Below are 71,044 nucleotides of genomic sequence, written 5' to 3'. Positions count from 1 at the left end.
TGCTGACACTTAACCCTGTGTGCCACAGGGAGGCCCCTATTTTATTTTATTTTTTAAGTCTGTTTATAAAATGAATTGGAATTCATTCAGTTCCACATTTTCCAACACCCAGACAGGGATAAAAAAAAGAAAAACATTCAGGAACTCACACCGTGTTGTTCTACAAGGTCCAAGCTCTCTAGCTTGTCTGCTTCTGTCTACCTTTTGGCTCTTCTTATGCTTGTTTCCGACACAGGGCAGCAAGGGACGCTGAAACTGGCCAGGGCCACTGCCCAAGTAGTTCACGGGTTACCACCTGAGTTCTTCACCTGCGCACACAATTGTAAGGCTACTCAGGTTCAGAGAATAACAGTAATGGGATTTATTTACCAAACCAGGCGAAAACAGTTACTGAGACCAAAAATCACTGTTTAGCTCACACAAAACAGTGTCCAGTGTTTTGAAGTCCTAAGCACAAACGCTCCCAAGATTATATCTCCTCACCACTGAGGAAACTGAGTTCCTCTCCTGAATAGGCCACGTTCCCAAGACAGTGTCTTCCCACCAATGCAGACCTGACTATCGCCGGGTTCCAACTCATGAAGACAGCAGAAGACACAACAGGAAATGTTCACTGGAGCGACCGAGATGCCCCAGCACAGCGGACAAGTGACACTCAAAATGACACCTGCAGCGGCTGAACAACCACACAAACGGCCCCATTCACAGCTCTGCAAGGTATGGCTCCAGGTCTGTGCCTTCCCTGCCAGGCTGTAACAGCAACAAAGCTGGGAAGCTTCAGTTGCCTGGCTACTTGCAAAGCTTCTGAACTTTTCCTCTCAGAGGTTGGCTGCTGGAGGCTTCTCCACGTCTTTCAGAGGCCCACAACAGCCTTCTGGAAGATAGGCGATATGGGGGCAGAAATCCTTGACTCGAGAATAGCCGAAGATCTGAAAATGCTGAAAACCTGACCACTGAATCCGCAACACTGAATCCTGGGGGCTGGCTTTTGCAGTCCCTTAAATTCCTTACCCAGGCTCCCTCAGCACTGTGCATTGTTCTTCTTTCCCCTGGGGCTACCTCTCCTCACCAGCACCCCTCCAGGGGCTCGGTCTGTAATAGTCTTTGGCTTCAGGCACCATTTACATTTCCAGAGACGTTGTCCAGGAGTTTTTAGCTGTACCAGGCAGGTGGAATCATGAAAAGTACTTATTTTATTTTTCTGAAAGCAGAAATCCTTTCTAAAGAGTGGGTTTTAAAAGTTGTTTCATGGGGGCCCTCCCTGGTGGCGCAGCGGGCTAAAGCACAGCACTAAGAAGCTTAAGCCACTTCCGCATAAGTTCGATTCCCGCCTGCCCTGGAGGCGACCACATGGCGAGGCAGACCTCTCCTGACCCGCCCACTGCTCCCCTCAGCAGTGTACTTCATTAATCTGCCTGTTCTGCTCCCCACTCTGTCTCTGGTGAATCCTCTCACCCTCCGCATCTCTGGCCTGTACCCCAGTTCTGTATGAATAAATAAATAAATCTTTAAAAAAAAAAAGTTGTTTCATGGGATACTAGGATGCTGGGGGTGTTATACCAGGGCCTACCATGGCGAGAGGAGAGGGTGCCAGAGGGCGACGTATGGGGACTGTTAACACTCCAGGAGTCCTTACCTATGATTCACTTAGAGCAGCTTCGCTCTTCTGATTTTCTATATTGAGCTTCCCTCTAAGGGAGAAAAGAGTTCTGCTGCTGAAAAGTTGGAAGCCATTGCTATAAACTATTGAAGTGTCCTCAAATTCCAACATTTTGGTTTCCAAATTATGTCTCTCTCACTGTCTTTCACACCTGAGAGAAGTGTAAAAAATCTTTTGTCAAAACCATGTGTCTGTGTTTTTAATTCGGGCAACATGGTAGCCGCAGCCATATGCTGTGTAAACAAAGTGTCTAGGAACGCTCCAGATATTTGCACATCTAACACAGATGTTCCATTTTTTTGTGTGTTGTTGTTAGCTGGTGGGATAGGGGAGAGGGCTCAGCTTCTGGGGTCTAAAGGCCTAGAGTTGAGTTTTAACTAATTTCTAGCTGTGCAATCTTACACAAGCGACAAGTTCTCCGTGTTTCCATATTCTCATCTAAAAACAGGGATAATGAAGTCTGTTTTATGTGACAACTTATTAAATGCTAATGGGCCATACAAGAGAGACTCGGTTAAAGGTCTGACCTCTACACTGTCCAGCACAGCAACTGCTAGCCATGTGAGGCTTTTGGACATTAGAAAGATGACTAGAGATACCAGGGAATTGAATTTAATTTTCTTTAAATTAAAATTTAAAAGCTGACACTTGATTCAGGATTGGAAAATTTAAAACAAAAAAGATCCATTTACTTATGCACACAAGAATTGGGGTACAGGCCAGAAGTGGGGGGTGAGAAGACTCACCAGAGACAGAGTGGGGAGCAGAACAGGCACACCAACTGAAGTACATTGCTGAAGGAAGCAGTGGGGAGAGACAGGAGAGGTTCTGCCACGCCATGTGGGTCAGCTCCCTGGTCGGGGATCGAACTTGTGTTGTAGTGGCTGTGGACAGCTTCACAGTGTTGCACTTTAACCTGTCGTGCCACCAGAGAGGGCCCTCAAAGAATATTTTGAACAACTTCAGTGTGAGTATTTGGAACACCCTCAGTATGGAGCAGCTGTAATGTTATGAAAGCTAAACATAGATCAAGTATTTTTTATGTAAATTTAGTATCTGAGTTGCAATATACTCTAAGTATAAAATACACTTTGACTTTGAAGGCTTAATATAAAAGAACATATTAGGGGGCCCTCCCTGGTGGTGCAAGGGGTTAAAGCACAGCACTATGAAGCTGTCCACAGCACGCGTTCGATCCAGCCAGGGAGGTGACCCATAGAGCACGGCAGACCTCTCCTGTTCCACCCGCTGCAGTGTATCTCAGTCAATTCGCCTCTTCTGTTCCCTACCCTGTCTCTAGTGAATCCTCTAATCGCCTGTACCCCAGTGCTTGTGTGCATAAATAAATCCTTTTAAAAAAAGACAATCTCTTTACTGTTGAAAAAAAAAGAGAGAGAACACATAAGGTATTAATACTTCTAAATATTTGCTATATGTTGAGGTGATAATACTTTAGCTATATTGAATTAAATCAAATATATTATTAAAATTATCTTCACTCACATTAGTGGCTATTACCTCATATTTCTATTGGACAGTATTGCTCTAGAGTGATACTTACATATGAAGTAGATAGATTAACTTTGGTGAGACTGAATGACTTCTTTAGGCAGTTTTAGCTGCTGAAGTCATTAACATTTATTTACTTAAACATCTGAGTATTTATGTATGTAGAAATTTTTACCTAAATGTTAGCTAAGGTTGTGAGACAAAACTCCCCTAGTTTTTGGGGGTCATACAAATCGATGTAACCCTTACCAGGTTATCATTTATTCATTGAAGGAGCAGTTTTTGAGTTTCTACTAAGTGTCTGATGCTAGACCGTGTGTGCAGACACAGAGGTAAGCTGATATGAGATGCTGCCCATGTAGAAGTTTCTGACAATTAAGGAACATCTCGGGGTTAGGTATGCAAATATCTGGGCCTTTACTGAACACTTTATATTCATGGGACATGGTTATAGTTACCATGTACCTCAAATTAAATGCATAGACACACGTTCTTCACAAAAGATTGATGCACTTCTTTCAGACATGAAAGACAGCAAGGGGCATAGAGATTAGAAGCAAGGGGCATAGAGTTGAAAAAAAAAAAAAAAAGCCAAAATGTTGGAAGTCACTATTGATTGGTTGGGAAGTCAGTCATTTACAAAATAATTTAAGAGTAGCCGCTTAGTTGCATTTGTGGTAGATTGTGCAAAGTTTAAAAAAAAAATCGATAACACTGCTTTACACAGTAGTTTGTGTTTTGCAAGATCTCCTTCCGTCAGGTGCTGTTACCACGTCACACCCACTACCGGACACCCGCCACAGTCCACTGTGCCCCTTCCCCACTTTGTTCTCACCCCACCTCTGCCCTTCCCCCCCAGGGAGCCTCAGGTCTATAGTCACCTTTCAGGGGTTAGTTTTTAGCATAGCTTTATTTGACCCGTTGTTTTGTTTCTCTGTATTCCATACACAAGTGACACCATCTGGTATTTGTCTTTCTCTTATTGCACTTAGCATAATCCCCTCTGGCTTCTCAAAAGATTGAAAGTGGATCTGCCTTGTGACCCAGCAATTCCACTCCTAGGGATCTACCACCTAGGAATTTATCCGAGAGAGATAATCATGGATGTGTCCAAACATATGTACAGAAATATTTCTGGGTGTGTTGAACGAGAAAAAATATCTAGACGCAACTCAAATTGTCAGCAATTGGAGATTTGCTGTTTAAATTAACCATTTGATGGAATACTACTCAGCCATCAAGGATAACGTTGAGAACAAGGTCGAATGACTTTAAAATGTGAGTGCAAAAGCAGTATGTGTACTATGAAACTGATTAAATAAAACATAACTCTTCACCAACGTGACCATAATAGTGTTTTGTTGTTTTTTTCTGGCAGGGCTATGAGTGGTTTTTCTTCCTTATGTGAAATTTCTACATTTCTTTTACAATGAATGTCTGCTAGTTTACTATCCAGAAAAAAAGGTAAAGAATTTTTTTTTTAAGGAGAGCTGATTGAATCAAGGTAAATATCATTTCATAATTGTGTTTAGTCGGGACAGAGGCCAGGAAGTGGGAAATGGGGGTAATAGTTCTATAGGATTTAGTAGTGAAGTTTTAAAAGTTAGGCCGTGTTTATTCTATATTCATTACTTGTTTGTAATAATCAACATTCAAACAAGTGATGTCAGATAAGTAGAAAAGACAGCAACCTCAGCAATTTAAGACAGGAAATTATCTTTTTCTGTACTTGGGTGTAATCAGGGGCTAGATTTCTCTGCAAAATGTACTTTTTCAGGAGCCACATTCACAAATTCAGATGCTTTGTAAATTCACAGTGAGGCTGTTTAATCAAATCTTGACTTTGTTGTACTGCAAAGATCAAAGGTTCTCTTCCTCAAAGTGGGGATTTCTCGGGGTTAACAAGAGGCAATCTCCATTAGCCACGCCTACCTGTACCCCTTGGCTCATCCTGTGTTTCGAAAGCTCAGGGCTTTGGTTCTGCTCCATGTTACCCAATCCTTGGACTGATCCTTCCGTTGTCCAAGCAAAAGACTGCACTAGCCTGTTCAGAATAGTGATTTCACCATATCACAACCTCCAAAACCAACTACCCTGAGGACTTTGTCTTAAGTAGCAAGGTAATAAGCTTCCTTCCTCAGACAAAAATACTGGGATTTAAGCAGTGAGTAAAGGTGGTTGGTAAGGGCCCAAAAGTGCCAGTGGCAGAAAGAATGCCAAAGGAATTAGGGAGAGAGAACTCGGTGAGGATCAGACCAAGCCATCTTTAAGTCTGCTATTTCATGAAGATGATAAGACTTTTCTGATCGCTTGTCATGCACCCGTGTGAGAGAGGTAACTCTGGTCTTCTGGTAGTATTCCAGTAGCTTCCCTCAACAGACTTTGAGGACATGCCCAGTGAGTGGGGACAGGTACCAGGAAGGGAAGGGCATGAGGTGCCTGGCAAATGAAAGCAACCAATAACAATAACCACTATAGCAATTCCATACCAGAGCCAGGCTCTGGCCTATGTATTTTAAACAAGTTTGCAAATTTATCCTCAAGACCCTTACTAGCCAAGTTTTATATTTCTCATTTTATAGATGAAGAAAGTGAGGTTCAGAATGGTCACTAATTAATATCAGTACTAATGTTGCCACTGTGATGGCTGTTTAATTTTATTGAGCAATTGCTATATGCCAGGCACAGGAGCTGTATTTCTTTGTCTCATTTAATCCTGGCAATAATCCAGTGAAGTAGGCATCAGAACACACACCCAGTAACCTGAGATTTAGATCTAGGTGTATTTGACTTCAAAGTCCAACTCTTCCCATTGCACTGTATAGTGTCATTTATCACCAATTGTCTTGCAAATGGAATTCAATAATATAAACGCAGAATAACTGAAGAGTGCAAATTAACTTGATTTTTCTTCTAGTTCTAAATTTGTTGTGGATTTCCTTTGGGGGGGTTGTTAATATGTTACATGTGCCATTAATTGATTTTACTTATTTTTTAAATATATTCATTATAACATCCTTCCTTTTTGTGCAATGGCTGGTTTCCCTGTGAAATGCCCACCACCAGTTCCCCCGGGCACCATCACCATAGTCCCTGTGCTCTTCCCACTCCTGTCCTGGTCCTTCTCCCTCCTCCTCCCCTACAGAATGTCTCTGATCTGTACTTGCCTGATGATTTTGATTTTTACCATGTGATGGTTACTTTTTTTTTAATTCTTTTTTTGTTATCTCTACATTTCTCCTAGAAGTGAGACTATTCGATGTTTTTCTTTTTTTTTTGGCTTATTTTCCTGAGCACAATCCCTTCTAGCTCCATCCACGTGTGCCATTAATTTTTGTCTTCCTCTTTGAGGATATAAAATTTGGGGGATTTGCCTTTGCTGCAAGATTTATTTGCATCCTTTTGGTTAAAAGTGAAAACCTTTGGTGCTCTCAGTGATCCTGGGAGCTGATCCTCAGTCAATTTCTATCCTGAGTCTCCCTGCCAACCCAATCCACAACAAACATTGATCAGAATCATTATTTTCCTTTAAAAACTTAAAAAAAAACTTATAGGAAGTTATGTCCCACCCCAAATCAGCACAATAGGGATAATGAAGTAGAATCATCTAGTTTGTTGAATTTGATCACAGTAAGGTAAAAGGAGTCCCCAGACCTCGCCACAGGTCCTCTGTTAGGCACATTGGTTCTGTTCACTGCTCCTGCACAACTTGTAGATCAAATGTTTATTGAACAATTTTATTTGAGGCCCTACCTGGTGGTGCAGCGGGTTAGGACGCACCACTGCAAGCCAGGTGTGGCTTTAGTGTGAGTTCAGTCTCCAGCCCGGAAGTGAGCGACATGGCGGGCAGACCTCTCCTGACCCGCCCGCTGCTCCCCTCAGCAGTGTACTTCGTCGATCTGCCTGTTCTGCTCCCCACTCTGTCTCTGGTGAATCCTCTTAATGCCCCTGCACCTCTGGCCTGTACCCCAGTACTGTATGCAGAAATAAATAAATCTTTTTAAAATATTCTGTTTTGAACCTGAAAAAAACTAGACCACCCTGAGGCCAACTTTAGTGTGGTGATATATTTGAAAGAAAAGCCCAGTCTAACTTTAACGTTTTCAAGAGTAATGCAGATCTCTTTCAACACTTAGTTTTTCCTTTCTCCTCTCTCCTTTCCCATTTATTTTAGGCCCCGACTGGTAGGATTTCTCCCTTCTTCCCTGGTCACAGCAATACTGTCAGAGCAGCACAAAGTGTGTGTTGGGGGAGGGGTCACGGGGGAAGGTTGCAGGAGAAAGTCTATGTGTAACTGTGTCCCTGCCACCTGCTGAACTGTATCTTTTTGTCCCTTCAAGTCAGTGGTTCTCAACCTAAGCACCCCTTTGAATCACATGGGGATCGACAACCCTGTAAGTGATTCAGGGGCACAGATTTGCCCTCTTCACACATAAGTGGCTGCCTCACACTGGGACGAGGTGTCCAAACTCTCCACCATAGTCCTCTGGGTCCCTCCCTATTTGCTTCCTCCCACCCCCTCCACCTCCCCTTCTGATAACCTCAATTCTGCCATCAGATTTCTAGGGCTCTGTTTGGCTGCTTTGGTCTGTTCCTTTGATCTTCCCCCTCTGTATTTCGCATATGAGTGAGACCATTCAGTATTTGTCCTCCTTCTGGCTTATTTCACTTAACATAATCCCCTCCAGTTCATCTACTTGTCACAAATGGCAAGATTTCCTTTTTTTTCCTTCCTGATAGTAGACTTCCTTTGTGTAGGTACACCCCCCCCTGCCTAACTAGCCACTGTGCTTGGGCGCACTGAGGTTGTTTCCACAGCCTGAGTGCCGTTGCCGTGGAAGGTGCTCCGTGTACTCAGTAGTGCATCAATCCCTTCAAACTCGTGTTTTACATCCTTGTCCACATGACACCATTTGGAAGGACGATTGAAGTACAGATTATTTTGGGGGTAGGCGAACGTAGAAAATTCCAGTCAAGGAGTGGGGAAGTAAGTCAGGACAGTCAAAGGAGGTTGCCCCCCGTGGGTGCCCACTGGGGGCAATTAGAGCTTCATTTGGTCAGGGAGGTGAAACACAAACCTCAGAGAGTATTGATCTATGAATTCCTGTCTGTCTTTGCTTGTGGACTTTCCTGGGGGCCCTTAGCACACTGCTGCTTCTAGCTTGCTGTGAAGATGGAGGCTTCAGCAGCCAGAGGAAGACGTCTTGAAGAGGGCTACAGGTGCTCACAGTTGGAAGTCTGGCCAGTCCATAGCAGAGCTGAGCTACCTCATGCTCTTCTCAACCTCTGCTTCAGAAGAAGATTCAGGTTCTGCACCATAGCAGCTTCATATCTGCCCCTACTCTGTTCTCTCTCAGCTTCCTTCTACTTTTCATATCATCTGATTTCATTCCATGATTCAGTCTTTGTCGTTCCTAATAATGTTCTCTTTCTTCTCTGTGACTATGATCATTTCTGTTCTGGGCAAATGTGCATGATGCCTAGTGGTTAGGATTACTGTAAAGAATGAAGTAATGGGGCCTTCCCTGGTGGTGCAGCGCTCTGGAGTGCAGCACTGCAAAGCTGGCTGTGGCCACTTCAATGCGAGTTTGAGCCCTGGCTCTGGAGGTGACCCACATGGTGCTGCAGAGCTCTCCTGGCCTGCCTGCTGCTCCCCTCAGCAGTGTACTTCATCGATCTGCCTGTTCTGTTCCCCACTCTGTCTCTGGTGAACCCTCTCACACAGTTCTTGCATTCATAAATAAATAAATCTTATTTTTTTTTTAAGTAAGGCAACGCTTAAGAAATAATATATAAAAGGACATACATGGGCCCTCCCTGGTGGCGCAGCGGGTTAAAGCACAGCACTAAGAAGCTACAGCCACGTAACCATGAGTTTGAGCCCCGCCCCAGAGGTGACCCACATGGTGTGGCAGACCTCTCCTGGCCCGCCTGCTGCTCCCCTCAGGAGTGTACTTCCATGATCTGTTCTGCTCCCCACCCTGTCTCTGGTGGATCCTCTCACTGCCCCTGCACCTCTGGCCTGTACCCCAGTTCTGTATGCATAACTAAATCTTAAAAAAAAAAAAGAAGACATAGAATAGTTCAAAGAAGCCAGTTTGAAGGTTCTCACTGGCCAACTCTGGAACAATCTGACCGTACAACTAATAAATACCATTAAGGGTCATAATGGTATTTAAGAATTGTAAGAATCTTGTCACACTTATGAATAAGCATGCATATAAAGAAAAAGAGAAAGACCTTTCTGATATGTTATAGAGTCAAATAATAAATGTAGAAGGCCTGATGGAAATACAAAATTCGCCTCTGCAAAGCCACTGCACAAAGCCAAGTGAATCCCCTTCCTCACTGCTGTCATAATGGTGTGTGTAAACCTCGTCATAGTATTGCAATCAGTACAAAACACCCTATATATTTATTTCTATGCTGGTTTCATCACACAGAACATGAATTTTAGGAAAACAGAACTTATTTCTCTTTCCTTCCTTTTTATTCCTTCTCCAAGTAGAATGTTCCACACAAGTTATGTCTTCTAAAAATGTCTACAGGATTATACTAGTTCATACTGAGTTCAGGTTGATTCTGGATTGTTTTACAAGTGTGTTAGCAGACACACTCATGAAAGAACATAACAAATGGTTCTAGTCAGAGATGCTTTCAGCAGAAATAAGTTTTGAGAATTTGTCCTGTTACCTGAAGAGTGACAATGAGTTAGGAAATGACTAAAATTTGAGGAAATACAATTACATATAGCTAAACTACATTTTGAACAAATAATAAGAACCTTATTATTTGTCTTCTAATTTCTAATTTATTAATGTCTTCTAAATTCTAGAATCATTGTCACAGGGAACTCTTGCATGATAAACAACAGAGTATCTCTCAAGGTACATGAGTCATAATAGCTTTCCATAGGACAACAAGGTGGAGGTGGGAGAAAGCAGTATCAAGTGTCTTTCATGGAAAGAACGGTCTAAAAGGAAAACCCTAGAAAATAATTTGAGTCTGGTTCTCCATTGAAATGAAGCTATTTTCATATCAGCCTTGTCCTATAATTTTGCCGATGGAATTTGACCTCCCTGATTTAATCATTAGCAATTTTATATAATGCTCTTCTTCCCTGAGGTATAATTTTGCTTAAGTTGGAATCTATTTTTATACATTTTGTTTTCAACATTCTTGATTCAGGAGGTGGAAGTTGGAGTGGGAGTGGGGACTCATAGGCAATTGTTGAGTTGGTAAATGTTTTGGCAGCGGACCAAGTGAAATTTCAGGGTGTCCTGGCAGACCTGCAATTTATGAGTTGGGAATTTTTTTATATAAAGGATGAATAAATGATAATCTCCGTCTTTTTCCTAATTGCATTCACTAGCTACCTTACTCTTCTCCACTTCAGATTAAATAAAACATATTCCTTTAGTATTTTTGTTGTTATTTCTATTTTTAATTTTGATAAAATTTTAGAAATATAGAAAAGTATACAGACTAATATAATCAATACCTTTGTACCCAAAGCCATAATTGCTAATGGTTAACATCTTATCAATTTTTTATACAGAAGTAAGCATTATAGATAAACTTGAAATAATAATCTTCATTTTCCCCTCCTTCTCAAAGTCAGTTATTTGTAAACATTTCATCTATATCCTTCTCATCCAATTTTAAGTTTACTTTTCACATTTTTAATGACTTTTATTCTCTGTACATCTTGTACTTTAATGTTGGAGTGCCTTCTTCCAGGTTTTCTGTATGGAAAACTCCTACTTTTTCTTCAAGACCCAATGCAAAAATCATTCTCTCTCTCAGGTCTTTCCGTAACCCTTAAGATTAGTGATGAGTTTCTTGTATTCCCACAGCATTCAGTTTCTGCTTCGATTGCTCCAGCAGCCCGTCTTAAGTTTATCTGTCTTCCTCATTATGGTCTCAGGGCTCAGAACACTTCTTAATTGTCATTACATGCCCAGCTCTAGTTCAATGTCCATTGCAGAGGAGGATTTATTAGTTGAATAAATAAATTGAAGTTCAGAACATCTGTGCAGATAAGGATCGAAGAAACAACTCTTTTTCTAGAGGAAGAGAGACCTTATGTAGTGGGAATAAAGAATTTGACTTGTGTTTCACTTGAGAATTAAATATCTATGCACACAAATCAATGAAAAAAACACTTAAATTTGGTAAAAATGTACTTGCTTGAAATTTACTATGGTCGTTTCCTCCATGATAAAATGGAAATCTTAAGACGCTTCGTATAAGGGAGATGTGTAAAAACAGTAAGAATGGAGGGCTTATGAATATTTACAAGGGATTATAACCTTATTAAAAGGCGAAAGATTTATACAATCTGAAGAGAAACCCGAGTATATATAATCTTATTAATAGAAGAATGCACGAGGCCCAAATTTTGTTCAGTCTAGGTCATAATTGCTTGCTGACATAAGGCGTGAGCTCTGAAGACAATTTCCGTTACAACTTTTTTTGAAAACAAATTATTCAAAATATTCTAATTAAAAGTACTCAGGAAAAAGCATAAAGCAAATTCAACATTTTTTCTCCTTTTATTGTGGTGGGATGATCAGGAAGAAAGCAGGTGGGAAACAAGTCTGGAGATGAAGAACAACAATCTCACAGCCGCCTCCAAAGTGCCAGTTGCAATTAACATCTTGCAAGCCCCATAGTTCACACTGTTGACAAGCGATTTTCTACTGCTGAAATTTCATATTCCACATATGTGGGGCCTTTTAGGTGTAAACGTTCCCCCAGATGCTCTATTTTTATCTTTCAAGGAAATTCTAGGCATCTCTCTAGTGTCTGACCTTGTTCCCGAGGCCTGTGAGATGATCCTGGACCGGAGTCCAGGCAGGGGCTCCCGGGGCTTCTTGGGAGCCAGGTCACTTGTCAAGGTATTTGACTTGATGGGATGCAAATGTGCCTTTTCCGCTGTGCGTATACGTGTGTTTGAGTGTCGATTGTGTGTGCATGTGTTCAAGCCACTGAACAGTTTATTAGATGGGCATGATGGTTGTCTTCAAATTCTATCTACTATTGGCGTTTAAATCTGGAGTTAGTTCAGGGGCTTAGGGACTTACGTCTTTCTTTTCATTATTCACTAAATGAAATGTAGTATTTATTTCAATTATGAACACAGGCAATGGACCACATTATTATTAGGCATTGGTCTGTAACTTTACCACCAACTGAGCAGGTATTTTCTGAGGACATTATAACTAATTGTTGAAATGTTTATGCTTGGAGCTGATGGCAGTTAATAGAACTATCTCTAGATTTGATTGTTTAATGCACTAATAAACAAACATAATTATAGCAAAGATTTTTAATGTTTTGATAACTATTTTAATATAATTGATTTATTTTGTGGCACCGTGGATCTATTCTATGCATTAAAAGCATCATTCTGAGAATTCATGAACTTTACTAGATGCAAAAGTGTTCATTAAGAATCTTTGCCCTTTATTTTATTTTTAAAAAAGATTTATTTATGCAAACAAGAATTGGGGTACAGGCCAGAGGTGTAGGGGGTGAGAAGATTCACCAGAGACAGAGTGGGGAGCAGAACAGGCAGATCCACTGAAATACACTGCTGAGGGGAGCAGCGGGTGGGTCAGGAGAGATCTGCTGTGCCATGTGGGTCACGTCCCTGGCTGGGGATCGAACTCGTGCTAGTGGCTGAGTAAGAATCCTCACCCTTTAGAGGGTTTCCCCTATCTCAAATGAAATTGTGTAGAAGCAGTTGTGATACAGAGCAGTGTTTTTGAACTTTGTAGTCATTATCTTCAAACAATAGTTTATGAGGATACTAATACATACAATCAGCAAAACTGACTGCCCTCTGTGAGGAAGGGACCCTTGACCTAAAGCCCTATTGTCATGGTCAAGTATTTTGAAGTAGGCCCTGCGCAATCTCAGTAACGGGAAGTTGGTGATGGACTGTACCTGTAGCTTCAGATGGAGTCAGGGCAATGGAGAAACAAAAGTGGAGGAGGAAAAATAATGGAGGCAAATTTTCATGCCAGTGGGTAGGATATCTCTATCCGAGACAGCTCTCCTTTTAGTTTTGGTTTTAATTGTACACATCCAGCACATTTGTTATGAGAAGCCAGTTTGTGCTAGAGCTAAAGGAAAATGCATGAAAAGTGTGGGCTTGCTGCATGAGAACAGACTTAAGAAAAAAATGGAGGATTCTCTTAGACCTGCACACAGGTTTAGCGGAAGCTTCTTGAATGAAAGTAGCCTGAAAAGAACCTTGTAGGGCTTTCTGTTTAAGCCAGGAGGATGCTGGTGTGCCCTGTTGGCTTTCACTAGGATGCGCTAGCTTGGTGCACTAGCCCCCCCTGCTGCTGTAAGTGTTGGGGGCCTGTCTCCAAAGAGTCGCCCTGGGCTCAACTGTAGCTTCTCTCATCTCCAACCCCCCAGAGAAATACATGGGGGTGACAACACTTATACCTGATTTGTGTGGTCACATTTGTTCTCAGAGCTCTCCAGCGCTCAGATGGAAGCTGGTCTATGACGAGAGCAAAGCCCCTACCACTTCCTAGCCTGCTTTCCTCATACCCTTTCCGAGGTACCTGGGCTTAGAACATCAACACATTAAATTTAAACGGGACACAATTCAATCCATAACACCTACTAATGGGAAAGCAGCCAATTATGGCTTGAAAGTTTGGCTGTATCCCGGGAGTGGGTGGCTAAAGTGTAAATGCTTCAGATGAAGTTTGACATGAAATATATTCAGAATTTGCAGGAGTTTCCTCAGCTACTTTCTTTGACTAAAGTTCTCTCTTTCAAGACATCCCTCTTATGTACAGTCTCAAATCTTCTCCTTCTCATGCTAATGCTTATGCTTCTCTTTCTCTTTTTTAGTTAAAGCCTTTCTTGGCCTGAACTACCACCGCTTCTATTTTGGGACAGTATCAGCCTTCACAACAGGTGACCTAACACTCCCCAAAACCACTCAATGGATGGTGACAGGAAGATACTGTCTGAAGAGTGCCAGGGACTGTGGGAGTGATTTGTCCATCTGGCAACAATGAGGAAGACGGTGAATATTCAACGTAACTATCTTTCAGGTTTTCAAAGCTGACATTTGTTAAATTCTTATTTCTTCAAAGACGCCAAAGTGATTTTCTAAGATCAGTTCAAAAATACACCCAAAGTTTTTTCTGTAAAACTTAACCCAAATGCTGAAGGACAGCAAAACTGTTGGTTCTAGGTGGAGTAATGGCTTGTAGAATACAGATGAAGTGTACTTGGTAGGAAAGAACTAAGTTTATGCCTCCATCTTGGTGAGGAAGGTTTTTGATGATTCCAAATGCTTATAAGAAATTAATCCACCTTATATCTTAGTTTCTCTAAGGAGTTTTCACTGCTGGCTATTTGTTATATGCAAAGATTAAATGGTAACTGAGACCAACTTTGGGTCTAATGCAGCTGTCCCAGAGTTATATTTCAGTGTTTGTGTGGACTACATTCATAATGCACTTTGTAAGAGCTTAATATAAATTCCTGGAACTCAGATAATACTTCTATGTCTATTAAAAGAACTTAGAACTTTGAGATTTAAGATGAGGTTGCTTGGCAATAGTAAAACAGAGGAAAGCAAGTTACTTTCACACAAAGCAATTATTTCTTCGACACTATAGATTGTCACAATTTAAGGGAAAAAGTCTTCCATTTTTCAAAAACTAAAAAAATTCAAGTTATCACATTGTAGAATAAATTTTTCATTTATAAAATCAAAACTTTACTTCTAGTCATTCATAGAATAGAGTGGTAAACAATAATTAGAAAGCTGTTAATTACACTAATATATAAATGTAATTATATATTGTTGGAAGAGTTGCGACCCTACCGCTATTGTTTTTCACAGGATTATAAAGGATTTATAATGAACATGAACATGAAAACAAGCTAAGTTATTCCCCATAGCAAAGAAAGGAGATTCTGGAGAAATGATGCCTTAGGGAACACTTGAGTGAGACACTACAGGTGAGAAATCAGCAAAGTTTGCTGTAAAGGGCAGACAGAAAGAATTGTAGGCCTTGCAGACCATTCCATCTCGGTTGCAGCTACGCCCCTTTTTGTAGCGGGCAAATAGCCATAGACAGCATATAAGTGAGTGGTGCAGCCGTAGTGCAATAAAGCTTTGTTCACAAGCAGAGGCGCCAGGCCATGCTTGCGTATTCCTGCTATATGTCATAGAGACATTATGATTGCTAATAAGTGGTGGAAATACTATTGTAGAATTTGGTACTTTACAGCCTTTCAATTAATTCCACATACATTTTCTTATTTCAACTTTTTTCCCGCCACAGAGGGAGAAAGCTTTAGTGAAAAATCACAGGGAAGCCTCTATATCAACTGCGAGTTCCTTGAAGACTGTTTCTTATTTTACTTTTCAGTGTCTGGCAGTGTGGACTGAATCGAATCTGTGCATTTTCTATAAACTCAATGCATGTATTGTGTTTCGGTGCCTACTTCTCTTTCCCCGTCTCAATGATGCCTTTCACCCTACCAAGCAGCTGTTCCCTTGACCCTGTACACCACTGGAATCTTCCATATTTAGTGTTGAATATCTATACATATTTCTGAAGATATTTCAGTTGAACTAAAGAATTGGGGTGGTGGAGTCGATGAATTTTCCTTCTTGTATCTAACCCTCCCTGGATGGATGAGCCTAACTGAGGTCCACCAGCAGACACTAAAAAAGGAAGCGAGCACTATTCTTCACACAGCCCAGGAAACAAAGACAGAAAAGACAGAAGCCCCTGTTCCTCTATTCCCTTGACCTTGGGAACTGTGCAGCTGTGGTCTTGCTCTGGCCTTACCCTTGAACAGCAGTGTTAGACGGCTGAGGTGACAATGAGCACTTTGGACCAAGTTGTGACTGCCTGGGGCCTCTGCTCAGAGTCACTTATTCCTAAGCAGGAAGTATTTGAGCTTGGTCAGCTGGATCTCAAAAGAGCCTCTACACAAGAAGATACACACAGCAACAGCTTCTTCCTTACCTCCCGGAGACTTACTGCTTTTTGCCTTTGTGGAAGATTGAAAACACATGTATAGCTTCTTTCATCAAGAACTAGATCTTTAGGGCTATGAATTTTTTTTTCTAAATGTGTCCCTTTTTTCCCACCGTGGTTAGTTTATAAATGGGTTGTAATTATAATTTTGATTTTTCCTTCAACCCCTGAGTTTAGTAAGTTTCCTAATAATTCTATTTCTTTTCTTGTTGTTGTTAATTTCTAGTCCTTTTCTCAGCATTCAGGCCAGAGATGGTGGAATATGCAATTTCTAAATTTGGGAACTTAAGTCCTTAGTACCTTAAATACTTCTGTAAATATTTTGTGGTAGTAAGAAATGAATGTTGAATGAAAATTCATGTGTGCATATGTGTATATATACATACATGTGCATGTGTCTACATTTATATAGACGAGGTTTAATAGCTAACAATTCAATCCTTGATGTCCATTTAACTAGATAGTTTTCCAAATGCTGAAGGGGTGTTTTGTCAGAACATTTTCGGTGTGTATGTTTGTAATAGTCTCTGCTCTACATTTTGACAAGATGTTGTCAGTACTTAAGAAATTCATGACTGGTATATTTTGGTGGCTTGTTTTAAAAAGTACTCCAAACTTCTCAGAAATATTTAAAAATTCTTACAATAAGTGAATGAAAGAGGAAGTAAATTTGAAATTATATACTAGTAAGAAACTATTAACAATAAAAATAATGTATAATCAGATAAAAATTGACCCTGATCTCTCTTGAAATTTGTGACCAAAGAACCTAATAGGCCCCCAGAGTTGCCTCGGGGTCCTTTATGCTTTGGGGTAATTCCCTCCTCCTCTCTGAGGGGGCCCTTCTCAAAACTCTGGAACTTGCCCCGCCCCAATCTCATTTGCCAATTTTGCTTCAAAGTTCATCGAAGGCTCAAACGTTTTCTTGATCAGAAGAGCACGTCCTCCTGACAACTGACCCACTCTGCTCACAGACACTCTCCATCTGCCCGCCTTGTCCCCATCCTGTCACACCCTCGCTCCTGTCAGGCCCAGCACGCTGTCCTAGTAAACTGGATCCACACTGCTTATGGTGGCTCTGGGTTTAGCGACAAGTGTCCCCTCTTCCTACTGCATCAATGTTCCCCTCTGTGTGGGTCACCCTAACCTCTGCCCTGAATAGGATGCATGATCTTTCATCTTAAAATAAGACTCCCGTCGCCACTTCCAGTCACTGTCCCCATTTTCCTGCCGCCTGAGGAGTTAGCTGCCCTCTCCACAGTGCCGTTCTCACCCCCGTGATTTCTCTCGCCCACTTCAAGCAAACACTTAGCTCCATTTGCTCTGCCCTCAAGGTCACCACATTGCCCAAACCAGTGTTCATGCTGTTGAATTTTCAACTGTGTTTGTTCTGTTGATCCTGCTTGCCTTCTGGGAACACTTCAGGGCAGCTCTTGTATCCATTTATCTCTCGCTTTATTTTTAAAAAATTGTGGTAAAATTCACATAACATCAATGTTACCATCTTAACCATCTTCAAGGGCACACTTCAGCGTTCCATTGCTGCGCTGCCGCCCACCACCTCCCTTGGGGCTCTCCCCCTCGCACAACAGCTGTTAGAGGTCAAGGAGAGTGAGAGGACTGGGGCAGTGGGCGGCTGATGTTGCACAGGCGGTTTCTCTTGCGCGAGCACGTGTTCCCTCCTTACAATCATTTTCTCGATCTCATCCCAACCTCTGGTGTTAAATGCCATTTCACAGTGCTCACCCCAAATTTGAACCCAGCCTGAATTTCTTTCTTGGGCCCTGTACTTGTACATTCAATTTCTTTGACCACTCCATTTAGAGATCTATCGGGCCTGACATCGTTATCCAAACCAAACTGCTTTCTGTCCCCAAACCTGCTCCCCCACCTCAACTATAGCGCCCCCACCCCAACATTTCCCACCTTGCCACTCACTTACCTGTTCAGGGCTAGAGCTTGAGGGTTCTTCTTACAATGTGGGGTCGAAGGAACAGGGAGTCCTGTGGTTTGTCTGCCGAGCTGCCTCTAGCACCTAAAATTGCACATGACACAAAGAAGGTTCTTGAAGGCCCTACGTGATCTAACTGTGGCTACATTTTCCCCCGACTCTCTGACTTGTTGCACTGAAGCCATTTGGTTCGACGTGCCAAGCATGTATTCACCTTAGAAACTTTGAAGTTATTACTCTTCCATTTGGGTCTAGAGTATCATTAAGAATATGAATTTAGGGCCCTTCCTGGTGGCGCAATGGGTTACACCACAGTGCTGCAAGCAAGCTGCAGCTGCTTCAGTGCAAGTTCAATCCCCAGGTGACCCACATGGCGCGGCAGACCTCTCCTGACCCACCCGCACTCTCCTCCCCTCAGCAGTATCCTCATCAATCTGCCTGTTTGCTCCCCACTCTGTTTCTGGTGAATCCTCTCACTGTACCTACACTTCTGGCTTCTACTCCAGTTCTGCATGCATAAATAAATAAATCTTTAAAAACATAATATGAATTTAAAAGAATATTCTTAAGAGAATTTAGGAATAGCCAAATTAATATTTTAATAGTCATCCTCTTCCCTCCTACCACCCCCCACACATGGTCATCGAGGTAAATCGATGCACACAGGAAGCAGATCCTCCCTTATTTCTCCCTGGAGCTGTGGTTTCCAACCCCATGCCAATGGGGCGTGGGCCCAGTTACCGGAAATGCCATCCGACTTGAGAACCTACTGCAAAATGGTCACCGGATTCTAATTGGGTGAAAATTTGGTTCACAGGCTGACAGGCCTTAGTGATGTTTCCATAGCATCCCAGGTCTCTGGTGCATGTGCCAGCTGGCTACTGTGACTGCTTCAGGCCCTGGAGGCGGACCTCCCCATCCACCATGTGTCACCGAAGGGACTAGAGTTACCTCTTTTTTGAAAAAGAGCCAGGTTATTGAGGTCTCATGTGACAGTGCAGGAAAAGATAACTAAATACATTTCTAGGCCTCCAAGACCTGCAAAATAATCCATTTCAACACTCATCAGAAAATGACTAATAGACAGGGGTGCTTAATATTAACATTATAACGACGTAACTTTGTTAGACTGCTCTGTATAAAGTGGGTTTTTAGAAACAGGGAGCTGAGTCGTCCACGGCACCTTTGCTGAGCCTGGGGGCAGATAGTGACCAAGTTCACATCCCCTGTGTCTCGTCTGTTCCTGACTTCACTGAGCATTTGCGTCCCACTCCTTAGCTCTCTTTCGAAGGCCTGACTTAGGCCTGCAGGCGCCTCTGTAGCTGGTAAGACGAGCCAGAGGCCCTGGGAATTAGTTACCCTGGGCAGCCCTGAACCAGCAGTGTGGGAATGTGACCCCCTCCTTGGCCTGGGTGAGGGCAGGTCTACGGACGATTAGACTCCTGAACTCTCCTGTGGGGTCAAATGGAAGATCCGTTTGTGGAACTCAAGATCAAATCTTTATTCTCCAGTTTTCCCCAGGAACACATTTAATAAATCACTTGTGCACAAACCCTTACTTCAATATCTGCTCCTAAGAGAACCCAACCATGAAGATGTTTCTAGAACCAGCACCCCAGGATGCTGACAAACAGCCATCTTCGAGGAGTTTCCAGCCTTCTCTGGCCAGTCAGCACAGCTGGGCAGGACTGACAGCCCTTCCCTAATCTCCTCAGCCGATTTTCTCCTGAAGAACCTCAGAAAGTTGAGGCAGGTGACCTCCTTTGCCCCTGTTCCTCCTGTCCCAGTCTGCCTTCTAAGTTTTTGGCATCTGCCTTACTCCTCTGCAAAGGCAAGAACCTCCAGTCCTGCCTACTGAGACGGAACTGGGTCCTCTTCTTTGGAATATTCTCCTCACTGAGTGCCTTTTGACCTTTTAGCTTCTTCACTCTGGCTTCTAAGTATGTTTAAATATTGTTCAGCCACAAACATTATCTTTGTACTGGAAACCTCCACACCCAGCTACCCTACTTTAGTCTTAGTCAAGGGTTCACTTCTCCCTCAGCCCTTCACACAGCTGGCGCTGACCTGGTCTCTTTTTTCTTTAATCAATGTTGTCATCAATTGTTTAAAATTCAATTCTCATACATGTTTTTGAAATCCAGTTACCCTGAAATTCTCAATAAAAAAATTGAAATGAAAAGAAGGAATTGTTTATATTGACTGCAGTGGAAATAAACTAAACAACTATTCTACCAATAAAATCTGCAGGCCAGTATAAAAAATGAAGGCACAATTAAAGTATCTTTAAGAAACAAATACTGAGAGAATTCTTCACAGAACCCCATACCACAGGATCTGAAAGGTATGATTTTTTGGAAAGGAAAATGATCTCCTAAGATATATAGCATGTGGTCATTGAGCTCTCTCGCCACCCAAGCACCCACAGTCCTCCACCACAGTCTCTCCGCTCTCCTGCACCCTTCTCATTCCATGCCCTCTCCATCCCTCTTCTCCCCCTCCAGATGCCTCTGATATATTGACCTGGTCTTTGCATCAGCCTCCCCGACCCCCCAGTCTAGAGACTCTCCTCTCTGAGGTCAGCAGTGCTGTGTGGTTTGCGCTGACTGACCACCCATCTCGCCCACCGCCTATCTCACCACGGCCATGGCCCATCGGAAGCACTCACCACGTGTACTCCAGAAGTCCCAGCCCACTGTTTCTGCTACCTTCACTCCTCCCCAATGCGCCAGCTTCCTGTAACTCTCCGATCCAGGCCTAGACTTGAGGCACCCGCCCTTCCTCTTTTCCTTCCTTCTGCATCCAGTCTACTAGCAAGAGTACTTTTGACTGTTAGCAAAATGTACTTTCAGCCGCTCTCTTTTCTCCTTGCCAATGCCTTTGTTTGGGCGCTGGAGACGGAGCAAGAGCCAACACAGAGACGGAGATGGAGCTTTAGAGCTGTGAGCTAGTGGTGTGCTGGGCAGCCTCTTCAGCTGTGGACCAACTGGGGGTGGGGTGGGGAGAGAGGTGATATCTCCATGTCCTCTGGCCTTCAACTATCAATAGCTCATTTTGGGTTTCTGTCACTTGGGATCAAAGGAGATCAGATCATGCAGCTCACCTCATTTCTTTCCTCCTAGGCAGCTACATTCATGTTGGGTCAGGGTGTGGCCAAGCCATTGCTGCCAGGAGTACTTCCTTCAACACACACAACAGAGGGGTCGCTGGGAGCAAAGGACTGTGGCAAATGTATGGGTTGACTACTGTGGGGCAAGAGATCAAAAATGTGGCTCCTCATTCATCCATGGGCTGATGCCACCTGTTATTTGATGGAGGGCTCACACAGCACGTGGGGTAGCTGGACATCCGGGGAAAGAGAAAGGTGCTCTCAATGCACATGAGCATCTCACTTGTGTTGCCATATGATCTCAGGCATGATGTCTAAACTGAATTTTAATGACATCATTGCTTTAAATGACTAGACCTTAATGGTGAACCCCAACTATCTGCTGACCTCCTAAACTACCAGAAAGTTGCTTGCTTTTTTTTTTTTTTTTTAACTGACCTGAAAACAAGTGGATTGCTGCTATTTGGAATGCCCTCAGCTGCAGGGAGCAGAAACTGACTTCACGGGCTTATCCAAACTGGGGCTTTTTTACTTCGCTGGTATGAGATGGCTGTTGGAGATCGTGCTGTCAGGGACTCAGTGGTGGGGGCCCTTCTATCCAGTGGGTGAACTGTAAGTGCGTCCACTCTGTTTAATCCTTCCACTAAAGGGAAATTCTATGTTACGGTAATTTCAGAGTCAGGAAAAAAGAATGAAATGATGTTAAAAATAATAAGCATGTGTCTGGGGAACTGACAGGATTCTGCTGAAAAAGTGCTCTGCTACTGCTTGGTCCTAGTGCTTGTCACACTTAAAGCAGGGAGTTCCCCTTTCTTTTTTTCATTGCTTGCTATACACTGGGGTCAAAGTTGTTTGCTACTCTCGTCCGGAGCAGCCGGAACAAGGGTTCTGGGTGCCAAAGTGCGCCTGGGTGATCAGCCACCCTTCTGATCTACAGAAAGCGCCATGTCCGATAGTTCAATGTCATCTTAGAATTCTCATCACTTGGCGACCATTCACTGAGGCTGAACAGCAAATAACCCGAACAGCTCCTAAGTCACCAAGCTGGGACAGAAACTGATGTGGTGTCCTGAGAAGCACAAGCGGAGTCACCTCTCTTAATTTTTATTGAACACTCCTCAGTTTCTAGCCTCCCGGTAATAAGGTTAAAGATAGAAACTTTTTCTCCTTCCTAAACTTCACCGTGCCCCTCAGAATATGCAGCCAGCATCTTCTGGAAGATTAGGAGGGCAGTAAGATTCCAGAGCCACCTTCCGGCTGACATTTGAGCCCTGCTTTCAGCACGGTCAAGCCTTTCGGAGGCAGGCAGTGTATGGCTTGTATCAAACTCTATATTTAGGAAGAACAACTGTGAGCTATGACAGGAATTCTCTTTAACACTTAGCCTTAAACTGAGTTCCCCTCCAGCCCCAAGCTGAGAGCAGCTCTCAATACCGGGTGAGGCACGGAACACTTGAGCTATTTCAGCCCTAGCAAAAGCATCGGAATTGAGATCACAGCTCAGAAGACACCAGGAGCCCCTTCCGCCTCCTGAGGAGACGTGCACTCTCGCACCTGGCTGCCTGGGACTTTCCTTAGGCAGTAAACAAGTCCATAAGCAGGTAAGCAGAGGGACCCATCCCAGGCAACTAGACTTTCCAAAGGCAATTCCTTGATACCTAACTTGAAGTGGTTATGTATAACTTTGTAGACTTGTAACTAGTGGGTGTAGCTTCCTTGTAAATTCAGGGTTCATTGGTGATGTTGCTGCTTCTGATTTATAAAGTGCGTATGGTGTGTGTGTGTGGGGTGTGTCTGAAAGAATATTGGACTAAAAGTAGTTTTCATTTATAATGAGATTTAGAAAGTATCCACAGTCCAGATGTGATGCCTGTGACCCTGGACTTTCTGTCATATTGATTCTAGTGGTCAGAGCTATGGTCGTTCAGCTGTCAGCCTAGAAATAATCAGGAGAATTGGGGGCAGAGAAAAACTATCGTGTCAGCTCCTTGGTTATCTAAATGCAAATTATTGCCAGAGTTTTTACACAGGAGAAATTTAAAATGCTTTTCTCCTCTCCCTAAGCACCAGACTTGGCTTCAGCAATAAAGCGCTATTAACACAGACATCGATTAACACTCCAGAACCATCCTTTTGCAAACCCCACTTTGGCCACAGTTTTCCCTATACCCAGCTGGGTGGGAGGCAGCATTTGCATCTCTCTGTGTTGACACCAGGTTCTGAAACGTGCAGATGTTAGACTGCCTTTTTCCTCTCAGTATATTTAAGGCAGAGTCAGTAAGAAGCTAGGCAGTTCAGACAACTGAACATCTTTCTACACCTTTCTCAGGAATTATTTTTAGCTGTAGGACAGAAGATAATTCTCAAGATTGAATTTAGCCATTTAATTGAAGAACAAACAAAGCTCCTGCTCTCCAAATATTGATTATTTTCCTTTGACTCTCTTCTGATTAAATCAGTGATATTTATATCGACAACTTTTTAGTAAGTCAAAGTCTTATTTAGAAATCAGATGTCGGGAGCAAGCCGGAGGAGGTATATTGTCCATGACTCAGCATACAGACCATTAAAGGTCCCCATGGACTTGCAGAATTGCCAGGCAGAGTCAACTGTGCTGAGCTGGCAAGCATTGCCATTGTAACTTAGGCTTTGGAAAAGTCAGTCGATGCTTTGACAGGCTTCCCATGTTTCCAAATCTCACTCAGAACCAGGAGACACAGTGAGGATTTGCAAGAGTACCTTTTAGGATGAAAAGCCTACCCTGGTGTGAGGGCCATTGGGCCTCTAAAGCATGGCTTTCATTTTTGGTCTCAGGACAAAACGTGCAGATAAAGAAGAAAGGTGCATTCTATACTCTACATCCCTAATGGAGGTGAATACAGGGCCAGGGAAACAGCCAGGGAACACTGTCTATTTTTACTCATCAGTGTGCTTTGCCCTGATTTCTCTGCGAATAATGAGGACAGCAGGCTGCAGAACTGATTTACACAAATGTTATCTAGCCTGTTTGCAAGGAATGAGAACTGGGATCTGACCAACTTCTAAAGCTGTCCCTATTGTAGGTTGCCATATATGTTAAGAAGGAATTTGTATGCAAATGAGACTACACCAGAGCCATGCAGGAGACCCCCGGTCTAACTATCCCTTAGGCACAGAGGTCCACAAAAAAGGCAAGCAATCCAGTAGCTCAGTGAAAAAACAAAATCAGACTAATTAAAAATAATCAACACAGTATGGATTACACCACTGTTCAGTGCCTGACTTTTTTTTTTTACATTTCAACCTGCTACTGTAGTCACATAAAAAGCCCTACTTCCATGTTTCAAATTGATGTACAATAAGTTTTTAAAGTTCCCAGGTGATATCAGTTAAACTTTACTTGTACACATACAGAGAATACCATATGCTGAGCTAGTTAAAGTCCTGTGAGAATAACTGCTTTCCATGACTTCTACTTGCAGTTGGGATTAGAAACATTGAAAATTAAGCTACCAGGTTATCCCTGAAATGAAGCTCTGTGTCTTAGATCCTCAAATTAAAAAATGCTTTATTGATTCTTTGACACTGCAGGAAAGATTAACAACCCACTTGTAACATATCATAGCACACTTGATAATAATTGTACCTAGACTCATGTGCATGGAGTCTTTATTTAAACTATCAAAACGTTCAGGTGAAACTTCAACAAAAATCCTACTGCTTTCATGCATGAGACACCAAAGATTAGAGGTATCTTTTACTAATTTTGGAGATTTTTCTAAAAATGATGCCATTGTTTGACTTCATATAATACAGCCCAAGAGTTTGTGTTTAAGGCTCTTTCTCATTGAATTCTCAGATCTTTTATCTCTACAAGTGCTGAGGGCATCGCCACACCAATTGTGACTCTGTGCTTAAAGCTGTAGATTGGCAGAGTTGTTCTGAGGAGGAGGGCGGGGAGAGAGGGGCAGCGCAGGGGACTATGGCCATGGTGCCAGGGGCAGTGGTAGTGGGAATTCTGTGGGGACGACACGGGAAAAGCAAGCAAGCATTGTTAGAAAGTGAACAATGACGTTAGAAAGTGAACAACAAACAAACAAATAAATAAGTGGGGGTAAGTCCTGGGCTATGAACACTGGTCATGAAACAATGAGTGTTTACATCATGCTTTACGGTTCACAGGCACTTTAAGAACATGATGTCATTTGGACTCTTACCACAACCTGCAAAGCAGGTGAAATTTAAGGAGGAGGAGACAGGCCTAGAAATGTTGAGTGACACAGGGGACTGGTGACAAGTGCCACTCTGTTCTCTGCGTCCCTCTGCTCAGTCACAGGTAGCCCAACAATCAACAGAAGAAACCTAGTCAACCCATCTTACAGTTTGGCTCAACAAACAGCCAACTGTGATTCACTGACTGTCACTTCTCCCTTTGACCTACTGGCATTTAACAGGCTGAGTTACAGCAGCACTTGTGTGGGACAACAGGGAGGGCTGGGCCCCAGGAAGCCAAGCCACTAGTCCCCAGCTCTCAGTCCTTGGGGCGCCTCAAGGGTGTGAAGCCATTGAAGCCCTGTTTGCCTTCTGAGACAGCCTGTTAAAGAAGACAAGCAAGGCTTGCGGGCTGAGGGCGTTCACAAAACCCAAACCCAGGCCCTGATGAAGGGAGGACACGGAGCCAGGGCGAGGCTGCCAGTTCCCCACAGGGTCCCCCATGGTGTGGGTGGCAAGAAGAGCTTGCTCTGTAAGGACAGGCGCAGGCCCTCCTTCCCTGGGTGTTCTGAGGAGCAGCGGGGACTGACCACCGGGGCCATGACTTCCCTCAGATCAAAAGTTCAGTTTCAAGAGGCTTCAGAGGCCCCAAACAAAGGTGTTTTATTCCAGCACCCTCTTTGCTTTGCTGCTCCTGGCAGGGGGCAGGAGGGCAGGGCCAGAGATGATAACGCCTTTCAAGTCTCTGATTGCCTATCGTTAGCATCAGGGTGAGGCTTCTCAGCGTTTCTCCTCCTGAATGATTTATCCAGGCCTCTAGTGTTCCCTCTCCCTGAGGCATTCAGAAGGAGCGTCTCTAAGTAACTTTGGAAACTGAGACTGAAAGAATATACGGCCAGTGAAAGGGTGACTGCCCAGTTGAATCATGAGTTACGTGCTAATTTATCAAGCCCGAGAATCTGAATGTGCCACCTCTCACAGTCTCTTGCTTGTTTTTTTAGGGATAAGGCCGCGTGAATATGTCGAAACAGCCAGTTTCCAATGTCAGAGCCATCCAGGTGAGTAGGAATATTTGTGTTTTAACATCAGCTCTGTCTGCTAGCCTGTTTGCTTCGTAAGTCAGGCTTTTCTTGGTGATTGTTCACCTCTAACTGATGAGGGACTTTGAGAAGAAAAGAAAGTTTCTCTTGTAAGAGTCCTAAGGCACAACTGAGAAAGGCTATTCGGCTGGGAAGTTTCAAGTGAGAAATGAGAAGCTGTTTTCGTGTAACTGCAGAATTGTAAGACGAGCCATGTTTATGATGAGAACTGAATGATCTACACAGGTGTAGGGTGTAATTTTTGGATATTTCATGCTCTTTGGGAGATGATTCAAAATTAATTTCCGTTTTTATATCCATTTGAGTTTGCTGACCTCATGATACGGCTTTTTAAAATAACATCCTTTTGCAATCAAGTGTTCTTTCCAAGGCGTGGATATTTACCTTTTAAAGTCCATATGTGATTACTTCGCCTCCTGCTTTGCCGCAAACACATTCTTTGGTTGTTTCAACTTATACTTAATGTCACTCACAAGAAAGGGAGGGGAGACGCAGGCATTTGGGGTCACAAATACAATTATGAAAATAACTTTCGAGATCTGTCTTGGACTCAATACTTCGTTCTTTTTCTTTCTTTCTTTTTCAACACGTGGCTCTTTTTCTTAAGCACTCTGTGTTCGAAGTCTCAAACGGCTGCTACCCTGAGACTTGGGGCCCAGTGCTTTATTGTAAACTCCGTCTCTCCGCTCCATCAGCATGGAGTCATCCATGCTTTCTCCATCGGAACTTTGAAAATTTTCTCCCTGAAGACTCCACAACATGCAGCAGCTCCCGACTAGCTTGGACCGAGGTGCACTCACCATGAGTCCACCCACAGTGGGTGGCCACACCATGGAGGGGGGGGTGTGGTCAAACTGTCCGGTTAGAAGCCCTAGCACACGCCAGTGGTGGAGGTGAGTGGAGGGATGGCTCTTCCCCTGTCATGACTAATACATAGCCTTAAATAGGTTGTATTCTCAAGTGGCAAGATGCTTAACAACCTCCGGAAACCTGACATTGAGCAGAACCCCCAAGGAAGGGCCTGCTGGCAGGGATCCCACACCACACTGCCGTATTCGGTCCTCTGGTGTCCACCCAGTGAGACTGACATGCCCGGACACTGGCAGTGGCTGTGTTGTGTTCCTGAGACCTGGGGGCATCCTAGAGCCACTGGGCCTTCTCTTTTTGCCCAGTGTCCATGGCTGTTAGTAGCATGCACTCTGAAGTCAGACTGCGGGGTCTGCAGCCTTGGCCCAACTGGTGTGGAATCACGGGAAGACAACTTTACCTCTCTGCCTCTACTTCCACATAGGAAAAATTGCATAAAGGCCAAGATGCAGATAAGAGTGTATAGTAATGTAAGTCCTTATTAAGTTTCAACAGTGTGTGTAATAATTACCATTCAGGAACTCGCTCTGTCAAAGTGGTGACAAATAGTACCACTGGGCCACTGCATTTGCAGCTCCTGAAGTGCTAAACAGAAATTTTTCTTTTGATTTTGCAGGACACCAAAGCAGTCTCCTCTCAGGCTGCCTTTGCTTTTTCTTCCTTTTTAAATCTCAAAGTGTGTTGATTCCCCCCCTTGTACTTCCCAGCTTCCTTCAGATCTGCACTCAAAATTTACCAGTATTTTACGAATTTTGACCTTGCTTTATTTTTAGGTAATAGTTAAAAAGCTGCTGTTGGCCATTCTCGACAGCTGCTATTATACTGCAGGAAAACAAAAATCCATCCATGCTAGCGACAAAGGCAATACAGTGGTTCCTTATGGGTGTGGTATTGTCCTTCTGCAATGTATTTTATGCCAGGCAAAAAGCCTAATTTAATGCACCTTCAAAGGGAATATTATTTCTCATGACTAAATAGGGTCTATACTATCTGATATTTTCTTATCATCTCTGCATTAACCTAAAGTAGGGTCCATTAAATAAAATATGAAAGAGGTACAGTATAGAGAATGGTTGATAGCAAGAACATTATCTAGGATGTGGTTTTGTTTGGAACAAACAGAAACTCTGATAAGGGGCTGCCCTCATTTTGTAAATACCACTCAAAGGTCTCAAATGTTCTAGTCAACATACTCTAGTTGTGTCTCCTTTTTAGTAGGGTCGTCTCTCCAATTCAGTGCAGATGTCATTTCTGGGTGCTTACTGTGTCAGACACTGTGCTAAGTGTAGATTGTGCAGAGATGAACTGACACTTGACCCCTGTGTTCGAGGTGCTCATAGTCTCTAGGACTTACTGCCTATGTGCCTTTGGGCAAGTTGTTTATCTTCTATGTACCTGGGTTTCCTCATCTGTCACAGGGGGAATTAAGAACAGTCCCTAGTCTTTAGGGCTGCTGTGAGGGTCAAAGACTTAATATGTATAAATGCACAGGCCAGTGACTAGTTCATTATAATCATTTCATAAATACTAGCCATTATCATTACTCATTAGCATCTAGTTCAGTGGTTCCTAAAATGTGTCTCTTGGACACACTTTAGATTTATGGGATATTGTTAATTAAAGGGTTCCATGATTATGTGTTTGGGAAATAATACACTAGGCAAAGTTGAACTGGTTCTTCATTGAGATTGACTGAACTTGAGCCACTGTCAACCATACTTCTACTAGCCAGGCACTCAGGGAGTTAAATTACTGCACCTATGTGCATCAGACAGTATGGAGTCAAAGGGTTACAAAACCCTGCCTCCATTCACTCTGTAACCTTAGTTCACTCTTAGTTTACCCTGTAAATTGGAGACAATCATCCTACCAATGGGACTGTTATAAGGCATGAACAAATAATATATAGCAAGTGCCTGATTTGTAGCACACAAATTCCTTCAGAGATGGCTCTTCTACTATCCAATAGTACCTGCCATGGCCTTGCTGGCTCTTTAACTGGTCTCCTCTCCTCCCTGGCCCAGAATAAGAGGGTGGTCAGAGCTAGGCCGACCCTTGGAGAAGAGGAACATTTGCCTTTTACATCCACGCTGAAGTAGCAATGGCCTTTGCATTCTAAGGGGGTTCTGTCCATGTCTACACATCTTTTCAGTTGTCTTAATGAAATCTCAGTGAGAGGCATCCAAATATGCTGAAGGAATCAATGGATCCTTCATGCCCCAGAGAGGGCCTTTGTCTCCTAACCAGCTAATAGAGCTCTATACCAGATGTTGGCAAATATTTTCTGTAAAGGATCGATAGTAAATACCTTAGGATTTGCCTATCACTGGGTCTCCACTCCAAGCAACTCAACTCTGCCATTATAGCATAAAAGCAGCCACAGGGGATGTGTAAATGAAGAAGTGTGACTGTGTGCCAATGAAACTACTTACAAAGACAGGTGTCGGGTTGGGCTGACTTTGGTTCTGTATGCTTCAGGTTGTTTGTCAAACCTCACTGTTGATAGGAACAGAGTTGCAACCAAGGTAACATCAGCACGCTAGGCACAATGGATCTGATCCCTCCAGATGAAAGATTTTGACGTGACAGATGGTGGGAAAATCTGATCCCATCAGTGATCTTCTCAGGGAGTCTCATGAAACCAAGTGACCCGGCCAGCGGCAGCACCTGCTCGTCCTTCCCCTTCTCTTGAACACACCCCCTTTCGAGAACACCACAGACCTTTTCTGGGGCTCAACCCATCTGTGACCAGTGTTCTCTGGGTCGTCACTGGCCCATTCCATGCAAAGCATGCTGCATATCTATTATTTGTCCTCTCCCATGAGATCTTCATGGTTGAACTGGAAAACATCCTGTGCCTTGCTTAGCTCTGCTCCGTGACTTCACCCCCACCCTCTGTCCTCATGACCTCAAAGGGGGGCATGGCATTAAGTGACCTCTGAGCTTCTGTCTGGCTTCTAATAGTCTATGAACTTCTTGAGAATAACTTCTAAGGTTATTATTAGGGTGATGATAATAATAGTCACAGTCTCTTCAGGGTTTACTATGTACTTGGCACAGGGCAGTGGATTTCCATAGATTATAACGAAAGGTTTGGAGAAGCCAAAGAACTCACTCAGGATCACGCAGCTTGTGGAAAGAAGAGTCGGGACCTGAACTCAACTTGTTCAGTCTGATCCCAGAGCCCAAGCTTGGAGTTGCTCTGTCTGGCCTCACTGGTTTCCATTCCGCCCTTGGCATAGACACCAAGGCTGCGTGGGTATAGACAACTCCGAGCTTGGGCTCGGTGGGGTTGGGGGGAGGAGACCTCTCCTGTCTTGCCCGCTGCTCCCCTCAGCAGTGGGTTTCGGTTAATCCACCTGTTCTGCTCCCCACTCTGTTCTTGAGGGGTTTCGGTTAATCCACCTGTTCTGCTCCCCACTCTGTTCTCTGGTGAATCCTCTCACCCCCTGCACCTCTGGCCTGTACCCCAGTTCTGTATGCATCAATAAATAAATCTTAAAAAAATGAAAGAGTCCAAGGTTAGGACAAGCCTTGCTACACAGGAGCAGACTGTCACCGCCGCGTGGGTCGGTTCATCGAACACACTTATTAAAGTAGGAATAATGATACATAGTTTTCTTCGCCATGTTATTTAAAATTAAAACATACAAGATGAACTTTCATTGCCTTTTATTTTATTTTATTTTTTTCATTGCCTTTTATTTTAACATAGAGTCAATGCCATGGGGGAAGTATGGGGATGAGGCTGGAGGCATAGGGGTGAGAAAAGTCACCACAGACAGCGTGGAGAACGGAACAGGCCGGCTGACCGAAATACACTGCAGCGGGGAGACAGGACAGGCTGCGCCCTGAGGCTCTGAGGCTCTTTTTAGTGTGTTTTCACTGGCTTTCTAACTTGGGGCGCCCGTTTGCCCCAGTTATCTGCTGGGATATCTGGTCTTGGGAGCTGGCCTTTGAGATAGAAATGTCTTCCAATCTCTGCCTCTGCACTCCTGGGGCTGGGCTGGTTTTTCTGGTCACTGCGTAGGTGTTAGGCTTTGTCCCCAAGGCAGCCTTATCCAGCTTCTTATCTAGTCAAGCTTTCCAAGCCCGCCTGCTGGGCCAGGAGTGAGGGCTTAGTTTTGAGGCCTACTAAATTGGACCCTAATAGTCAAGAACTTTTTTTGTTTTGAGCTTGGAGCTTCTCTTTCTCTTACATAACTCACTATAATGTGTTGTCTATGGCTTCCAATGCCTGTCCCTTTATTTATTTATTTTTTTTAAGATTTATTTATGCATACACCGAAGTGGCTGTGGCCAGTTTTTCAGTGCTGCGCTTCAACCCATTGCACCACCAGGGAGGGCCCCCCTTTATTTCTTTTTAAAGATTTATATATTAATGCATACAAGAACTGGGGTACAGGCCAGAGGTGCAGGGGGGTGGTAGTGGTGAGAGGATTCACTAGAGACAGAGTGGGGAGCAGAACAGACAGACTGAAATGCACTGCTGAGGGGAGCAGTGGGCAGGTCAGGAGAGGTCTGCCACACCATGTGGGTCAGCTCCCTGGCCAGGGATGGAACTCGTGTTGCCTCAGAGAGCTTCACAGTGCTTTAACCAGCTGCGCCATCAGGGAGGGCCCTGCCCATTCCTTTAAAGTGTAGCCAGCATTTGAATTCAGCATTTTACCTTCAGGGGGGGTCCACGGCTACCCCCTGTGGCTATCTTTCCTGGGAACATGAAGCATGCAGTCCTACGCCAGCTAAAAGATGTCAATTTTTGAGGCTGGCATACACTCATACTTCTAGCTCCCAACCAATTGCATGCATTACCTTAATGTGTACAGAACCTTCTTAAAAACTGTTTTCCCCTGGATGGTGAGACTGCAGTTGAGTCATCTGAGAAATCATCGACAACAGAAAGTGTTGAAAACGGGAGGGGGTGGGGGAGGACACCTTTCAGTATGAAACATCATGGGTGAAGAAAGTGGAGGAGCGGGAATTTTCCCAACTTGTGTTGACTGGGAAAATTTTGTGTGTTCTGAATCCATTCCACATTTCCGGAATCCCTAAAGTCAAAGATATTATACATTCTAGTGATATGTAATTTTATGTTAAAATAGGTAGGACTATATTTTAATTGGTCCTGCCTCCTAACTTAGGTTAATGTATCCAATAAGAATCACATTTTTTAATCAGCTATTGAGAATGTAAATACACCTCTTTCTGAATGTCTCCCATGAAGATACTAGAAATTTCAAAATGCCGGATCTTACTTAATTCAGAGAAGAATTAAAACTGTCAGAGTAGGAAAGCAAAGAAAGGAAACAATTACATTGTAAAATGCAACCCTACCGGGTTTCTCGGTGTGTGGCCAGAGAATGGGGGGGGGGGGCTTATACATTCTTCCCCCAAGCAGGAGGAAGGAGCTACGGGGACCTTTGAAAACTGAAGAGAGTCGGTAGGGGGTCATCTGTAACAAATACTCAGTGGGAGGAAACTGCAAGGCCTCCTGCAGTAAAAGGAGAGACTGAGTGGAACCAGAAAGGAGGAGATAACAGAACGATGGCTGTGGAAAGTGCAGTGGATAGGAATTGTCAGTACCCAGTGACTGGCAACTCTCAGAATCTACCCCAGTGGGAAAGATGTCATTGCACTGTAGGCGTGGCATGCAGGGACCACCCGCCCCCATCAGTGTGGGCCAGACAGGAGAACAATACAAATAATTAAGGGAGTGGTGGAATTACCTTACAGGGAATTCTTTCTACTTTCCTTCCCTTGCTGCTATCAAGTGTAGTGTTCATTTCACATCAGTTAAGTCTATTACCAGGGAACTGTATCCTGTTCTGGCAAAAGATGATCTAGTCCATTTTTTCCATCCCCACCTTTGAGGATGTAACAAATGATGTAGAGCTTGGGAGAGTGATGCACCAGGTTTGCCAAGTCAGGGGCATATTCAAACAAATGGAGGTGACTAACCCTCCGCAAGGGGACAGAAATACAAGGGAATGTATTCACACAGAACCCATGTCATGAAGCAGGCCTGATCGTACATCAACTTTAGGTCACGGATGTTAGACTTTTTCTGTTTGCTTATTCTTTCATAAATTTTAGCTCCTATTCCAAACCCATTTGGCTAGTAAATGTCAGGCTCAGTTTACACATGGGGCAATCAACCCATCAGGAAGTCATTTTATTTGTGCTCAAACAGAGCAGGTGAGTGAAAGATAAAAGAATAAGGCACAATTCTCTGGCCAGTGGAATAAAAATGGAAAGCCACAGGTCTACATACGCTATCAGTTCTAGTTACAAGGAATTTGTCTGTGGCTATAATTTGTCATTCAAACATTACTGCCCTACAATTATATTAATGAAACATCTCTCATCGTTTACAAAGCATTCCTGACAGTCCCTTAAGGTGTATATTAGTGATTAGCTGCGTGACACGTTCTCAGGCTGCGTTGGATCCTGTCAATATTTGCTGTCAGAAACCCATTTAGGTTCCTGGCTTCTTGAGTGATGCTTTCAAGGCGAAAACGCATCAAGTCAGTAAGCTAATGGCTCATTTTTCAATGTGACTTTTCTTTGACATCTATTCTGGAATTAATCCATTTTGTGTGCCCCTTTTACGAAGGCCACTGTCAAGGTGTAAGTCTGTAATCTGAGAGCTAGTTCAGTCGAGTGAACTTTGGGCTAGTGAAAAGAGCCCTCTGGAGAGGATTTGATAGAATGAAAAGCTGTGTCCCTGAGGCCAGGCAGCTGCCATTTGGAATCCTGGCTTTGCCTTATAGTTTATGTGACCACGAGCAAACCATAACCTCTTTGAGGCTCGCTTTCTTCCTATCAAGCGAGGATGACAGTACTAACTCAGAAGTGTGTTGTGAGGATGTAAGTGTTGGCTGAATCTCGGGGGTTTTGGAGGTGGATAAGGTGGTTTGTGGTGGACAGAGATGGGGCGTCCTGCATTTCACCATCAGGTTAAGATGCAAGTTAGTCTCTAACCAAACGTTGCCATTCATAGAGGCATTTTTAAAATACACGTTCGTTAACAAGCGAGCAAGAAATCATTCCTGTAGTCTGCCTGTGAGCTAGCTCCATGAGGCCTCTCGTCCCCTAAGTGCTCTGCGTGACCTCCACATGGGGTTTACATGTGCGGCATGTCCTCCTTCCTGTGGGGGGGGGGGAGGCTGGGTTGCTGACCCTAGGGGGCAGCCGCCAGATGGAAATGCTTTTCATCCAGAACGGCTGGAGAACTGCGCACTTCGGGATCACTCCCCAGCTCTGTCTCTGGAGAGGAAAGCTATCCAATTTTTATGCTCTCTTCAGCATGGTGGAGGTTGTCTCTAAAACATCTTAGCTACATAGCTTCACATCCTTTAAACTTATCACTAACAGCCCATTCTGATTCCAATGCTTACTTTGCTATTTCACTTATTTTGGTGTGTCCCTAAATAGTAAAACTTCCGGTGTTGGTGGGGACATGGCGAATAGAGTAGTGATATTGCGAAGATGGGCTTAGTGCTGTGTTACCCCTCACCTCCCAGGAGGACGAGCTTCCAAATAGAACAAAGGAGTCCCCTGGGCTTAAAGTTTAAACACCTGCACATAAAAAATATCATACTGCCTAAGCTAAACTATTTTAAGGTAAATTATTGACACTTGAAAAACGGGCAGAGCAAAGCTGTCCACTGTACGTCAGCATTCATTCACTTAGAGGTGGCCAATGGTTGTCCGATTGGACCCTCAATTTCCATGGAATTGTTGATGGGTCTAGGACTTGGGTGAAGCAGATGGGGTTCTGGGCTCCCTACCACCTTAACTAGAGCGGTTCAACCTCCACCTATTTTGCATTTTAGATAGGGTTCCCTGGCCAAGAGGTTTGAAAACAACTTAAGTAGCAAGGCCTAAGGAAGTGCTGGAACAGCCATAGGACATTCTGGAAAGGAGGACCCAGCAGAGGAGGTGTGACTACCCGCTCCATGGTACATCTAGAGGAACCAGAGGAGGGCTAAGGTTTGGGATGCCATTATGTGTTCTCTCCTCATTTCAGAGAGGGGAAAATATTCAGCACCACAGGAGGGCAACAGCCAGAACAAAATGTCTTTAGAGAATCCCATCCAAAAGGGCTGTATGAAATTACTTGCAGATCTAAGCCTGAGTACCAGAAATCTGTGATAAATGAAAGTCAAATTTGCCTTTACATATTTTTATTCTGTCATTACAGCAATTTTCTTGAGGTAAAAAGCTTTGAAGACGTACTTTTCTGATGCTTTTTTCCCCTCCCAGTGATTAACTGTCTCTGAATGCCACTGCAATTTCTTGAACTAAACCCTCCCTTTGTTCTCTATTAGGCAAATATCAATATACCCATGGGAGCCTTCCGGCCAGGAGCTGGGCAGCCCCCTAGAAGAAAAGAATGCACTCCGGAAATGGAGGAGGTGAGGAAAATTTAGCTGGCTGAGGTCAGCACTCTTTCTCCTGCAAAGTTCTGACTGAGGGGGCGCAGAAGGGGGGTGAGGGGCATCTCCGAAGGACTAGGGAGGGCATGAATGATGTGGGTCATGGGGTCATGGCTCCTGACTCTATGCTGTCTTGTATAATCAGCCAGGAAACACACTGCCCCTTCCCTGTCTTCTGCTGAGTGTAAGTGCCTGGTACAGTTACTTGAAGATGCCAAGTTTAGTATCTAGTTTGTTGATTGATGGATTGTGGTGTGGTGGGGCTGGTGATGGTGGGGTAAGCGTAGTTCCTCAGATGCTTTTGGGCTGGGAACAGTCCCTAGCTTGGTCAGTTTTCATTCTGGCACTTTTATTGAACCAAGTACGATGTATCTAGTACAGCTTCTCATGAGTGATGAACCACAGTGGGAGTGCAGTTAATAAGCACATTAAATTACTTGTGGATTCAAACAAAATGCCTTGGTCTCTGGGTAGTTCCTCTGAAAGGAGGACTTTGCAAAGGAGCCTATCAATTTCTTTATTTTTTCCTCCTTTTAATGCCTTACCTCTCCTCCAAATTCAAATACTCAATCTTCTCAAGTGGAGGTGAAGATTAATAATAAATGCTATAAATACAGATTTTTTCTCCCCGCTTGTTCTGTTTCATCCTCAGTTGTGACTTTTATGATAAAAACTGGAAATTCTGATAAAAATTAAATAAAGCCACAGGACACAGCAAACTGTATTTTATCCTTTTTTGGAAATTGCAAAGGCTTTTTTAACTTTTGCAGGTGACATTTTTGGTATTTGCCCTAGAAGAACACCTATGACTATTTCAAAGTTTCCTAATAAAGCATTGCCTGCCCTGCAGCTAACCTTTCTTTGCTCATAAATAATTCCTGACATGGTCCGAAGTTAGTGGTTCCAGACTCCTATCAGTGGAGTGATGATTTCCGAAGGGAAAAGATGGTGCATTTGAGACAAAGTTCTGGAATTTCAACCACGAAGAGACCTTTGATAGATAAAATTTTGAGCGTACAAGTTGAAAGGCTCCCTCCTTCCCCTCTTTCATGGTGCGCATTCGCTGCTGGGGACTTGAGTAGTCCCCAATCACGAACTTTCTTTCCCTCTGACCCTTGGCCCATTATTTCTGAGTATCTGCAACCCATGACCCCTCCATTTCTCAGAGTGTGAAAAGCCAGTGATCTTATGCATATGGCCATTTATTGGCTGGTATCCAATAAATGATTGCTCATCAGCTCATCTAATTATCCAGTTTCCGCAATGGGCTCCCGGGCCTCTGATTTCCCATTTTATAAGAAAAAGACAGGTAGAGGGAGGTGGAAGGGAGTGCAGTGGGATTCTCCTTCCACCTCCATTTAGCTGACCCCTGCTCTCACCCGGATGACGGAAGTGACGGTTATTTGGGGGCTTTGCCTCTTGGCTTCCTTTTGTGGTCCAGAGAGACCTTGGTTCTTCTTTCCCCGTGGTAGTTTCCTCCATACAACTGTCCTGGTTTCAGTGCTGGAGAAGTACTTTGCTTTCTCCTTTTTTTTTTTTTGTACCTAGTTTGATGGTTCCAGCACATTTTAAAATAGCCAAGAACTGACACAGCCTGGTTTGTGAAAACCTACTTTATGACCAGCCACTTCTACAATGGCCAGCCAGCGTTCTTTGCAAAAGGGAGGGAGGGAGTTATTCACTGAGCTCCAGAGACCCCAGGAGAGCTACACCTTCCTTATGGTGTTTGTGAAGTGTGAGGATGGAGTCTGGGGTGGCATTCCTTACCCTATAAGCAGAAATACATTCTCAGGACTTGTGAGGACTTCTGGAGGGGTGAGATCTACTGATTCAGCCTGGGCGGCACTTCCGAGTAAGTTTCTGTAGTAACACCATTGTAAGGGGATCAGCTACGCCACCTGACTGCACTACAGGGGGTGCAGTAGGCTTCTGTGGGCTCACTTAAGGCTCCACTGCCCTTACTGGCATAGTTTGAATGGAAAAATGGAAACTGAAGTTAAAGTAACTTATATACCCACACTTTTTATTATTATCAAGTCTGCAACCTTGGAATTGTTTACTTTCTTAGATTTGGGATTGCTTGCCTAACCTTGAATTAAGATAATCCCTGCACTTATATGTGGACTATAGAGAAACCAAACAAAGGGTCAGACAAAGACAAACTTTAAAGCCAGCCCTTGAAAGCAGACCACAGATCTGAGGAATGGCTGAGAATGGGGACAGGGGTGAGGAGGGAGAGTCCAACAAACTCTGGTAGAGGATTCTGAGAAGGCCTATACTGTCAAAATATTAATAAGGGTGTGAAACAGTGGTACTTCATTAATACTAATGAAAAAAGATAATCGCTGCATAGAGTGGAGACCATCACACACTGTCCCTGGACAGAACGGGCTACCTTTATGCGCCAGTAGCTCTCCCTTTCAATCTGGACACATCGCACAGGTATCCCAGCAGGAAGCCAGAACAAACCTATGAGCACCTGCGGGGTTTCTGGTCCACCCGTGTTCTCTGTGGGCCCTTTGCTCTGCTTACAGAACTGGGGTGCATGTCAGCGCCCCTCACCTCTGTCCAGCCAGAGCCTGGCAGATGCCCAGCACAGAGGCCTTCCAGCCAAAGCCTAACCGGCAGGGCTGGGCTTTTGCATATGGCAAGGCAGGGGCTTGCTTGAAGAGACTGGAAGAGTATTACAAGCCTCCATCGCCCCGGCCTCCTAAATCTCTTTTTATTAAAGATGTATTTATTTATTTATTTATGCATACAGAACTGGGGTACAGGCCAGAGGTGCAGGGGCGGTGAGAGGCTTCACCAGAGACAGAGCGGGGAGCAGAACAGGCAGATCGATGAAGTACACTGCTGAGGGGAGCAGCGGGCGGGCCAGGAGAGGTCTGCCACGCTATGTGGTCACCTCCGGGGCGGGGATCAAACTCATGCTGAAGTAGTTTTAGCTTCTTAGTGCTGTGCTCTAACCCGCTGTGCCACCAGGAAGGGCCCCTAAATCTCTCTTTTGCCTAAGAGTCCACCGTTACTAAGCCCCAGAATAACACGTTGGCATTTTCTGTTACCTCCTCTCCACGCTAGGTCAGACACAATCATTAACTCTCGTTCCACTGCTTCCTAGCTGTGAGGCCGGGGCAAGTTTCTTAGCTTTCCTTCCTTGTGCCTCAGTTTCCTCAATTATGAAATGGGGATCGTAACAGTACCCGATTTCTATGGTTGATGTGAAGGTTTAATGAGACAGCATGCATGACTCACAAGAGTCAGCAGGGAAGTGTCTTTGGTGTCACTGAAGATTCAGTGTTCAAGTGTGAGCAAGCACACCAGACGGTACTGCCCCACGCAGGGTGGCTTCAGGGGGAACTTCTGTAGGGTATCTGGTAACAAGAGGGAGATGAATGTGAGATAACTGGGAAATGACTCACCATTTTGCCAGATTTCACAAAAACTCGCTTAAACCCAATGGGACCATTTTCCCAGGCAACAGGCATTCGTGAAACAGCAGCCAGTGGTGCCGGGGCTGACAAAGGCTTCTCTTCCGCTCTCTCCGCTCTCTCCGCTCAAAGCAGAGAATGTCTCCCACGTCTCTTCTCACTTCAAATGTCTGCTTACCAAAGAAAAAAACAAATGTGCATATTACTCAAAAGGGGCCATCTGGACCACGGCTTGTTCATGCCTTAATTGATTATAATTCTTATAATAAATTCATAGAAGAAATGGAATCTGATTCCCATGTTTTTAAAAGATGAGAGATTTGTTAAGAATACGCACCACCACAACCCTCCTTCCTGAGCCAGTATCGTAACATCTATGTAGTCAATATAACCACTTATAATTTTCCATTATATGTGACCTTACCAAAGCAAGTCTTACCTTGATAAGTAAAAAAACAGTGTGTTAAGATTTTAATAACTTCAAAGTGCCTACTGTTAAATATTATCATGTTTTATTTGTGTGTGTTCACATCATAAATCTTTGCAGAAAGATCCATAACTACACACTTTGGCTTTGTGTTTAATGTGCCAACATAGCACATTCTGATTTTGCAAAGATAGTGAATGTGACTTACTCGTGAATTTAACAGAAGAAATTGGAAACCATTTTTCTCCTTCATGCTTCTTTATTAAGCTCTACCCACCTAACACCCATGGGAACATCCATAAGTGAAGAAACATTTTTCATTTCACCACTACACATATTAAAAAAAAAAAAAACCCAACACTTTATAGCCTTGTTTAAAATTTCTTTCCAAAAGCCTAGCAAAGAGCATTTTGGAATGTCTGGCCTTTCAAGTGGATGTTTAACAGTTTTAATCATTGCTTCTACATCTGCATTTATAAGTGATGAATGTGGTGACTGAGGCCGACCCAATGGCTCTGCTGTTGAACTGGGGGAGCAGTATTTATGACAGGGAGAGTCTACAGTGAACTGTTTCATCATTTCTTGTGGGTGAAAACAAGAAAGCGATTTCAGCAGCACTGTGCCAGACTCAAAGAAGACAAGTGCAGGGAAAACCATTAGCTTTACTTGAGTCGCACCTTACTATTTTATTTTTCAACTCATCCCCTTAAATAAGCACTTAGAAGTAATTCATTGAAGGAAGCGTCTTCCAAGTAATTGGTCAGACTTTGGGAAGCTTTGATCATTCTTCCCTTCCCTTTAGAGTCTAGCCAGGTCGAGAAGGAGAAGTTAGGAGCCAGATGGTGCCTCAACCAGCAGCATCAGCTTTATTACCTTTAAGTTGTATTTTTTTTTTTTTTTTGAGGTAAGGTTGGTTTACAACACTGTGACTTGAGTGTATAGGATGACACCTCTTCAGATGTATGTCACCACACCACACCCACCACCAAGGTACAAATAATCCTCCACCATACTCCACTGAACTTCAGCTTTAACAGTCAAGTTACAGGGCTGCCTGGCTAGGCTGGTGCAAGTATGGGCATGGGCCTGGCATCCAGGCAAGCTGTAGCTTTGACACCTTTCCTGCCTGGAACCGACTGGTTCGCCCAGTTGTTGGCTGAGCAGACGGCGCCCCACCTATCTAAGGGGGACAGGTTGATTTGTGTTCTCTAAGCAGCACACCCAAAGGTGGGATTCGACCTGCAAAATATTTAGTGGGGAAACACTTGCACGTTAAAATGGGAAGGTGGTTAGACGGTGATGCGGGTGGAGGAGAGCGGGACAGAGGTCAGGCTGATCGCGGGCAACGCGGTTCTAAGTCCCTCAATAGAGCAGTCCCAGGGCTCCCAGGGCTGCTTCTGCCTTAGGCACCTGGACGCTCAGCCATTGGCTGAGAGCGGCCGTGGGAAGCGTGACCTCAGCTGGGCCTGGGAAGGTTTCAAAGCCAAGCAGCTGGAGCCATCACTCAATTACCTCCCTGCAGTAAACTGATCCGAGAGGCGTGTTCTTGCAGCTGCCACAGGGATCAAATGTTCCTCAAACACATTCTTCCAGGGCCGCGGAGAGTGAGTCCGCCACCTTCAGGAAATGGGAGGAACGAGTTAACAAATCACTTTCTTCTGCAGCTAATGAGCTGGAGTTCTAGGAGCCACACACAACCACTGAACTGTTTTCTAGGCTCCGTTGAGATGTTTGGTGCATACACACAGAAGCACAGACACTTCACTAGGGAACATTCTTGGGATTAATCAGTTAAACAGCAACCAAGTATGTGTGTGGTCTGTGTCAGGCATGGGCGGTGCCAGCAAATACAAGCATAAGAGAGACGCTGCCCTGCCACGAAGCTGTAACAACAGGAAAACATTACTAGGAAATGTTGACTATTGATACTTCCCAAGCTCATCCCATCCCACCCACAATTGAAGAGTTTTTGCTTCTGTTGGTTGCCATTTACTTTCTCTTCCCAGTAACGTTATTGGAACAGGGGTTGGCAGCCACTGCACCCCAAACAAAAAGGGTGCAAACCTGCTGGACTAAGTCAATAGTAGCATTACCTTTGGACGTTATTCGACTTGAACTTTTCCCTGGTTGATGTCCATGACCCAGAGAGACCAACTGTGCGTTGCATCTGTTTTTCTCTTTTTCTCTTTAGGGCGCTCCTCCTGCCTCAGATGAGGAGAAGAAGCCGATTCCAGGAGCAAAGAAGCTTCCAGGACCTGCAGTCAACCTGTCAGAGATCCAGAATATTAAAAGTGAACTGAAATATGTCCCCAGAGCTGAACAGTAATTGGCAGAAAATAGGTGAGTGAGAAACTATGTCCTTTGATTCAAAATGACCACTTTAAACTGGCTTAAGAAAGCCTTCCAGAGGAGTCTGGAATTCCAGGCATGTTTATTGATCAGGACCTTCAATTTAGAGCAGTATTTCAGTGCAAAGGTTTTCTTATCCATAAAGCCATGCTTTGGGGCCCATCTTACTCCATAGCCAATAGAAGAGCTACTGGGCATGTTTGCCTACACCCCCATTTCCGCCACCATCTTAGCTGGGGAAGGATGGTGTTGGAGAGGAAAGATGTTCGGGGTGGGGCCTTCGGGAACTTGATCTTGGTGTCTTCATGACATACATCAGCCTCCCCACCCCGATGTCACAAGAGAAACGAGCTATTCCTGTGCCGGAGGTCAGAGGATCACAGAGCTCAGGTTAGGGAGCACAAGGGGTCAGGCCTGGAAAGTGGAATCCAGGTGCGTGGAAGGCAGACCAAGAGAACCCAGAAGTGACAGTGTGGACAAGAAGGGGACACTCAAAATTGTGCCCTCTACCTTACTTTTTTTTTTTATTACCAAAGTTTGTACATTTTTTTCCATCTCAATTGTAATCCCCGTGGGTTTCCCATCACCAAGTCACCCGTCCCCTACCTTACTTTTATTTTGATTGGCCCTTTTCAGTAATGATCCCTTGGTCCCCACTTCACTTGCAGATCTGACACTTGGTATAGGGGTTCTCTCTGGGACGGGCGGGGGGGAATGGGGTACAGGGCTGGGGTGGTGGTGGTGGGATGGGCCCAGGTCATTTCTCTTTCTCTTATGAGACCCTGGGAGTCAATCTGCACGTTATTCGCCATTACTGAATTCCACCATGCAGAATTTATTTCATTTCTTAAGCACAAGTTCAAGTCTAGATGCAAGAAATCTATACTGGCAACATAAAGCAGGTATCATCTGGCTGATCTCCCGTTTGTTTATTCACTCGCACACTCCTTTATTCATTCAGTATATATTACCAATATGTGCTGGCCACTGCTCATTTATTGATCGCTTACTATGTGCTGGACGCTGGATACTGCTTGAAGAGCATAATGTCCATCTCTCACAATCACCCACCTCACTCTCATTCTTGAGGTGGGTCTTGGAAAGAGTGACTCTCCCCATCTATTATCTATCATCTATCATGCAGCCTGCAGGAGGCCTCAGAGCAAAGTCAGTTCTGTCATCTACTTGTCATACAGCTTCACGAACTCTGTAAGGCTCCTCCTACTGCGCCTGACAGACGCATTGCACACTTCTGGTGGGGGTTTAAGGGTGACATCTTCTGGCTGCTTAGATAGCAGAAGCATACGGAAGTGGGGCCCTGCTGTGTCCTGCTCTGTACACCTAAGGCCTTACTAGGGTATTTACCAGTTATTTCTGCCAAAAAGATTTCTTTGTAGAGAAAGGGGAAAATTAACATTTCGGGTTAAAAATCAAAGAATCGTATTTAGTGTTTTCAGCACAGCTACTTAAAAGCACAAGGGTGTAAGAATAAAATGCAGAGGATTCTTTGACCATAGAATAAGTGCCAGGAAGCAGGACAGGGACAGAGTAACATGAAGCGGAACCGACCTGAGCACAGCTGCACAAACTTATTATTTTAACAGATGCCACAAACTGATGGCCGAGTATCATTATATTCAGACGTGCTTGTGTTGCCAGATGGAGATGAAATATTCCAATATGCTGGGGGACAAAGCTGCAGAGCTTTCCTCTGACAAAGCCCGGAGAAGGGAAATTAACTTTTTGTAATATTTATTATCATCAGCCAACCAAGGCTGTTCAGCTAGTTACATGAATTTTAAATGCAAACTTTAAAGGATTTTGCTTGAATGAAATCCATGTCGACCTAAATTTAACCCCAGTTCCAGCTGAACTTGGCTTGGAGGAGTGAGAGGGTTCCCGTTTTAAAATCGGCTCAGTGTCTTGCAGTGTTATTTGGCAGTGAGGTTGATTTTGCAGCCTTGTACCTATTAGGTTATAGCAATCAGGCAGAGTATCAATGCAGTAAGATACTGAAAAGGAACAGAGTATCAGGAATGCATTTTTGTAACTTCATTTTTTCACAGAAGACTTTAATGATTCTTCTCGTCTAAACAATTTCCAGTAATGCAAAATGACCAGAGAGGTTGATTTGTCCTTATTCTAGAGGAATGCGAAAACCTGTGTTGTCAGGGTAATTGATCTGAATTTCAAATGAGTACAGTCTTTGTTTTAAGCCAAGGAATGAATCTTTCTTTCTTGTAGGGAAGGTATTAAGTGGCTTTGCTTTAGAGTCATCAATTCTTCTGCAAATACGTCAGAGTTGGAAACTTCCATGCTCATGGTTTGTGGTCACAGAGGGAGAGCATTTCTTAGCATTGATTGATTCAGTGGACGCATAAGCAATAAAAAGCCTCAGCCGGTCATCATTTAGCTCCTTGCTGATTGTACTGCAAAATGTCCAAGATAAAGGAATGTGGTTGAGGTGTTGAAAAATGTCAAAAGGCGTTGTTCTAATACAGTATGGAATAGGCTGACCTTTCTGGCAATAAATGTGTTCACAATTCCATTTTTATATGTATTACATGGCTTAAGGGTTTGAGAAACAAACAAAGACAGATATCACTAGTACTTTCCACACCTACGTATTTTCCAGCTCAAAAACATACCAAAACAAAAGTCCAAAACAAACCACAATATATACAAAGTCAAGACTTTAATGTATGCTTAGTTAAAACTGTATTTCATATCTCAGTTAATGGAACATGTTGATTTTCAGTTTTGGTGACCTGCGGAGTCTTAATTTGCTTTTAGAGAATTCCATTTCCTAAATAGACATATTTTCTAATAGTGCCACAATCATGCAGAAAATTTTTTGGCAGTAAAGAATGATCTGTTAACACTAAAAAAAGAGAGGATTATATACTTTAAACATTTTTTTTAGATTTATTTATTTATTCATATAGAACTGGGGTACAGGCCAGAGATGTGGAGGGTGAGAGGACTCACCAGAGACAGAGTGGGGAGCAGAACAGGCAGATCGATGAAGTACACTGCTGAGGGGAGCAGCAGGCGGGTCAGGAGAGGTCTGCCACACCATGTAGTATCCTCCGGGGCAGGCGGGGATCGAACTCATGTGGAAGTGGCTTAAGCTTCTTAGTGCTGTGCTTTAACCCGCTGCGCCACCAGGGAGGGCCACTTTAAACATTTTTAGTGATTAAAATTTTAATTAGTGACTTAAATAATTAAATGCAATTATTAAATAAATATTAATAAATAACAAATGTATTAATTTACTGGTCTTTCTTTTAAAATTTAAATTATTTAAATAGTATTTTAATATGAAAACAATTGCATTAAAAAGGAAGGATTGATTTCCTGCCTTTTGAACCACCACTTTATAACCATGCTCACTCACAGCTGTGTGAAGAATGATTAGGTCCATAGCACCAAACACTGCGAAAACCACAAGACTCTAGTCTCAAAACCCAGGTTATGACTATTACAATACTTCAGATATATAAGACTGAGCACTGTCTCCTTCCAGCTGTGATCAGCTCCTCCTTTCAAGTGGGATCTTAATTTTTTCCATGCACTAAATCGTGGCTAGAATTATTCATGGAAATCGGTTAGAAACACTCTGAAACAAGAATAAGAAAGGCCAATGATTAGGCACTTAGGTATCAGGAATCATGGCTGGCCGCAAGGGCTTGGGGCATGGACCTCGTGGAACCAGGACTAGGCCACATACTGGATTAGAATGGGCACGGAACCAGGTGTATGGGCACATTCACCATATGCCTCTCAGCATTCTGGCTTTGACTTAGGGTAGCCCCATGGCGAGTTACGTAAACCTCAGCTTCAGATGCAGGAAGACTCGCAGCAAGGTCTGAGAAGCACGAGCCCTCTGACACTCCCCTACCTGCATGGCCAGGAGTCAGTAGACACCCACGTCTACTGTTTGCTTTGAGCTGCAGCAGATGCCATATCATACCTCCCAGACAGGGGGGCTGGGGACCTGGAGAAATGCTTAGGGCTGGTGTCCAATCGGCTATCAGCCCTCAGATCAGATCACAGGTAGCCAGTACAAAACCTCTGAACTAACCTCTGTACCAAGGGCACATTCTTCATTCTGTGCTAAGATACACAGATGTCAAACTCTGTCCCTGCTCTCAGGATACTTAAGTCTCAGTGGAAAGATAAAATACTTGAAGAGGCAGATAACAAGAAATAGCAGCTCAGTCATTCAAAATATCTCACTACTGCTTATGGCCTACTAGTAAGTAGACAGTAAAGATAACTGACATTATGACTGAGTGGGGGACTCACCATGATAGGGGATTCGGGCACTTTTAAGGAGCTAGCAGGAATGGACCGGTTTAAAGAGAGGTTCAGAGGTGGACATTGCAGTATGGCCAGACAACGTGATGGTGCACTTATGTTCAGAGCATAATTAATGGACCAGTCTGATGAGACCAAACAGTTCTTCTAGGGCAATACTTTCTAAATTTGGGGGGCAGAGTAAAACAAGATCTCAGTCCATCCACATTATCTCTTTCCTTTCTTTAGTGGTTAAAGAACTCAGTGAAATGAATTGGGGAGGAACAAAATAAGTATCAAAGTGGTTACAATGCAGTAATTACAAGAAAAGCGATCAACAAAAGCAAATTCTAAGAATAATTCTACAATTATGTTAATGAACACAAAGATAGCTGCAGTTGAAAACCCTGGGACTGTCAAAGCATTAGAAAGAAATTGTCATTTGCATTTGCAGGACTTCCTGTTTTCTGTGTTGGACATTGCAGTATGGCCAGACAACGTGATGGTGCACTTAAACCAGGGTTTCAGAAAAATGCAAAATTTTAGTGACTCTTAATGACCCGGTAGCTTTTGACCATGTATAAAAGTGAAAGTCTGTGGAAATAATCCCGTTTGGTTTTATGAACTGAGGAAAGCACTTACATTTTTACATCAGGAAATCTTTTGAAGTCAACCAGTAGGCACTGGTCCATTCTTTGAGAAACAATGCTAAAGACAATACGTGAGAGTGAATTGGAATGATCTGCAATTCCTATGTACCCATATATATAGCCCTGTGACCTCAAGTTAGTCTCAATCCCACACCCCACACTGGTCAGTCAGCCTTGATTCTGGATTTTATAGGTCTAAAAAGAACCACTCTAATGCTCTATTGGGGGAAGAATGGCTTTCCCTCTTGCATTCTATCTCACCTCTAGCACCTTCTATTTATGCCGTCACAGTACTCGCCAAAGATGTACTAATTTTCTTGTTTATATCGTAAAGGCTGGGGTGCAGTGATATATTTTGAGCACACAGAGCATGTTTGTAGAATGTGCTCAGACTACAGTCAGTCTCCTAGAAATGTGTTCTTACAGACTTTGCAAATCCTTGTATTGTCAGGAAGACTATTATTTAGGAAGTAAGACTAACTTTCTCACAAGACCTGAATGTAATATAGTTGACAATAATTAGTGAAGAGCTCAGAATTTTGACTTTAATTAATTGTTTGCAACTTTATTTCTCTGCGAACTGAAAATGTTAAGTTTGACTCATATCCCTCAGAAGGGGAGAAAAACATGTGAAATCAGAAGAAAAATCATTTAGTTTTCAGAGAATTCTTTGGCTTTATTTTTCAAAGAATATCTATGTCCAGATAAGACATATTTACAAGCCAATCATCCAGAGAGATGCCATCTCTGATTGAGAACATAAGGTGTTCATTACTCTTAAATGTTAAGCATTACACATCACCATCGTTCCTGCTGACTCAAGGGCTAATTTTGCGAGTGTTGGCAGGAGGGCAAATTGATGTACCCAGACAGTTGGTAAAAAGTTCATTTAGCACTTAACAACAGTTCCTCAAAATACATGAAGCAATACTGGAGAGAATTGAAGGGGAAATTGACAATTCAACAATAATAGCAGGAGACCTCAATACCCTACTGTTAGTAATGAATAGAACAACTAAACAGAAGATCAACAAGGAAACTGTCTTAGTCTGTTTGGGCTATAATAAAATACCATAGACTAGGTGGCTTATAAAGAACAGAAATTTATTTCTCACTGTTCTGGAGACTGGGAAGTCCAAGATCAAGGTGTTCGCAGATTCAGTGCCTGGTGAGAACATGTTCCCTGTTTATACATACATATCTATCTTCTCCCAATATCCTCACATGATAGGAAGGACAAAGGGGTCCCGTCTCTTATAAAAGGGCGCTAATCCTATTCATGAGGACTCTGCCCTATAACTTAATTACCTCTGGAAGACCCTGACTCCAAACACCACTCATTTAGAGATTAGGCTCCCGCATATGAAATGGGGGCGTGAGGGTGCTGGTATAAGCATTCAGTCTGAATAGAAATAGTAGTAGAAATAGAAACCTTGACCAACACTATAAACCAACTAGCCTTAGTTGACATCTACAGAACTGTCTGCCCGGTGACAGGAGAGTATATATTCTTCTCAAGTCCTATGGTGTTTTGTTTAGGGAAGGTCATAGATTAGGTCATAAAACAAACCTCAATAAATTTAAAAGGATTGAAATCATGCAGAGTATATTCTCAGACCCTGTTCTCAGCCCTCCCCACTCCTCTCTGAATGCCTCAGTTCTATGGTCAGCTTTAAGAGGTTGGTTTTAAAGTGAGTTTTTGTCTGAACTCTTGTTTGGCTTCTCTCTATTCCACAAATTAGTGAGACCATCCAGTATTTATCTTTCTCCTTCAGGCTTACTTCACTTAGCATAATCCCTTCCAATTCCATCGAAGTTGCTGGAAATGGCATGAATTTATCTTTTTTGTTTGCTGAGTATTACTCCATTGTGTATACAGACCATATCATCTTGATCCACTCCTCTGTTTTGGGGCACTTAGATTGTTTCCCTATTTGCTATTGGAAATAGTGCTGCAATGAACTCATTGTGCTTTTGACTTGCATTTTAGCGAGATGCATTTTTAAAAGTATTTCCAGGTGCAGTGTCTGGACGGGGTACTCAGTCAATGGGAAATGTTTCTCCTTATAATTTTTCATATGGAGTCTTCGCATCACTTGCATGGCTTTGTAATTTACCATTTCTGCTTTATATTTTTTCATAAGAATATCTGAAAGTTTTTTCAGCCTTCAGAATTATGATGATTTATTTCTCATAGTCTTCGACTTACCATAACCTCATAACCTTTTCCCTCTGCTAGGAAATTGAGGATTGATTTATTGTAGATAAAACTAAACTTTAAAAAAAAAAAACAACAAACCTCCAAATTCCTTCTCTGTGCCTTGTTGAAAACTTCTTTGTCCTTGATTTTGAAAAGTCCCTATGTCTTGACCCAATTAAAGGAGTTCTACTTACTTTCTTTGATGGAAGTAGATCTATGCTGATATTTTTACTTTCTGCTGAAGACACATTTCTTTTTATTTGTGATGCTCTTTTATTTTTTTCCTGCTCTCCACTTGGTTAGGATAAAGACAAGTTCTGAACTTCCTCAAGGTCTTATTCATTTGTTTTCCTGTCTGGCAAAGCTTTCATTGTAGGCCCTGGTTACAGCTTGTGTGGGCATAAAGTACTCTGGAGGGTGAACTTGAGGAGCCTTTGAGATGATTGTGGCTGCTTCAAGAGCCTCTCCACAGCAAACACACAGAAGTTACCTGGATGGCTTCTATTAAAATGGAGGCCTCGTATGTGAATTCTTAGAAGGGAGTTAGAATTAGTGAGTTTCCAGGGAAGAGATTTTTGACCAGAAAAGCACATCTGAGTCAGCCAGCATGGAAAAAAGCAGCGGCCCCTCGGGACCCAGTTCTGCAGCCCGTGCATGTTAACACGCGGATTTTCATGGGCCGAAGACAGCTGTGATGGGCGCTTGCCCCACTCCCAGTGCGGTGCAAGTCCCCACCCTAACAGTGGTTCTCAGCAACAGTGGGGGAGGGGGTGGGGAGAACGTCTGGGGACAGTTTGAGTTACTACACGCTGGGAGGTATGACATGTTACTGTCATCTAGAAAGGAGGCTCTGGGATCTTAATAAATGTCCCACAATGTCCAGGGCAGGCCCCCACAGCAAAGAATTATTGAGCCCCAAATGTCAGTCTTGCTGAGAGTGAGTAACACTGATTTATCTACTTAAAATATTGATGTCAGGACCAACTTGTTGCAACTTTTCCTTTCCAAGCAATCAATCACTGGCTTGTACAGAAATTAAAGCCTTAAAAGAGAATAGCAATGAATTGCTCAACGTTTACAATGTCTTCAAAGTAATCAGAGACTTAGGGAGAAAGTATTCTGAAATATGATTCTTTTTCCAGTTGATAAACTACATATATTTATGGTGTATAGTACACACGAATGTTCTTGGGTTATTGTATCCAATCTTAACACATTTTTTGTACGTTATTCTTTTCATCTGAAATGCATCAAAAAGCAGTAGGTTATCTCAGTAGCTTATGAAGTCTTTTAAAATATTAATGCTAAGCATTAGTCATCATCAGCACCACCATTAATGCCATGATATTCAATGTCATCAATAGCATTTATCATGCTCATGATTTGCCTGATATCGTATTATGCAGTTCCCATCCATTATTCCATTGACTCCTTGTGCTGACTCTGTGGAGCATATACGATGATGCCCATTTCACTTTTGGACAATGAGGGCGAAGAGCGTTTACCTAATGCAACTAAGGTCACCCAGAGGTGAGGTGCAAACCATCATCTGTCCTAGTCTACCGCTGGTCCTTTGAATCACTGTCACCCACTACAGCCTTAAACAGTCTTTTTCTTATGGTTTTCCAGGCTTTGCCAGCATTTCATTGTTGGGTCAAAGTGAAAAAGAAAAAAAAAGAGGCTGCAGAAAGTGTCACCTCCACAAAGGAGCACACCGAACCCAAACTGATGTATTGGTTTACTCACTCACTGGCTCATTTATTCATTCACCATTCACGCATTGGTTCACCCCACAAGTATTTATTATGCATAAAGCACGCACTGGGTGCTGAGATGGTCAGTTTTGGGTATTTAACTACAAACCCGACCGTGACTCTCAGGGTCAGCTGACAGGGGCTCACAGTGCCTGGCAGTAGCGAGCGTTTGCTCTTTTTAAGGGTCTGTGCGCACACTGAAGAGGGAAGGGTGAACGTCTGCAAATACCAGAGGCAGCATAAAGGGAGAGAGAGACCGAGAGAAGAGCAGAGGGAGACAAGGAAAGGCCTGGAGAGGGTCGGAGAGGAGAGGGCGGGAGCCGCAGCCAGGTTGGGGGTGCAGGCCCTGGCAGTGCTGAGGAGGCGGCACCAGAGGAGCGCCAGACCCTGAGGACTGTCTGCTCCCGGGTGAGCCAGGGCTGGGCAGCAGTCTGTCCTCGGGAGGTAGCCCTCTCTTGGCCACGAAGCCTGTCCTCTCATTCCCTCTCTTGCTGCGTGCAGCCCTCGCCGCAAGTGGGAGGCGAACCTCAGGCTCTGCAGTCAGACGTGGCTGCAGCGGGACAGTGATGCTCCTCTGGACTCTGCACACTTCGGCGCCTGCGGGGGAGCACTGGCCTGTGGTTTGTGCTCTCTGCCACTGCTCCCTGCCTGGCCACCTGTCACTCTACACCTTCTGCTTTAGGTTCTGTGCAGATGGCAAGATGGCGGCTGCCTGCGCCCAGGCAGAGGGGGTCGGTTGGCTTCTCCCGAGGGAAATTTCTATTAAGCAGTCGGCATGGAGGAGTCACTTTCATCCAGCAACTCCAGACTGGACTGCTGGGTAGTCCGAAGGGGTGAGTGTGACCTACTGACTGGAGGTCCCGGGATGCCCAGTAAACGACAGCAGCCTGCCCGCCCTTCCGAGAACCTGGCCTGGCATGTGGCGGGCACAGCTGAAGAGTTAACAAGTAATAGGCAGTTCAGTGTTGCGCTCTGCCTGACCCCCAATTTTGGACACAGATGATGGGAATTATGGCTGCCCTTTCATTTTGGAGGCAACAATTCACTCCTGAAAACTTACCAAATGGTTTATTAAATTCCGAGTGCCCAAATATCCAATTACCCAGACTCAATTAATCTTCATTTCCTAATCATTTTGTACTTGGGCTACTTCGAATTTACCGTGACAGAATTAACTTTTCCTCTGTAATACAAGCTACCAGCATGAGCTAGATTTCAAAGGGTACTGGACTGAATCGCTCATTCAGTAAGTGAACATCTGTGCACCTACTGGTACCAGGGGCTGTGACACTGGGCAGGCGACGCGTGACGGGTCCCTCGCTCAGCTCATGGTGCAGCTGGGAACGGACAAGAGAGGAGACAGCATATAACAACAGCTGCAGCAAGAATGAAGAAGAAACGAAACCCAGGATTTGAATATAGGGAGCAAAGGAAGATTCCAGATAGGATGTCGGAAATACCCTCAAAGAAGGGTGCAGAGCATCTACGGTCGAGGTGACTCCCGCGACCCCTGTGCCCTGGCCATCGCTTGGCATGCTGCTTTCCAAAGTGCTCCGAAATTAGAAAACCACCTACCTCCCGGGGACAGTTTTGCTCCCACCCTAAGGGACATCTGACAACTTTAGGAGACCATGGTGGGCACAGCTCAGGGCAGTCCTACTGGCACCTGGTGGGTAGAGCCCAGGGAAGTCTGTTTCCATGAGAACTGTCAGTAGTACCGAGGTGGGAGACGCTGAATTTCACAGTGTGCAGAAGGTTCTCAGCAGAATTTCACTTAAGGCACTGGACACGGACCTGCTAGGTTCGAGTGGCGCACGCCTACACCTCACTCCCAGCAATTCTGTGGCAAGTTCCTCATCACCGAGCCCCAGGTAAAGAGGAACAATAATGCCGAGGTCGAGAGGGAGCCATGAGGCAATGAGTGGACTCATCTGGGGCACTGGGCACAACTGGCATCCAGGAAGCCTTCGTTCCTTCTGCTGCAGTTTCCATGCGTCCCTCTCTGGCTTTCCAGAGGCCAACACTTGCTTCATTGGTATTTGAATGAGGCACCCTCGAAAGAGTTGCTCTGTGCTTTCCCCAGGGAGCATGAAAAAACTTACTGAAAATGAAAACCCATTCCTTGTCTGCCCCCAGGAGCTGACGGAGCCCTCGTCAGCATCTGGGAGATCTCCTAAGTCGCCACCCACCTCGAATTTTGCAGCCGCTGGTGAGATGGTTTCTAACCTGCAAGTGTGCTCGTTCTCCTGGAGGAGGCACTGCAGTTCCATTTTTCAAAACCTGCAACAGCTTCTGTTTCCAAAGCCCTTGTCTGAGCCAGCAAAATTACAAACATTTCACTTGAACACTTTCATTTTGTTTTGAGGACTTCAAGCTATCCGCCACCCGCCTCCCCGCCGCCATTTTGGACTAGGAAATGCATCGTTTGTAGTTTCTGATTGGTCTCTGTTCAAGAAATCAGTTTAAAGAATACTGAGACTGTCAAGCTGCCATGCCCTTACTGTCAAGGGAAAGTGAAACAATACATTTTAGACGCCATTTTCCTGAGCATTCCAATTGGACGTGGTGGCCACAGAGAGGCCATCTTTTTAGTACGTCATCTTTTTAGTAATCTTTTCTACAGAGCCGATGTACTGGTGGAGTCTGTCCAGAAACTAAAACAAGACCCAGATGGTTAGAAACATCCAGCGTTGCTCTGGCCTTTCCTCTATGACATTCTATCCAGGCTTATGCCTGCCTCACATCTCATTTCCAGCTATTATTACTCTCTAAGTGTGTTTTCTCCCACTTGCTGATGTTTAATTTGGTAATTAAGCAATGTCTACTTTGCAATAAGAATGAAACAGGTAGATTTATTAATAAATGCAGGTGCCAAATCACAGGGCAGCTGGGAGACAGTGAAATGGCCAGTTAAGAGGACATCACAGGTCAGGCAATGGGGAAACAGAGGCTTACTTGGGAGTTTAATGGCAAAACAAAATCGTGTAATTGGACGACGAGGTTAATCGTAGCAATGAAATGAACAAGCCGATGCAGTTGATTCTAAGAATCAAAGTGTTTCCATGTCTACCCTCTCTTTGAATGCTTGCAACATCTTTGTGAAGGCAGGTAGGAGAGGAATCGGATGACCTCGCAGTTCATCCTTACTGATTTCTGACTTCATACAGGTAGGGCGTTACACAATGTGTCATCATCTCTGTCCAGAGAAAGTTCCTCTGAAGACTAATTATTAACCTAGGCTGGTTTGGTCCATTTGTAGAAAATGGGTAATTATTTTTAACCAGAAAAGTGGGGGTCACTACGATGACCTGCAGGCACCAAAGAGCTGGGCACCACCCATGCAGGGACCAGAAGGGAAGTGCTAACTGTTCTGCTGTGCCCAGGACTTCTCTTACGGACAAGAAAGGTGGCCAGGTTTCATATCCCTGCTTCTATTTACAGATATATTTAAAAGGAAATATGCTCTCTCAATTTTCATTTCTATTGTCTTTTTTTGCTCTTTAATTCCAAAAAATAATACTGCAGCCTTGATATACATATAAACATACCACACACACACACACACACACACACACAAATTTGATCCAGGATTTGAAAATCAGGTTGAAATATCTTAATTTCATAAAGACCAGGAAGTCTTTGTGGTTCTGGAGAAAACCTCACTTCCAGATGCCCCCTAATCATCACCCTAAAGGCCAACTCTCCTGGAAAGCCCTCCAATGTCATCAGCAGTCAAGAAACTGTGACCTGGGCTCCTTGCACAACCACATATGAAGTTTATTGCTGGTTCTCTGTCAGGGGAGAGAGAACCTGGAGGCGGTCTGAACTCAATCCAATCCAATTACAGACCTGCTTGTACTGCTGGGGCAGGCTGCTCCACAACCCAGCTGGTGTCAGACCCCCTGGCTGGCAAGGACTACCAGCGCATGAGAGCTCATGGCCCAGAAAAGGCACAAGAGCTGATGATGCTTGCAGACCCACACAGATGGCAAAGGCAACTTCATTAGAATGGTCCGACTCTCCTCACCATCCCACTGCCAACCCTTTGTAACCAACTCAGACTCATCTTCCTTCCTGCGTGGCACCTTTCCTCACTAGGTGATAGCGTTACGAGATGCCGGGGGTGGGGGGGGCAGCAGGCAGGGCTCGCCTCTGGCGTCACCCCACTGCCTCCCTGTGGTCTTGGGCGAGGTACTCACTGGAACCCAGAGCCTGGGTACCGCATCACTGCTGAGTCCCTACATGTGTGTGTGCAGGGGGAGGGGTGTTCAAGTGCCAAGAAACGAGTTAAAAACTAGTGTTAGGTAAAAATTAATCTGTGTTAAACAGCAAGATAACTCTGAATTTCGGCTGGCATTTCCCACCGACTTAGATGATTTCGGAGCCACGTTCTAACATCTAGTAGTGTAGTTATTCCTCCAGGATGGCTTTGCAGGCCCGCTCTGCCAGCATGAGAAGCAAGCACGTTCCTATCTTTAACTGAGATCTTGAGGAGAGTGGGGACACGGCAGCACCAAGTCAGCATCTTAAGACCGGCGAGCGTAATGGTTCTCGAACTTTCTCTTTGTGGCAGCTGGCTTCCCCCAACAGCCACTGATTCAAAAGAGAGCAAGGCAGAACCAGCTGGAGGGCTTGCTGTAACTTAAACTGCTGGGTACCACTCCCAGAGTTCCTGTCTCTGTAGGTCGGGAGTGGGCCTGAGAATCTGCATTCGCGACAAGTTCCCAAGGATTTCTGCTGCTGTGGTTTGGGGACCAGTTTGAGAACCACCAAGCTAGAGGCATTGATCTAGGTTGTTTAGGTCTGAACTTGCAAAACTCCCGAGCTATCCCAACACCCGGCCCACAGTCTTATAGCCAGTACCCAAGGAACAGTTAGCCCCTTGGCCAGATTTCCTTGTGACATATCAATGAAGCAACAACTATTAATGCTCATAATAGTGCCTCCAAGGGTGAGTCTCCGTGTGGCAGCTGGCTTCCCCCACAGCCACTGGCTCAAAAGCGAGCGAGGCAGAAGCCTCAGTCCTCAGTGGCTCTCAACAGCTGGCTGGGGAAGGCACGCTGTCACTTTTGTAACAGGCTCCTGATCATGCAGGTCAGCCCTACGCAGCGTTGGAGGGGAACACACAAGGGCCCGGAGACCAGGAGCAAAGGGCCACAGGGGCCACCTGGGAAGTGGCCTGCCGCAGCGGCCTAGCCGTCTTTTCACACATGATGAAACCACCCGGCAGAGAAGGAAGGTCTGCCCAAGAGTGCGGAGCCTCAATGTCAGGATCGGCTTTTCTTTCAACCCTACAATTGTCATGGCCCACAGTTTCTGGCATTTATTTAAAACACCAAATATTGTTTATCCTGGGGGAGCATACAAAGATAATTTTCAAATGTGAAGTTGGTCTCCCTAATGTCTTATAAACCTGACACATATAAACAAACTGCATACTCCAAGCACTTGGCGAACTTTTTCTTCACTTCCGTGAGTCATCAGAAAGAGCGTGCACCAAAAGGAGGGAGAAAAGAGCAGACTCTCTTCGGGGTGACAAATCCAGACGGGCACTAAGCACCCAGTATTGGTGGGATCAATTTTAGCTTCTGCACACTGCCCCCTCGCCTTGCATCGTGCCCACATTCTGATGGTTTCCCTGCTCTTCCTTTTAACTTTTTTTTTTTTAAAGATTTATTTATTTGTGCATACAGAACTGGGGTACAGGCCAGAGGCTCAGGGGTGGTGAGAGGCTTCACCAGAGACAGAGTGGGGAGCAGAACAGGCAGATCGATGAAGTACACTGCTGAGGGGAGCAGCGGGCGGGTCAGGAGAGGTCTGCCACTCCATGTGGTCTCCTCCGGGGCAGGCGGGGATTGAACTCATGTGGAAGTGGCTTTAGCTTCTCAGTGCAGTGCTTTAACCCGCTGCGCCACCAGGGAGGGCCTAACTTTTTTTTAAAAGATCTATTTATGTATGCATACAGAAGTGGGGTGCAGGTCAGAGGTGTGGGGGGTGAGAGGATTCTCCAGAGACAGAGTAGGGAGCAGAACAGGCAGATCTACTGAAATACGCTGCTGAGGGGCACAGCGGGCGTGTCAGAAAAGGTCTGCCGGCCACGTGGGTCAGCTCCCTGGCCAGGGATCAAACTCGTACTGAAGCGGCTGTGGCCGATTTCACAGTGCTGCACTTTAACCCATTGCACCACCAAGGAGGGCCCCTTTTAACTTCTGAGGGTGAAAACTAAAACCAGAATTGAGCAGGGAGTGCCAGCAACAATGAGCCCACCTCCTCAGGAGTTACTGTCTCATTAACCCCAGATGAAAGAGTGACTGCACCTCAGGGACGCCCCTAGGAGAAGCACAGAAGAACGTTCCTCACAGACACGCCTGTAAGCACAAAACTCAAACTGTGATAAATATTAACAGTTCTTCTAGGATCCTCCTTGAGAGAGTCATCTTCTTTTTTTTTTTTTTTTTTTTGAGAGAGTCATCTTCTAAGAAAGAAAACAAGGGGACAAGAACTCTTGTTTATTCCCTCCCCCCGTTTCGATGGGTGACAACGGCAAGGCCTGTCATCTCTGATCAACCGAACTAGTCGGGAGACGCGGTGACTTTCTCCCCTCCTGACCTGTTTCTAACGGGCCCATTCCTTTGCCCTCTGACAAGCCACCTTCTCACCTGCTTTCCATTTATAGCGGGGCTCTGTTAATGGGCAAATCATTAGGAACAAATTTCTCTCCCTCCCAAGGCTTACTTCCCCTGCTCAATAAATTAAGCCGTGGGATTGGAGAAACTGTCCATTTCTACTTTATTGAAGCTCAGATGCTTCCTAGCTCACAAGATACTTCAGACTGACAGGTGAGAGCTCAGTATGAATTCCCAGCACCTGCCCAGCGGTCGGTGGGCATTTATGATTTGTACTGTGTTTGTTCTCTAAGTAATGCTTCTGAGGCCTGTTGGAATTTTCCTAAGCCCTTGATGGAAGCCTGGGATCTGGAGTGGAAATATTTCTGTGAGGAGCCCCCGAGCCTTTTTTTAATGAGGAAGGGCCTCCCTCCTCCGTCCTCAGGCAAGTACCCTTGGCTAAATGCTATGACTTTCTGGTAGGTTCGACCCCTCGCTTCACCTGGAAAGAAGCTTTACAAACTCCATTCACCTGCCATTTTCATGGCTGTCACACAGGTGAACAACTGAAGCATTAATGTCGCTCTTCACAACCTTTTCTCACTTGTTTTTACTTGCTAGAGCCCTGCAGCCAACAGATCTTTTCAAAAAGAAGAAAACTCTGAAGTGATAATGTCACTGCCCTGTTCACCAACCTTCCCGGGCTTTCCATTACCCTCTGGGACTGCATTTACAGGCTCAGACTACCAGTTTTTCATTTTTCCCATCTTGCGTCCTTTGCTCTAGTGCTAGTGAAGCTCTCCAAGTTCATAGAGGGCCATACTGACTCTAGGCCTTTACTCATGCTCAGAATATTCTTTCGCAGTCTTTCTCTTCTCCCCCACTCATCTAACGCCTACCTGTCATTCAGGACTAAGCTTCCTGTGTTTGTCCCATCAAAGCGGCACCCAACACCATGGGTGGGGGGGTGTTGGGGGAGATGCCATCACTTTTCTTATCTGCCTTTTCTTCCAGTTGTTCAGTTCCATGAAGGTGGATAACTTGCTTCATACAATTTCATGTGTATAATGTAAGCAAAATAAAACTAGACTTCTGCTTTCCTCTGTTCAGACCATTTAAGCACCAAGTCACATCCAGAAGAAACACAAAATCATCCAAAATTCACCTCAAAAAGGAATGCAAATCTTCAGCTAAGGTTTACATTGGATGACCCATCATAAAGCTACTTAAAAATTCTCTTGGTTCATGATCAACCCAAGATTCCTTTCTCCTAGAGACTTCTTACCCCAAATCGCTCTTCATTTGTTCCTCAAGTCCAGTTTTCAGCTGCCTCAGATCTTTTTCTCCCTATAATGTAGACTTAATTCACTCCTTTCCGCTCTCTCCACCCATTGAGCTCTCCTCCAAACACCAGCACCAGAAAGAGGTTGGAGCCACGATGCCAACGTCTGGCCCTTGTTTGGAAGGGACATGTGGGTTACTAAGCATTTTGGGGGTCTATTTCAGAATAATGGATAGAAATGGCATGCAGTTACTGAGCTTTTTCTATGTGGGATCATGCTGTAAGTGCTTTAATATGTTAGCCTCACAATGTCAACCTGAGAGAAATAATCAGGCTGTACTATGATCAAGAAAGTGTTTATCCCAGAACAGGAGTCATGTTGCTGGTCCATGACTCAGGGGTGACCCCCAGGTGTGCTTTTAGGTAGTCTCCAAATTACTGAGTCAGGCTGTTTCTTTTTCACCTAGAAGTCTCAGTGTGGCAGTGAGAGATAAGATGGCGTCTGTCTGACTCAGAGCAGGCTCTGCAACAAGAATCTTAGGAGCTCGATCCTGTGCTATTCCTGTCCTTCAGCTGGCGCTTGGCCAGTGTGACACACAGGAAGCAGGAGGGCTGGGATGGGAAGGCAGAACCTGTGGCTAAGATGTCGCCGCTCAGTAAACATTAGCTGAAGCGAATGTATAGACAGGCCCCACCTGGGAAGCAGCTTGGAGGCCGGCAAGGCGGAGGGTGTTCAAAGAGTTTCTCTAAGGACTGGCTGCAAGCACATGCCAAAGTTTGGTTTCAAAGTTGCTGAAGGAAGCTTGGAAAGGTCAGCTCAAGAAAGTCAGGATGGGGCAAAAGTGTGGCTTGACAATCTTGTTAGGGTACAAGTGGTCCTCAAACTCTGTCACAGGGCCAGTTCAGCCTTCGGAAATCTCGTCTCCCAGGATGGGCTCTTCATCTTATTAAAATGATCATTAAATCTCTCATGTGCTTTCCCAGAGATGCTTCCCAGGGGCACCCTCGCTGCCCTGGCTCCAGTTTGGACCCCTTTCCTGCACGCATGTCTAGCTCAGCACTGTTGGTATTTGGACCGGATAACTCTTTGGGGTGCTGGCTGTGCTGGGCCTGGAGGGTGCACAGAGCAGCTCTGGCCTCCACCCACCGGATGCCAGTAGCACCGCTTCCTCCTGGATGTACTAACCCCCCACTGCCAAATGTTCACCGAGGGGTGGAGGCACAACACCCAGCCCTCACTGAGAACTCTTGCTCTCGATCCCTGATTCTGAGAGCGGGGCTCGCTCACCGACAGCAACAGCATGCCGTGGTGGGGTGCTAGCAACGCACAACCATAGGCCCCACCCAAGAGCCCCGAGTCCGTTTAACAAGATCCCCACGTGCATCCTTTGGACATTATTTCTGAGACACACATCTAGGTCAGTGGTTCTCAACCCTGGCTGCACACCAGAGCCTCTGCGCTTTAAAAAATACTGATCATACCCCCCAGAGACTGGTGTTGCTGGTCTGGGGCTGCCTAGTTCCTGGCATTGTTAAAAACTCCCCAGGAGACTCGAATGTGCAGCCACGTATGAGTTCGCGTTGAGGAAGGCTGAAAGGAACCTCCCCCGCACAGCTCTGAGAATGATTTACAGCAGCATATAAACAACGCGATGCTGTGAGCATCCGTTTTTGACTTTTATCACTTACGAGTATGACATTATTGGCCTCTGATGATGTTCTCAAAAGGTAGGATTTGGCTGTACCAAACTTCAAAACAGTGATTGGAATGAGTTGGGGGGAGGGAAATGAAGACACTGAGTAAGCTTCCATGGATAACTTTTGAAAGAGGAGCCATTAAAATCATGTCTCACAGTTTTGCTAATTTAAAACATGCTTTAGTATTTAAAACAAGGCCCTCCCTGGTGGCACAATGGGTTAAAGCGCAGCACTTGCAAGCTGGCTGCAGCTGCTTCACCCCCAGCCCAAAGGGGACCCACATGGCACAGCAGACCTCCTAACCCACCCTCTGCTCCCCTCAGCAGTGTACTTCATTAATCTGCCTGTTCTGCTCCCCACTCTGTCTGGTGAATCCTCTCACTGCCCCTGCACCTCTGACTTGCCCCTCAGTTCTATACGCATAAATAAATAAAATCTTTTTTAAAAAAAGTATTTAAAACAAAACCCAAGTATTAAAGAGAAACTATATCAGAAAATTGTTTTGCATGAAATGTGCAATTATATAAAGAGCCCATGCAAACTGGGGAGCAAAATTCTTATGCCTTACTAGATAAATAAAGGAGATGAGCTGACACATTTCAAGAGTGGTTGTGTTATTCGTTAAGAGAAACTGGAAAAAGTGTAGCCTCAGTAGTAATGAAAGGGGTGCTCAATCAAACAGTTACCAGAGAAGTCCCAAAGATGAGTGGGGAAATGACCTGAAACATACTTGCTCCTGTGCTCAACAGATACTGAGTGGCTGCCGTATAGTAGCAGACAATCTGCTCACGGGCGTGACGCTAGGAAATGGAGAAGGTTCTGCCACTGTGTATTTCCCTCAGTCCACTTAGGCTTAACTTAGGATGCAAGTCCTAAAGAAAATGTTCACGCCGGGAAAGCTGTGTTCATTTGTGAAAGCAATATTGATTTAGACTCTAGGTGTGCAATAATAGGACTATGATTAAATAAACTCTGGCAATCACCTGATGAAATACTACAGATACGAATCACGATATAATGAATGATACATGAAAATCTACCTGGTATCATTCCCTACATCCAACACACAGTATGAATTGTACAGTGGAGGGTCCCAAGAGCCCTAAAGCTAAGAGAATGCTTTATCTTTGCTTAGCTCAGGATTTCTTAATTTATCTTACCATGGAAAGTTTCTTTCCTCCCTTCGCAACCCCCCTTTTTTTTTCTTTAAATAAAAGCTTGCTTTATTGTCTCTGGGAATTGCTGGTTCTCAAAATGTGCAAAACCTTGAGGATGCACAAATAAAAGCCATCTTCACACATGAGAAGTTCATTAAGCTGTCCACTTCAGATCTGTGCATTTTACTCTACCAAGCATATTAAAAAGAAACTCTGCTAAATTTTGAGGAGGCAATAAATATGTTTTATGAAATTTTGGTATTTGTCAGAACAAGTACAAGAATGCTTATTATGTCAAATTATTGCTACACTACATATATATTTCTATGTTTTGGTTCATGCACTGTCAATATGGACAGGTTACTTATGCCCATTTTATACAGGTATTGAAAGAGTTTAGCAAAGGGGAAAGAACTCCGAACAAGCCTTTAGTCTTCAGTAGCCATGAACTAGTTGTGGGGCCTCAGGCAAGTGACTCAACCTCTTTAGCGCCAGAAATTTCCTAATTTCCAAAATGAGGAGAAATATTAAATGTTGAGTTCCCTTCATCTTTGACCACATGTTCCATCAGGCAAAAATTAAATACCAAGTCTTTGGAACATTCACACCCACCATTGTTCCCCAAAACACACAGAGGTTCATCAGCTCCAAGGTTATCTCTAGGATGATGTGCAGTCCGGAATACCTTACTGGAGACAGCCATAGATTCTATCACCTTCCTGTCAAAAATTCCATCGAATATTCCAGAATCCCTGGCTGCCACAGACTATAGTCAGATGAGAGGATACTGGGTATTTCTGAGTCAGAGTCATTGTCTCTAGACCCCTATGCTCAGGCCTAAACACCCTAGTACACCCACCACTAAATCACCCATTGAACACCACCATGGTCCACTGTGTCCCCTCCCCTCATTGTTCTTACCCTTCTCCCCTTCCTGGGTGCTTCAGTTCTGTAGTCAGCGGTCAAGGGTTAGTTTTTAGGCTTGTAAGACAGCAGTCTTATCATTCTGTCTACCTCTCGTGCCTCTGAGCTCTGCTTTGCTAGGAAGATCTTGGGTGAGTGTTTTCCTTGGTGAAGTTTCACTTCAGAAAATGGCAGCTCTGTGTTCTAGTGGATGGAGAGTAGCATTTGATCACTCCCTTTGCTTTGTCTCCAAACAAATTCAGCGCTGTCTTAGCTGCGAGCGCCCACTCCACGCCTCAGTATCCATCGCAACGAACTCTTAATGCAATAGCATTTAACTTACTTTCAACTTACTCAACCTGCACTTGCAACTTGCCTTTCCTTAAGGTTACTCAAATTCTCCACATCCAGCACTAACACTACATAAATTTTATTTCAGGTGCAGACTTCTAGAAAGAATTCTGCCCTTTTCGTCTTAACTTTCCTCATTACTGCTAGAAACATTTCAGAGTTCACTTTAACCACCAAAGGTTTCGTGATACAAAAAAGTCAAATTGGGTGAAAGTGTCCTAGTTTCACAAACAAATTTCTGAAGTCTTTGAGTTTTGTTTCTTTCGCTTACTCAATAGTTGTTTGGGGGATTTCCCGGGAGGTCGCGCATTGCACTTCGGGTCTCACTGACCTTGGTGTGTGAGGTAGTAGGAGCCGTGGGTGAGCACTAGAGTGCCAGGATTTTTTCTTGTTTTTGATGCCTCTAACCAAGTCCAGAGCTTCAGGCCGTTTGCGCTGAGGGCATGGTAGCCATTGCACGGGAACTAGATGGAAGCTGCGGCACGGCCTTTCTCCTGACTCCTGAATGTCACTGTGCTTACGGTCTATGGTTTAGCACCACACGGAGGAGGTAATCACGGCATTACTTTGGTTCAAGGACCAAATGCAGAGACATGTTGCGCGAACTCCATTTCCTAAATGCTGCCTGTGGGGCTGTGGCGACTCTGAGTAACACAGCTATAAATGGGTCGTGGTGAGGTGTAAACATCACATGCTCCTCAGCCTGGACTTGAGGTGACACAAGACAGATACTGGCTGTATCACCCCTGTGCCAGCCGAGCTGTGCCTTTCCCACACGTAAACCAGAAGTTGGGCGTTAAGAGTATGTTTTCTGATTTGGGTACACAAGGTATGAAGCTGAGAGTGACTACTTTTGGGCAGGATGCCTCAAATTCCCCATAGTTCTCAAAGTGCAGACCAACAAGACACAGGAGAAGCCTCACAGCTGCTGTCCAGGCAGCAAAGCCACGTGGCCCAACACACTGGCCTTCCAACAACCTCCCGAGCGAGTGCCCTTTACATCATCCGCCGTTTTAGCTCTGGACCCTCCTATTGTTCCCATTTCGAAATTGGAGCTCGGTCCAGGCTTCTGGATTCCTGGATTCTGGTAACGTACGGGCTTTCCGACTACATGGGTGGACATGGAGGGGAATATGCTGAGAGAAGTAAGTCCAAGGGACATGAACGCTGAATGGTTTCACCTATCTATGCAAGACAGCAAAACTGGACGAAGGGGCAGGCAAAACGAAATACAAAACGATCCCTGAAAGTCTGAACTGTAGAATCGAGGCCCCCAGGTGGGGAGGGTAGAAGCAAAGCGGGAAGGGGGCTGGTGGACCATGGTGGAGGACTGTGAGTGCCTTGGTGGTGGGTGCTGTGGTAACATACACATAGACAGGAATGAGCCTAGACTGCTGAATCACAGCACAGAGGTACACTCAAAGAAAACACAGCAAACCCCCCGCCCCCCCTCGCCCCCCGCAAAGCAATCCACACAGGCATCTTGAGAGCACAAGGCCTACAAGACCAAGGATGGACTCTGAGCCTCTGGCCATAAGCAGTGTCCCATGTTGCTGGCCCTGTTGGATTACAGCTGGGGAGGGTGTCTTGTGGAAAAACCACCGTGACGGCTCCTCTGGTCTGTGTGTGGCCTCCTGGCTGGAAGGATCAGGTTTACTTTGTAGATGGAACGAGGTAATTGTAAGATCAGTGGTAGTGTGCCTGGCACACGGTAGGTGCTCAAAACCCACACCATCACTGTTGGCTGTTCTTCTGCCTCCATGTGAAGAACAGGCCGATGGCAGTGCCCAGTCTCCCCCTCTTCAACCAGTTTTCCTTGCTTCCCTGGGCTCACAGGTGCAGTGAGAAAGGGGAAGAGTGCAGGGCCTTGGGGTCAGTGCTGCACGAAGACTTCCACAGTCATTTTCCTAAGTAAGACACCTACATCATGTTGTGATGGTCTGAGCAAAGTGGATAAGGTTTCCTTGTGTTTCCACAGCAGCCTCAATGTCAGAAAGGTCCGCAAGTGAGCCTAGTCATGAGGGGCTCTGGGACTGTCGGTCACCGGAGGTCACTGCCAACAGCTCGGCCTACAGTTCCGGGCCAGCCCCCAATTTCGCCAGGGACAGCTCTGTGTGCTGAGTCCACAAGCAGCCCATCCCAGAATGCGGGCTGCTGATGCTGCTTCACAGTCTGGACTCTTCTCGAAGAGAAATCACACCTCATAGAACGGGCTTCAGTGACAACTTGCTAAGAATCATCACCCCTTCCATGCTGTTCTGAGAAGCCCAAGGAATGTCTCAGCTTCAAGGTCAGCTTGTCATGGGCCTCTCATTTAGCCAGTGAGACTGGCTGTATGTCACCAGGACAGGGACCACAGCATAACATGGCCAGGACGGGGCTGTGACGGGGCCTGGGGCAGATCTGATGGCACGGAGAGGCCCAGCATGTCAAATCAGCATCCCTGCTCGCTGCATCTGTGGCCCTTTCACTCATTTCACCTGCCTCGAAGGTGCAACTCCAACTCCTCTCCTTGTCCCATACCCACTTCTCCAGGGGACCAGCTCAATCCCCGGGCCTCTGCTACATGTCAGGCGCCGTGAGAGGCAATGGGGCGTGAAAGTGAACGGGTATGTTCGACCTTTCCCAAGGTCACAGCCTAGTGGCAGGGCAGCTGTGGTGGGAGAGGAGCTGGAAGAAGCCTACAGGCAAACACGGTGCAGCCCGCTACGGGGGTGGTGGGGTGGGGCTGGGAGACTTTAGTTCAAAGTCATCAGCAAAAAGGGAGAGGCCTGAAGGCTCCCGGGTGTGGTGTGTGAGGGAGGGTGCTCCGACAGGACCGGCACAGTGGGCTGGGTGCTGCTGGGAAGTTGCAGGCAGCAAAATCCATTTTTCCTGGAAGTCCTGTCCTGGGAAGGAGATGGTATGCTTCCTCTAGGTGACTGGCACAGACAGAAAGTTAAGTCATTTTTTTAAAAAATGCTAGAGAAATAGGCAAGTCTCTGCTGACTGCTGTTGACAAGGTTTTCAGTTTCGCAGTCATTAAGGCGGCAAAACTTTCTCTTCTACCTTTCTGTCTGGTTCAAACCTTCCCTGTTACTGCGTGGAAGGAGCCCCACAGTATGAACACTGGGGTTGGAACCCCAGCTTTTCTGCTTGCCAACAGTGAGACTCTGAGCTACTCACTTGGCTTTTCAAACCTCTGTGTGCTTCACTTCAGTGAGTATAACACAAACAGCCTGACAGCAACGCTATGAACACTGACACCATGGGCTTTGCAATGGAAAGGGAGACGCAGGAAAGCAACACTTTCTAGGAGACCTCTGTTGCAGAATTCTGCTTGAACTGGGCCATATGGCTACCCCTGGCCAAAGGAGTATTTGCCCACCAGCCTCTGCCATGGAGGTGGTGGCTGGAGAAAGAGACGGAGAGAGCCAGGCTACAATGTCTGCACAGCAAGGGGGAGGGGACTCTTGTCTGTGGAGTTTTCTTTCTTCAGCCATTGGGAAACAAGGAGCCTTCTCTTTGTTAGAAAAGATTCAGTCCATTCACTTAAATAAGACATACAGGAGGGCCTTCCCTGGTGGCACAGCAGTTAAAGCACAGCACTATGAAGCTATCGCAGCCAACTGCAGCATGAGTTCAATCCCTGGCCAGGGAGGTGACCCACAGGGCAGGACAGGCCTGTCTTGACCTGCCCACTGCTCCACTCAGCACTGTATTTCAGTCCATCTGCCTGTTCTGCTCCCTACTCTGTCTCTGAATCTCACCCCTCCACACACCTCTGCTCTGTACCCCAGTTCTGTATGCATAATTAAATATTAAAAAAACTAGACACACAGGAATGCCACAGAAGAACAATGGACAAAAAATGTGTAAATGATATTCAGTGATCCCTGCTTTACAAGACCTTTGGAAAAGGTCACACTCAATTAGCTATTCCTGCAATAACCAGCCACCCCCAAAGACAGTGTCTTTAAGCAAAATAATTTTTTATTCCGGCTCTTGTGTTTGGGCTCAGCTGATTGGGGCTGGGCTCACTTAACCATCTGCATTAGCTAAGGCTCTGTGCTAGATGGGGCCTCCCTGGGGCTGGTTAGCTGGGTGGCTTGGCCCCACGGGCTTCTCATACTTCTCCTGGCATCAGTATGCTTTGCCTATGGCAATGGCAAGAGAGCAAACCCATGCGTACCCCTGGAAACATGGGCTTAGGCTCAGAACGGGCGTACTAGTGCTTCTACCTTGTTGTGCTGCTGGAACCCAAGTCATGTGGCCAAACCCAGGCAAGGGAGGAATCATATGCCACCTAGAATGGTGGGAAACCAAACAGCTATATGGCAGTGGGGATGGACATAGGAGGGGCGGGAACTGGAGCCATGAATGCACATTTACCATAGCACCAAAGGTCTTGCAAGTTGTAAATCATACGGTGAGCATTACACTTGAATCCCGGAGAAGGAAACCATCTTCATTGACTTTGGAATTACTTCAACCACTAGAGCCAAAGTTGATGGTTACACCTTCTAGTCATTGTCCACTTTACATTCATGGAGTCCAGAGAAGTTTCCACTTGAAATTGAGCCGTACCTAGCATGATTCACAAGTTGTCCCTAAAACTATCTCACAAAAGCTTAACTAATGGTCCCTTTGGTTTCTCTTTTGCAGGCTTGATGTGAAGGATTGAAGAGGAAAAGAATGGATTCAAATGAAAATAATAGCTCACTAAAAATTTTTATATATTTGTATGAAGATTATGAACCTACTGAATGTTGAACGCCTGAGACTAGCAGAAAGATCTGTTTGTACATTTCTGTCTCTTCCTTCTAGTTGGTTTCATTTCTTACTCTAATTGATCCTCATGTTTGGCACCTTGCAGAGCAAATCAGCTCGAGAATTCACCAGTTGGAAGGCTTGCTGTGGAGGAGGGATATGAGTGTGTGGAGACTGAGATGGCAAATATGTATAACAACGGTTTGATGGAATGTTCTCTAAGCTTCTTCCCACACTATTTTGGTCAATATTTGAAATGTATTTTAGTTCTTCACCTTCTAACTTATGTCAATAAACTTTTTATGAGTTCAGATAGATGTTTGAGTAAATGTAAAATGTGAGTCTAGCTTAAATTAATTTTCCTATCTTCAGATAGCTACATGTTCCCCTACATGGAGAGAAATGAGATAGAAAAGCCAGTCACATCTCACAGTGCCCAAATGCAGGCTTCTCATTCTGAATTATTGGGTGCCATGAGCAAAACCAGGGCTGATTAGTTGCAAATAATGTGAAATCTTGCCAGAGAAAGTGGGTGTCACTGATTTTCCTTCTGCAAGGAAGGTCTTCATGGTGAGTGAATTTTACTCCCACAGAGGCTCAGAAATCCCTCCACCCAAACAGAATAGAGTTCATTACAAGACACAATAAAATAAAACCGAGCAATTAGAACCAAAGAGAGGAGCAGACCAGACCATCGCTGCCCAAGGACAGAGGAGACATGTCCCCTCCTGCTAAGATGGAGAGCCTCTAGCAAACTTAATGGCCAACAGGATCATAAACGAAAAGGATTGACCCAGGACCCTCTAGAATCCTCATGCTGCCCAAGGTTCTCCGGGGAACTGCACAATATGAAGATTGGCGGGGCCAGGTTCTCAAGACCACACTGCTTTAGAGGCAAGTGTGTTGCCAACCTGGTAGACAAAAACCCCAACACCATGAATTTTACCTTTGCTTCAGGGCCAGCCATTGAAAGAGAAAACCAGATGTACTTCTAAACATCCCAAGCATAAGGGAGTCGGCTCTGGTGTTTGCTAGAGGTGGTCTCCAAAGGCAGGACCATTGTTGCCCACATGAGACACTGCCTGGTGAGTTTAGGTTTTCCTGAAGGGGGCCTATCTGGTTTGTGAGTCCCAGGCATCTCGGGTTGTGGCTTAGCCTGCTGGTAGAGGCAAAGTTAATAGCGACATATGGGCCAGGAAGAGCAAGCGGAACAAGATGCGTCAGCCCCGTCACCTGTCTGCAGAGCTGATCCCGGACAATATGGGGTTGTGTTGCCCCGAGCCACTGCACCCCTTCCTAATTAGGGTAGTGGGGTTGTTTATGGAATTTACCAGCGCTCCCTTTATTTATATATAAATGATCCCCGTTCAGTTTCAAAATTAAATTCTGGCTTAATGTTTTAAAAACTGCTTTCATTTTGCAATGCAGCCTCCCACGCCAAACTTGCAGTATAATACAGACCAGAATCATTAGATAAATTCACTAGATTTTCTGGTTTTCAGTTTATATATATTTTATCTTGATCAGGTTCAAATTTACAGTATAGGAGATTTAACAAGTTCCAGATTATTATTTGTTGGATAACACATTTAACATAAGACAAAACAGTTTATTTTCAATGAAGTCATGATTTCAAAACTTTACATTTCATCTTAATGGCTTCTTAAAAACCCATATGTCACGTTGAAGCAGCCAACAGTTACTTTACAGGTCTGTAAACAACCAAGCAATATGCAGCTTTACAGGGACAAGGTACAAGCCAGCATGTGAGTGCCGGGAAGGGCACCACTCTTAGATGTTCTGCTGGGGGCAGGGGTGTCTCGGGGCACACAGCACCTGGGTGGGAACACAGCACGTTCACCCAGATAATCACCTTACCAGGGCGCCCCCAGCAGCCCTCTCCCCCACCTCCCCTCCGCGGTGTGGGGCTCCCCACACACCATCTCGAACAAGCCAGGCCCGCAACAATTGTCTCAATCACTCATTTTCTTATGAGCTTTTCAAAGCACAGATCGGAAGGTAATTAGTTTTTCTTCCAAGGTTATTTCCTGAGTAGCTGTATGACACAGTAGAATTTTAAAAGTTAGGCCCAGGGCATGGGGGATGATAATTACCCAAATACATGCTCAATTTTAACTAGAGCAGTTAGAGGGTTTGCAAAAAGCCTCCCGCCATGACTAGCTCCACACAAGAAGCGCAGCCCTTCTGACGGCACCATCTGCGGAAGCCTCCTCTCCCACGTTTTCAGACTGATTTGGAATCAGGGTCTGCTTCCAAGATAAGACAGAAAAAAGCTCAAGGGGGATGACAATGGGGCTCATTTGGGTTTAAGGGCTATAGGGTGATCAATTAAAACTAGTTCCCTTTGAAAAATAGCAGATGGTTTCACTCAGAGCAGGAGCATAGGGGACCAGGGGAGAAAATAATAGTAATAATGAACAACTATATACCAGAGACATTTTACGGGGATGGAGTGGGGAACGGGATCAAAACTGGGGGCGGGGGAAGTGCACTGGACTATGGTGATGGCACACGGGTGATTTGGTGGTGGGAAGCCCACAGGGATGACAACTGAGATGGAAAAAGGCACAAAATGATATAAAAATAAACTATTATATTCTTAAAAAACAAAACGAGTTCCCTTTGAAAGTGTGTGGCATTATCCCATTCCTTGGCAATCTAGCTTGTAATAGAAACTGCATTTAACTTGGTAATTGATGCTCTCTTGGGAATTTAACCTGCTGCTGAATGTCTGTATCACTGTGGCCCACAGCCAGTTCTTTGCTTCAGATAGCATTAAAGACATTTCGGTGCTTTTCTAAAGGAGAGGATATATTGTCCTAACAGTCAGACCAGATCGTGTAGTCAGTCAACAGCCATGCATAGAGCAACTGGCGTGGGAGAATTTGATCTGTCAGCCTGTTGCCGGAGCAAGACCTTCAGAGCTCATACACTGAGTTCAATTTTTTCCCTCTAAGCAAATGATCCTGCACTGAAGGCAAATCACACTGTCAAATATATATATATATATATATATGTGCTGATTATAAAAGGGATTCAGCTGTAAAATAAGATTATAGCCTCACACCATCACCTAAAGGTGTTGTTCAGAAAAAGAAAAACAACTTCAATTAAGCAATCATTTTCAGCTTCGAGGATGCACTTGGCCTCAAATCCTTCAACCCTGTGTTTGCTTATTAAAGGAGAAAAATAACTGCTATAACATTTGACTTCTGTGCAAAATAACTCAGTGGTGAGACCACAAACACATAACAAAGCTTAGTTTTATGACCAGCTCTCCCCAGGGTCAGTCCGGATATATTCAAGATGCAG

The 71,044-nt window shown here is 44.6% G+C and overlaps 1 protein-coding gene across 2 annotated transcripts; it reads left to right on the top strand.

Annotated features, from left to right (window-relative positions):
- The first annotated feature begins 22,584 nt into the window (after positions 1–22,584).
- On the top strand, positions 22,585–68,007 carry SMPX (small muscle protein, X-linked). Of its 2 annotated transcripts, none has more exons than XM_012730289.1 (5): positions 22,585–22,864; positions 26,456–26,512; positions 35,752–35,838; positions 41,906–42,054; positions 67,607–68,007. In XM_012730289.1, exons 2-4 carry the CDS (start codon positions 26,474–26,476, stop codon positions 42,038–42,040), a joined length of 261 nt encoding a protein of 86 aa, XP_012585743.1. In that variant the 5' UTR covers positions 22,585–22,864; positions 26,456–26,473; the 3' UTR covers positions 42,041–42,054; positions 67,607–68,007. The 2 variants fall into 2 exon arrangements, with proteins under 2 accessions (XP_012585743.1, XP_012585744.1); XM_012730290.1 differs by lacking the exon at positions 22,585–22,864 and adding an exon at positions 26,308–26,360.
- The last annotated feature ends 3,037 nt before the right edge of the window (positions 68,008–71,044 follow it).

Source organism: Condylura cristata, unplaced genomic scaffold (assembly GCF_000260355.1).
Source record: "Condylura cristata isolate star-nosed mole 26May11 unplaced genomic scaffold, ConCri1.0 scaffold00027, whole genome shotgun sequence".
NCBI classification, from domain to species: Eukaryota; Metazoa; Chordata; class Mammalia; order Eulipotyphla; family Talpidae; genus Condylura; species Condylura cristata.
This window is presented reverse-complemented; position numbering and strand designations above follow the sequence as displayed.

What these genes read in the sequence shown, in the direction of transcription:
- SMPX (XM_012730289.1), top strand. Translation starts at nt 26,474, where the DNA reads ATGTCGAAACAGCCAGTTTCCAATGTCAGAGCCATCCAG. An exon ending in CCAATGTCAGAGCCATCCAG is followed by an intron (nt 26,513 to 35,751) that starts GTGAGTAGGAAT and finishes GTTCTCTATTAG; the next exon opens with GCAAATATCAATATACCCAT. An exon ending in GCACTCCGGAAATGGAGGAG is followed by an intron (nt 35,839 to 41,905) that starts GTGAGGAAAATT and finishes TTTTCTCTTTAG; the next exon opens with GGCGCTCCTCCTGCCTCAGA.